The sequence below is a fragment of the Lactuca serriola genome, chromosome 4 (genome assembly GCF_051521515.1).
Source record: "Lactuca serriola cultivar US96UC23 chromosome 4, Lser_US96UC23_V15, whole genome shotgun sequence".
In the NCBI taxonomy this organism is placed as follows: Eukaryota; Viridiplantae; Streptophyta; class Magnoliopsida; order Asterales; family Asteraceae; genus Lactuca; species Lactuca serriola.
This window is the reverse complement of record NC_136411.1, coordinates 203,541,373-203,613,461: the sequence shown is the minus strand read 5'-3', so window position 1 is coordinate 203,613,461 and position 72,089 is coordinate 203,541,373. Positions and strand designations below refer to the sequence as shown.

At 38.3% G+C, this 72,089-nt stretch overlaps 3 protein-coding genes and 1 long non-coding RNA gene across 5 annotated transcripts; all 4 read right to left on the bottom strand.

Annotated features, from left to right (window-relative positions):
• Positions 1-43,383: 43,383 nt before the first annotated feature.
• On the bottom strand, positions 43,384-45,305 carry LOC145103191 (uncharacterized). Of its 2 annotated transcripts, none has more exons than XM_079040752.1 (3): positions 44,841-45,305; positions 43,823-44,562; positions 43,384-43,706 (listed from the first exon to the last, which is right to left on the bottom strand). In XM_079040752.1, exons 2-3 carry the CDS (start codon positions 44,542-44,544, stop codon positions 43,541-43,543), a joined length of 888 nt encoding a protein of 295 aa, XP_078896878.1. In that variant the 5' UTR covers positions 44,545-44,562; positions 44,841-45,305; the 3' UTR covers positions 43,384-43,540. The 2 variants fall into 2 exon arrangements, with proteins under 2 accessions (XP_078896878.1, XP_078896879.1); XM_079040753.1 differs by having other exon boundaries at positions 45,039-45,305.
• A 2,467-nt stretch (positions 45,306-47,772) lies between these two features.
• Positions 47,773-52,239, bottom strand: LOC145103190 (disease resistance protein RPV1-like). The gene is made up of 4 exons (XM_079040751.1): positions 51,622-52,239; positions 50,281-51,394; positions 49,857-50,180; positions 47,773-49,492 (listed from the first exon to the last, which is right to left on the bottom strand). Exons 1-4 carry the CDS (start codon positions 52,098-52,100, stop codon positions 48,014-48,016), a joined length of 3,396 nt encoding a protein of 1,131 aa, XP_078896877.1. The 5' UTR covers positions 52,101-52,239; the 3' UTR covers positions 47,773-48,013.
• Positions 52,240-53,880: 1,641 nt separating this feature from the next.
• Positions 53,881-55,284, bottom strand: PS2 (Presenilin-2). Its single transcript, XM_079040750.1, has one exon. It carries the CDS (start codon positions 55,092-55,094, stop codon positions 53,934-53,936), a length of 1,161 nt encoding a protein of 386 aa, XP_078896876.1. The 5' UTR covers positions 55,095-55,284; the 3' UTR covers positions 53,881-53,933.
• A 7,107-nt stretch (positions 55,285-62,391) lies between these two features.
• LOC145100511 (uncharacterized) lies at positions 62,392-64,391 on the bottom strand. Its single transcript, XR_013705096.1, has 3 exons — positions 64,263-64,391; positions 63,659-63,724; positions 62,392-62,657 (listed from the first exon to the last, which is right to left on the bottom strand). It is a non-coding gene; the product is annotated as an uncharacterized LOC145100511 (long non-coding RNA).
• Positions 64,392-72,089: the final 7,698 nt, after the last annotated feature.

Here is a 72,089-nt window from a genome sequence, read left to right as displayed (position 1 = left end):
GTGTGATTCCGCCTCATTCCATGTTCCTTGTTTGGTTGTGGGCTTAACGCGGAGTCACTCATTCGCATACCCTTGCAATTTTAATGTATACGACTAGTTTACACCAAGCGATTATAAAAGACCTGGTAGGACTTATAATGCAAGTTTCATCACATTTTTAAGGCATTCTTAATACTTGTACTCACAAATCACATTATAATATATTCATAGTGGTAATACCAAATATAAAGCAGAGAGCATAAAAGCACGCATAGAATACACTTGCATTCCAAAACAATAACGCCTTTAAATCGACTTAGCTCAAGTTACAATAAGAAATTCCAATGTCGTTATTTAACATCAGGCGGATTGGTCCCAGCCATACCAATTTCCTGTACACCGAAAAGTACCCACATCTCTTCCCGTACTCTTGAATCCCCAATCAAAATGAAAATTTCGGGACGAAATTCCCTCTAACGGGGGGATGATGTGACAACCGTCAATTTCCAGTCAATTCAAAATCAACTAAAGTCAACAAGTCAAATTGGTCAACTCAGCTAACCCTTGTATACTAGGGTTTTCATTATGTTTCTTATTGAACAACTTGCACTCTTAATACAAAGTATCACTTAGAGCTTTCACGTGTTCGGAAACTCTAAACCCTAATTAGGGCAAGTGATGAAACTACTCGATAAAACATTATCCCTTAACTCTTGGGGGCATATGACAATCATAACAAGACTTAACGAGGTTTACGAACCTTGAATTAAAGATCCAAACACTCAAAAAGGTCTCAAAAGAAGTCTCTCTCAATCTCTTTTACTCTATCTCTCCCAAATCTCTCTCTGTATGATAAATCTCTCCAAGAATGTGAAATCTCTCCCAAATCTCTCTCTGTATGAGAAATCTCTCCAAGAATGTGAAATCTCTCCCAAATCTCTCTATGTATGAGAAATCTCTCCAAGAATGTGAAATCCCTCCCAAATCTCTCTATGTATGAGAAATCTCTCCAAGAATGTGAAATTTCTCCCAAATCTCTCCAAGTATGTCAAATCTCTCCCAAATCTCTCTCAAAACCCCTTTTGATTTATTTTAATCATTTGGGGCATCCCGACACTTGACTTGGTGAAAAACAATTCGAAACGGGAAGATTCATTGGAAATTAGACTTTTAGGGCCGAAGTCCCTCTATAAGGACCAAACTCTTCTTGAGCCGAAGCCCCAAGAATCAAGACCGAAGCCTCCTTAAGGAACCGCAGCTATTGGACCAGACCGGATCTGCTGAGAACTGAGGCTGCTGAAGACCGCAGCGCTGATCCACACCCGCAGCTGAGCACCGCACCCGACCTTCGCTTCGGACCCTCCTGACGAGCAGCCTGCGGTACCTCCTCGGACCGCAGTCCCTTCCCCTTCGGATTCACTTCAGCTACCAAGTCTTCCCTCCGGTTCTAAGGCTGCTAAGATCCGAAACCAGGCCCTGACTTCGGATTTCCCCATTTTTCACCCGGTTTTCGACCACGACTCCGTTTTAAGCTCGTTTTTAATTATTTTAACGAGGGATTTTCACCCAAACTTATATTTTGACATATAAGACCCCATAAATTCATAAACTCATCATATTTTTAGGGAAATCATTATTTAAGAATAAAATCTATTAAGTAAGATCTTGAGGTGGAGTGTTGACTTCACTTTAGTTTATGACACAAGCAACCACCCACACCCACTCCATGACCAGCCCACACCCATCCCCACCACACCTGGTCATTCAAGAGTACTTTCCCCACCATTTGACCAGCCACACTCTTGGTCAAAGGCTGAAAACTCTTATCTCCTCACCTTTCTCTCATTTCCACCCAAAGAACAAACACCTTTTTCTCTCACTTCTCCCTCCCTCAAATTCGAGATTCAAGGGCTAATCATCAAGTTTTCTCTCATTTGTGGTAAGTGAAATCATCAAGTTTTCTGCATTTGTGATAAATTATAATAGGAATAGTTTAAGGATTTCATATCACTAATTTATTCAGAAAATGTGATTTTACTTCCTCCACGGAAGAGGTTTTAATATCAAACTATGTGTAAACTAGTTAACTTAGGTTGTAAGGCAATTCTCTCCCCGTACGTTCGAGTACGGGATCCCAATTCCTGTAAAACGAGAATCAGACATAGTTTATCTATTGACATTGCATGAAATCCGAACTCATAAAACGAGAATTGAAGATCCCAAATTATTCCCATAATAATTTAACTGGTTTGATTGTTTCCTTTACTGTAATTGAAATCCATGTAGTTATGTTCGATAAAACATCCCTTATGCTCCGCATAATACATAAGGGGAAAAGATATCTAAATATTTGCCAGATATTTATAGAATTACATCAGTTTTAAGTTTCGAAAACACTTATATTAATTACTTGTATTCCCCCTGAAAACATTGAAAAACACGGAAAAAGGCGTAGGGGTATGAACTCACCAGTCGAGAAACGTATCGGTTTGGATGCTAAACGTCAATTTGGGGCTTGATTACACGTGAGGTTCCTATGTAATATGAAGAGATACACATTTGTATCTAATTAGACTTTGATTTACTAAATGACATGAATTAACACTTCGAGGGGCGAAAACACTTCAATTCAAGTGTTAGGAGTGACCCGGGTAGCATCTAAGGGTATGTAAGGCTTGGATATGCAGTTTTCTCTTCAAGAGTAAACTCCTAGAGGATATTACGGTCCATAGACCATATCCCCATGATTTTACGGTCGTAAACTCATGGGTGATGGGTTCTTGGTTGTTAAATGGCCTTATAACACTTGTGGGGTGATGTTAGGATCAATTCTAGGGCATAGGAAGTGATTTAACTATCAAAGGGACTATTTAATGGAGTTTATGGCTGTAAACTAGGAGTTTACGACCTTAAATTCTCTCATACCCAATCCTTATGTGTTTTAGTGGTCCTAGATTAATCACATGTGATTCTAACTCATTTTACAAGTCATAGGATGAAGTTAAGGCACCAATTGATCAAGTTATAGGAGTTTACGGCCCATGAACCTTTCCTTGGGGGGTTTATGGCTGTGAACTCCTCAGGGAGTGGTTTTTATCAAGTTTAAGGTCCCTAACACATTTGTGGTTGCTTCTAGACTTTATTCCAAGGCTTAGGAGGTGTTTAAGGGGCATCTTAACACCTTGAAAGGTGTTTACGGTCTATGAAAAGTGGTTTATGGTCCAAGCATGATCTTGGGCCGTAAACTCATGTTTACCCCTTATATGATGAGTTTTTGGTGCTCCTAGTCCATTCAAATAAGCCCTTAAGTCATTTCCAAGCTCCAAAAGTGATTTGGGAGGGTTTTTGGGCTCCAAAACCCTTTTTATGTGTGTTTGCGGCCTAGGGGTGTTCCAGTGCTGTAAACACATGTTTATGGTCCTATTTCATAATATAAACACGAATTTGAAGGCTAAAGGTGTTAATCTATGAGCTAGGATGGTTATCTTACCGATTTTGAGCTTGAATTAGGTGCTTTTGAATCAAAGATTGAGTTTGTAGAGAGAGAGTAGCGAGAGAGGATGAAAAAGCTTCAAATGAAGTTCTTTGAACTTTATATATGGGTTGAGTTTGAGACACGGTGGAATTCTACCCAATACTGACGTTAAGCGAGGCTTTTGGTCACACCCGATTAAGTGTTTGTAACCCGACGAGGTCGTAACTAAAATTCATCTAATTAAATATTGAAAGTGTTTTCACGTGCTTCTAACGTGTTTGGACACCCATTAAGTCATAATAAACGACTCAAATTTAATGACTTAATTCAAAATATAAACGAAACAATTCGATAAAGACGAGTTTTATTGACGGAACGGGTTACAGCAATAGAATAAACTTCGGGTTGTCACATTATCCCCCCGTTAGAGGGAATTTCGTCCCAAAATTCAACATTAAGATACAAATCATGGATTTGGAAAAGAGATGCGGATACTTCTGCTTCATCGAGTCTTCACGCTCCCAAGTGAATTCGGGTCCCCGCTTGGCGTTCCATCGAACCTTCACTATCGGGATGCGGTTTTGCTTCGTACGTTTGATCTCTCGATCCATGATTTCGATTGGTTCCTCCACGAAGTTTAGGTTTTCGTGATTTCGATCTCTTCAAGATGGATTACTAGAGTTTCATCGGATAAGCACTTCTTAAGATTTGAGACGTGGAATACAGGGTGGATGTTACTAAGTTCTTGGAGTAATCGGAGTTTATAGGCTACAGGACCTATTCTAGCGAGGTTCTCAAAGGGTCCTATGTATCTCGGGTTAAGTTTTCCGTGCTTTCCAAAGCGTATCGTGCCTTTCCAGGGCGAGACCTTCAACAGGACACGGTCTCCAACCTGGAACTCCAGAGGTTTCCGTCGTGTATCGGCGTAACTCTTCTGTGGATCTCGTGAAGCTTTCAATCGTTCTCGGATCTGGATGATCTTCTCTGTGGTTTCACGGATAATTTCAGGACCAGTGAGAGCATTGTCGAGGACTTGACTCTTAGCTAGCTGCATGTCCCCTACCTCGGCCCAGCACAGAGGGGATCTGCACTTACGACCGTAGAGGGCTTCGAATGGGGCAGCCTTGATACTGGTGTGGTAACTGTTGTTATACGAGAACTCGATCAAAGGCAAATGTGTGTCCCACGACTTTCCGAAATCGATGACACATGCTCTCAGCATGTCTTCCAGGGTTTGAATAGTTCTCTCACTCTGTCCATCTGTCTGAGGATGATAAGTCGTGCACATGTCCAGCCTAGTTCCAAGAGCCTTCTGAAGGGACTGCCAAAACCTTGAGGTAAACCTGTTATCTCGGTCGGAGATAATGGACACAGGCACACCGTGCAGTCGGACTATCTCTTGGATGTAGACTCGCGTGAGTCTTTCCATCTTGAATGATTCTTTAATCAGAATGAAGTGAGCGGATTTTGTCAAACGATCGACAATTACCCAAATGGTATCGTACCCACTCGAAGATTTGGGTAACTTGGTGATGAAATCCATGGTAATCATCTCCTATTTCCATTCAGGTATCTCGAGCTACTGGAGTACACCCGAGGGTTTCTGGTACTCAACTTTTACCTTGGCGCAAGTCAGACACTTGGCCATGAAGGTAGCGATTTCGGCTTTCATGTTTGGCCACCAATATTGTTTCTTGAGATCCAGGTACATCTTATCCGAACCCGGGTGAACAGAGTATCTGGTCTTGTGTGCTTCCTCCATGACAACCTCCCTGAATCCTTCGAACTTTGGGGTCCAGATTCGGTTCATGAAACAGTAGACTACGTCACCTCTGATCTCAAGTTTCTTATCCATTCCCCTCAAGGCTTCGCTCGACACGTTTTCTGGTTTGAGAGCTTCCAACTGAGCTTCTTGGATTTGCATGGATCAGTTAGAATGGATAGTCATCGTCAGTGCCTTCACCTTACGTCTTGAACTTTCCTTTCGGCTAAGGGCATCTGCCACCACATTGGCCTTGCCGGGATGGTAGCGGATTTCGCACTCATAATCACTGAGCAGCTCTACCCATCGTCGTTGCCTCATGTTTAAGTCTTTCTGATTAAAGATGTGTTGCAGGCTCTTATGGTCAGTGAAGATCGTGCACTTAGTTTCGTACAGATAATGTCTCCAAATCTTCAATGCGAAAACCACTGCTCCTAACTCCAAGTCATGAGTCGTGTAGTTAACTTCGTGTGCCTTTAGCTGTCTTGAGGCATAAGCGGTAACTTTTCCTCTCTGCATAAGCACACAGCCTAAACCCTGATTGGACGCATCGTAGTAGATGACAAAATCCTCTGTTCCTTCGGGCAGGGACAGGATAGGTACGCTGCACAGGACTCGCTTTAATGTTTGGAACGCAGTTTCTTGTTTTTCACTCCAACAAAAGGGTACACCTTTCTGTGTTAGAGTGGTTAAGGGTTTGGCGATTCTGGAAAAATTCTGAATGAATCTCCGATAATAGCCGGCGAGACCCAAGAATTGACGGATTTCTGTGGGTGTCTTCGGTGCTGACCAATTCTCTATTGCTTTGATCTTGGAAGGTTCCATGTGTATACCCTCCTCGCTAACCACGTGACCAAGGAAAGTTACCTTCCGAATCCAGAATTCGCACTTGGCGAATTTCGTGTACAGCTTTTCGGATCTAAGGGTTTCCAAAACTGACCTCAAGTGTTGTTTGTGATCTTCTTCGCTTCTGGAGTAGACAAGTATGTCATCAATGAACACAATGACGAACTTGTCTAGAAAAGGACGACACACCCGGTTCATTAGGTCCATAAACATTGCTGGTGCATTGGTTAGACCGAAGGGAATCACTACGAACTCGTAGTGTCCATATCGAGTCCTTAAAGCTGTTTTGGAAACATCACTCTCATGAACTCGTAGCTGATGGTACCCTGACCTAAGGTCTATCATTGAGAAGTAGCTTACTCCCTAAAGTTGATCGAAGAGGTCATCGATTCGAGGAAGAGGATATCGGTTTTTGACGGTCAACTTATTCAGCTCACGGTAGTCGATACACATCCGGAAGGATCCATCTTTCTTCTTCACAAACAATACCGGAGCTCCCCAGGGTGAGGAACTCGGTCTGATGAACCCTTTGCTGAGAAGCTCATTGAGTTGCCTGGATAACTCCTGCATTTCTGTTGGAGCTAAGCAATATGGAGACTTGTCTACGGGGGTAGCTCCAGGGATTAGGTCGATACGAAACTCAACGTGACGTTCGGGAGGAATTCCCGGGAGCTCTTCAGGAAAAACATCAGGAAAATTACAGACTTCGGGGATACTCTCGAGGTCTTTAACTTCCTGTTTCTCGTTGATCACATGGGCTAGGAATGCATGGCACTCCTTTCGCAGAAGTTTTTGAGCTTTAATGTAGGAAATGATGCGAAGATTGGAGCTAAGCTTATCGCCATAAATCATGAGAGTCTGACCAGATGGAAAGTTGAGACGGATGGCTTTTTCGTAACAAAGGATATCAGCATGATTGGGACTTAACCAATCCATGCTAATGATAACATCAAAGCTCTTTATGGAGACTGGCATAAGATCGATGGGAAAAGAATGGTCGTTCAGGGTAAGGGTATAGCCTATGAATATATCGTAAGCGCTTTCTTTCTCACCGTTAGCCATCTCGACGGTAAATGTTTCGGTTAACGGTTGGGGATTATGTTTAAAAAGGCATTTGAATTAATGGCTAACAAAACTATGTTCAGCTCCAGAATCGAAAAGGATACTAGCATAAGAGTTATTGAGAAGGAACGTACCCGAGACAACAGTGGGATCGGCGACAGCCTCCTCTCGTCCCATGGCTAGGACTATCCCAGTGTTACCAGTTGTTTCCGCCTTGGGGAAATTTCTCTTGAAATGCCCTACTTCGCCACAACAGTAGCAGGCCTGACCGACACCTGCTTCGGAAGATTGATTGGTTGATTGGGCTGGTTTTCTGCAGTTTCGGGCAAAGTGGCCCTTCTTGCCACAGTTGTTGCAGAGTCTTTCGTGACATGGCCCGGGAGTACGGTGATGGTAGCTGCACTTGCTGCACCAAGGAAGGGTACCGGTATATCCACTGGTAGGAGTCTGAGTTGTGGATCCGACGGCAGAAACAGCAGCAGGGGCAGTAGCAGCGTGGACTGCCACAGTTTTTTGCTTCTTAGAGGATCCTTGTGAACCTTGCGCCTTCCGTTTGTTCCATAATTTCTTTTTACTTCCACCACTACCTTCAACCGGCTCAAGAGTGGTGGCCTCCTCATCGGGGTTGTCTCCGTGACCAATCAGGGTTTGCGCCAGACATTTAGCGCTGTCGAAAGTGTCTGGATTTACGGCCAAAACATTCCCTTTGGTTGGCTGGGTCAGCCCCCAGATAAATCTTTCAATCTTTTTACTCTCCGGGGTAACCATTCCCGGATAGAGAAGCGCCAGGTCTTCGAATCTAGAGGTGTAAGCGACAATGTCAGAACCCTTCATCTTTAGATTCCATGGTTCATGCTCTAATTTATGCATCTCGCCCCGCGGATAGTATTCAAGAAGTAGAAGATCCTTCATGGCCTCCCAACCCATAGCATTAGCTACAGGTAAAGTTAAAGATTCGACTCGGCCGTTCCACCAAGTCAAGGCTTTATCGGTGAAGGTACAGGCGGCGAACTTCACCTTATCAGATTCCGAACAGGCACAGATTTCAAAGATAGATTCGATTTTCTGGAACCATCGGGTTAAGGAAATGACACCTCCAGTGCCATCGAAAGATGTGGGTTTCGTGTTCATAAAGTCTTTGTAGGAACACTCCTTCCGGTGTCCCAGGCTACCTTCTTGGTTTTGGGATTGGGTACCACCTCCTGGACCACCGGGGCCACCGGGGTTCATTTGAGACATGGCGGCAGCCACTGCGGCAGTAACAGCTGCCTGGAACATCACAGGACCAAATTGAGGAGGAGGTGGTGGCATAGGGTTGTTGTTCTTTGAGTTGGGTCTCTTTCTTGGAGGCATCTTGATCTATAAAGATCAGGAAAGAGAGGATGGTAATTCCTCTGAATCGAATCAAGAGATATGACAGATATGGAATTCTATTAAGCGATAAAGCAGGAATGAGTTATCAAAGCAGATAAACTATCGCTAAAAGGATGATTAAGGATCAACACTGGAATGAGGATTTCTATAACGAAGTTGGCTCTAGAAAATACTCCCATAGTATTTTATGATTCATTGCAACGATGGCTCGTTGTTTGGGTATTGGGTAAGTTTTAGGCATGCTGAACACTACAGTCACTCCCAAGCACATGTTGGCCGTGTCTCGAATGAATATAGTTGATCAGGCTATATTGATCGTAGACACGACTACATAACTGCCCAGATTTAACCGCAACGTACAACACCCATTTACTTATGTTTTGTTCTACTCGAGGTTACGGATTCCGGCGGTTAGGTATACTTGTATACTTTTTGAAAATACTTATATTTTAAAGTATACTTTTAGTTCAGAGCACTTAGGCCCCTTAATGTTTATAGTCTTATACCATGTAAGGTTTGGTATACTTAGTTCACTATAAACAAGGTCTCTGATACCAATCTGTCACAACCCGAAACCCAGGGAGGAAACGTTCTGGGGCGGAGGTGACTTCATGTTAAGTATCATAACCAATGTACATAGTAAGCGAAGTAAACATAACCATTACATTACATAATAGTATTTACATTTCTTTGAAAGTAAAGTGTTACAAGTTTATACATATACATCATATAACAAAAGCTAAGACGAGTCTTCTATACACTTCGTCTTCTCCAAAAGATCGCGGGTACCTATCTAATGTCGACCTGAGAATACAAGCAGTTTGAAAGTCAGCATAAAGTTGGTGAGTTCATAAGCTGTTTGTTTATGTTAAAAGAACATTTTTCCTTTGGTTTTCTAAAAAGTTGTTATCCAATAAAATCCCATATTTTCTTATAAAGACAATTTAGTTAGAACATCTGAATTTCCGTTTGGTACAACAGTAGATAGCTTAATACGTAAAACTATAGATTGAAAACCCCTGGGAATACCATCCAGTACAACAGTAGGTAGTTTTAATACATAAAACTATATAATAAAGGAAGATATAAAATCCGTGAATAAACTTATATTTTAATACGTATTGTGAGTCGTATAATCATGCTAATGTGACCCGATACCTCCTTGATGTTCTTCAGGCGTCGGACGATATCCAGAATTTGTCACCCCAGGCGTGCCCACCTAACTGTAGCTAACAGTTAAGGTGTGGGATTGTCAGTCCCGGATAGATCTATTCACAAATTCCACGCTCTCCCTCCAGGAGACTCTGATTATACTTCCGGGGAGGATTTACTGATAACCCGAAGGGTATAATGAAGACTAATCTCACAAGCTAGTATTTAATTATTCATGGTGTACTCAATCGTTATCGAATATCATATTCGTTTCGAAACATAATAGAGTATAAATAATTGTATACAAAGAAACTATCTGGCATAATACTTTACATTAAACAGAGATAAACTGAATCAGACATAGTTTATCTATTGACATTGCATGAAATCCGAACTCATAAAACGAGAATTGAAGATCCCAAATTATTCCCATAATAATTTAACTGGTTTGATTGTTTCCTTTACTGTAATTGAAATCCATGTAGTTATGTTCGATAAAACATCCCTTATGCTCCGCATAATACATAAGGGGTAAAGATATCTAAATATTTGCCAGATATTTATAGAATTACATCAGTTTTAAGTTTCGAAAACACTTATATTAATTGCTTGTATTCCCCCTGAAAACATTGAAAAACACGGAAAAAGGCGTAGGGGTATGAACTCACCAGTCGAGAAACGTATCGGTTTGGATGTTAAACGTCAGTTCGGGGCTTGATTACACGTGAGGTTCCTATGTAATATGAAGAGATACACATTTGTATCTAATTAGACTTTGATTTACTAAATGACATGAATTAACACTTCGAGGGGCGAAAACACTTCAATTCAAGTGTTAGGAGTGACCCAGGTAGCATCTAAGGGTGTGTAAGGCTTGGATATGGAGTTTTCTCTTCAAGAGTAAACTCCTAGAGGAGATTACGGTCCATAGACCATATCCCCATGATTTTACGGCCGTAAACTCATGGGTGATGGGTTCTTGGTTGTTAAATGGCCTTATAACACTTGTGGGGTGATGTTAGGATCAATTCTAGGGAATAGGAAGTGATTTAACTATCAAAGGGACCATTTAATGGAGTTTATGGCAGTAAACTAGGATTTTACGGCCGTAAACTCTCTCATACCCAATCCTTATGTGTTTTAGTGGTCCTAGATTAATCACATGTGATTCTAACTCATTTTACAAGTCATAGGATGAAGTTAAGGCACCAATTGATCAAGTTATAGGAGTTTACGGCCCATGAACCTTTCCTTGGGGGGTTTACAGTCGTGAACTCCTAAGGGAGTGGTTTTTATCAAGTTTAAGGTCCCTAACACATTTGTGGTTGCTTCTAGACTTTATTCCAAGGCTTAGGAGGTGTTTAAGGGGCATCTTAACACCTTGAAAGGTGTTTACGGTCTACAAAAAGGGGTTTACGGTCCAAGCATGATCTTGGGCCGTAAACTAATGTTTACCCCTTATATGATGAGTTTTTGGCGTTCCTAGTCCATTCAAATAAGCCCTTAAGTCATTTCCAAGCTCCAAAAGTGATTTGGGAGGGGTTTTGGGCTCCAAAACCCTTTTTATGTGTGTTTGCGGCCTAGGGGTGTTCCAGGGCCATAAACACATGTTTATGGTCCTATTTCATAATATAAACATGAATTTGAAGGCTAAAGGTGTTAATCTATGAGCTAGGATGGTTATCTTACCGATTTGGAGCTTGAATTAGGTGCTTTTGAATCAAAGATTGAGTTTGTAGAGAGAGAGTAGTGAGAGAGGATGCAAAAGCTTCAAATGAAGTTCTTTGAACTGTATATATGGGTTGAGTTTGAGACACGATGGAATTCTACCCGATACTGACGTTAAGCGAGGCTTTTGGTCACACCCGATTAAGTGTTTGTAACCCGGCGAGGTCGTAACTAAAATTCATCTAATTAAATATCGAAAGTGTTTTGACGTGCTTCTAACGTGTTTGGACACCCATTAAGTCATAATAAACGACTCAAATTTAATGACTTAATTCAAAATATAAACGAAACAATTCGATAAAGGCGAGTTTTATTGACGGAACGGGTTACAGCAATAGAATAAACTTCGGGTTGTTACAGTCTAGTCGTGTAACCCGAACCCATATGTTCCCTACCGATCTAATCAAACGAGAAACACTAAATCAGACCCATGCAGCGCTCCGAGGAGAAACTTTCACTTATGACTTAGTACAAATTCGAGAAAGGCTGGAAGCATCTCGAGATCACAGCAAAACCCGAATAAGTCTTATCATCTAAATAAAAATGTAGGGTTTTTGCTAGTGAATCGAAGATGGCTAGTGTAAACATTATGGTCGTGTATCATTAAGTTTCTATGGACATTAGAATGTGTGATTCCGCCTCATTCCATGTTCCTTGTTTGGTTGTGGGCTTAACGCGGAGTCACTCATTCGCATACCCTTGCAATTTTAATGTATACGACTAGTTTACACCAAGCGATTATAAAAGACCTGGTAGGACTTATAATGCAAGTTTCATCACATTTTTAAGGCATTCTTAATACTTGTACTCACAAATCACATTATAATATATTCATAGTGGTAATACCAAATATAAAGCAGAGAGCATAAAAGCACGCGTAGAATACACTTGCATTCCAAAACAATAACGCCTTTAAATCGACTTAGCTCAAGTTACAATAAGAAATTCCAATGTCGTTATTTAACATCAGGCGGATTGGTCCCAGCCATACCAATTTCTTGTACACCGAAAAGTACCCACATCTCTTCCCGTACTCTTGAATCCCCAATCAAAATGAAAATTTTGGGACGAAATTCCCTCTAACGGAGGGATGATGTGACAACCGTCAATTTCCAGTCAATTCAAAATCAACTAAAGTCAACAAGTCAAATCGGTCAACTCAGCTAACCCTTGTATACTAGGGTTTTCATTATGTTTCTTATTGAACAACTCGCACTCTTAATACAAAGTATCACTTAGAGCTTTCACGTGTTCGGAAACTCTAAACCCTAATTAGGGCAAGTGATGAAACTACTCGATAAAACATTATCCCTTAACTCTTGGGGGCATATGACAATCATAACAAGACTTAACGAGGTTTACGAACCTTGAATTAAAGATCCAAACACTCAAAAAGGTCTCAAAAGAAGTCTCTCTCAATCTCTTTTACTCTATCTCTCCCAAATCTCTCTCTGTATGATAAATCTCTCCAAGAATGTGAAATCTCTCCTAAATCTCTCTCTGTATGAGAAATCTCTCCAAGAATGTGAAATCTCTCCCAAATCTCTCTCTGTATGAGAAATCTCTCCAAGAATGTGAAATCTCTCCCAAATCTCTCTATGTATGAGAAATCTCTCCAAGAATGTGAAATCCCTCCCAAATCTCTCTATGTATGAGAAATCTCTCCAAGAATGTGAAATTTCTCCCAAATCTCTCCAAATATGTCAAATCTCTCCCAAATCTCTCTCAAAACCCCTTTTGATTTATTTTAATCATTTGGGGCATCCCGACACTTGACTTGGTGAAAAACAATTCGAAACGGGAAGATTCATTGGAAATTAGACTTTTAGGGCCGAAGTCCCTCTATAAGGACCAAACTCTTCTTGAGCCGAAGCCCCAAGAATCAAGACCGAAGCCTCCTTAAGGAACCGCAGCTATTGGACCAGACCGGATCTGCTGAGAACTGAGGCTGCTGAAGACCGCAGCGCTGATCCACACCCGCAGCTGAGCACCGCACCCGACCTTCGCTTCGGACCCTCCTGACGAGCAGCCTGCGGTACCTCCTCGGACCGCAGTCCCTTCCCCTTCGGATTCACTTCAGCTACCAAGTCTTCCCTCCGGTTCTAAGGCTGCTAAGATCCGAAACCAGGCCCTGACTTCGGATTTCCCCATTTTTCACCCGGTTTTCGACCACGACTCCGTTTTAAGCTCGTTTTTAATTATTTTAACGAGGGATTTTCACCCAAACTTATATTTTGACATATAAGACCCCATAAATTCATAAACTCATCATATTTTTAGGGAAATCATTATTTAAGAATAAAATCTATTAAGTAAGATCTTGAGGTGGAGTGTTGACTTCACTTTAGTTTATGACACAAGCAACCACCCACACCCACTCCATGACCAGCCCACACCCATCCCCACCACACCTGGTCATTCAAGAGTACTTTCCCCACCATTTGACCAGCCACACTCTTGGTCAAAGGCTGAAAACTCTTATCTCCTCACCTTTCTCTCATTTCCACCCAAAGAACAAACACCTTTTTCTCTCACTTCTCCCTCCCTCAAATTCGAGATTCAAGGGCTAATCATCAAGTTTTCTCTCATTTGTGGTAAGTGAAATCATCAAGTTTTCTGCATTTGTGATAAATTATAATAGGAATAGTTTAAGGATTTCATATCACTAATTTATTCAGAAAATGTGATTTTACTTCCTCCACGGAAGAGGTTTTAATATCAAACTATGTGTAAACTAGTTAACTTAGGTTGTAAGGCAATTCTCTCCCCGTACGTTCGAGTACGGGATCCCAATTCCTGTAAGTTATAACCAGAGACTCTTGTAGGGAGAGCGTGATAATTGTGTATAGATATATATTGGGTTTGACACCCCACACCTTGCTGCTAGCTATAGTGGGACCGGCAGGTCTACGGGTGACAAGATTCATAGTATCTTAACGTCTGGAAAACGTTGTGCAGGTTAATTCTCGTCATAGTATGGTTATAGCGACTCACATAGGTAGTTAACAATCTTTCAAGTTTACATGGAAACTTTTACCTTAAAAATGGGTTTACTTCTAAATCAAACGAGTTTATGTCGATTTAAACTTACTTGAATTACTTTAAGTATGGTAAAATACTTGTACACTTTCGGTCTTAGGATTAAAGACAACTCATAACACATAAAGTTTACGGGATTTTTCTCAAATCAAAAAGGGTTTTATGCCGATTTAAAATCACTTTTATATCTTTAAGTATGGAAAATACTTGTTCATTTTAGGTCCTGGGATTTAGGACTACATAACTTTTATAAGGAAAATATTGGATTTTCTTTGGAACATATTTCCATTAACTCTATATCTCGTCTAGAATTGTTAGACTTCAACGGTTCATTTAACTCAAATTATATGTAATTTATATACGCTGAGTGATCATAGAAGGAACCTATGGGTTCTTCTAGAGTTGATTATCGCATAACATAGGAGCATTCATTCCACACTTAACTAAGAAAATATTTGATCTTCTGGAAACCATACTCTATCACTTTAACAAGGAAAACGGTTACTTCCTCAAACAAAACTCTTATGAACTCACCAACTTAATTGTTGACACTTTTTCAAAACTACATGTATTCTCAGGAAATCAGTGAAACAGGAAAACCAACAGTATTTTGAGGATGGGACGATAAGTCGTCAAACAGTATATTTTGTCATCATAATGTAATTAATTTGAGTCATGTAAACATATACTTTGGTGTAACTTTTTCAATTATATTTATGATGGTTATATTTACTTTGAGCACTATTATACTCGTTGTTGTGATACTATACATGAAGTCCTCCACCCCCGGACGTTTCCGCCATCCTTGGTTTGGGAGTGTGACAGTAGGCTCCAAGCTTCCATGCAGATTCATCGGGAATATTTTATGCTAACCATGTTGTGGCATCTTCTTTTATACACAATTTCTTATATTCATGAATTCTTCAATTCCTTAGTGTAACAGCCCGGATTCCCAGGTATTATTCATTTATTTATTTTGTTAATTTGTGAGGAGACTCGGCGAGTTGGAGCCTAGACTCGCCGAGTATGATCGCGGATTTGGACGCGGGTTCGCGCCTGGACTCGGCGAGTCCAAGGAATGGACTCGGCGAGTCTGCGCTGTTTAATGAAACCCTAATTTCCCGGCCTTGAGCCCTATTTAAAGGACCTTAAACCCCTCCATTGCGGCTACCTTCGACCTTGAGAGCACCAGAGCAGCTGAGAGTTCTTGTGAGTGAGATAAGAGGCCATTATTCACCATTTTTGTGTGTAATTGCAAGAAAGGAAGAGGGAGGCCAAACTAGAAGAGTTGGGGAGCTTGGATCTACTCCCATTTCGGCAGAAGAAGCTATTTGAGGTAACATTCAGAGCTTATTCTCGTGTTTTTCTTGATATGGTCAAATCTAGGGTTTCTTCATGCCTTGTTTGCCTTGTATTTGGAGTGTGAGAGGTCCCATGGGGATATGGTACCTAGATCTGGACCTTAGTAGGTCCAGAGAGTCCCAAATGCCATGCTTTATGCCTTTCCTTTTGAGTTGGAGACTTAGGTTGCCATTTTAGAGGTCATTTCTTCAAAAGAAGCCTTGTAGGCGTTGCATGGTAGCCAAGACTGTGACTTTACGTGATGAATGTGCTTGGGAGGGCCAGATCTATGAGTTGTTGGAGCGAATCTGACCTCAGAAGCGAGATTGAGTTGATGCATGGCATGGACTCGCCGAGTCCGAAGAACAGACTCGGCGAGTAGCATGAAGATTGTCCTTAACCACTCAGCGAGTGGTCTTGCCGAGTTAAGGGTTGACTCAGTGAGTCAGGAAGAGTTAGAGAGGGTTGACAGGTGGACTGAGTCGAGCTGGAACTCGCCGAGTTGTTCTTGAGACTCGGCGAGTTGAGTCGTGGTGGCCCCGCGATTCATGCCAGGTGGAACTTGTCGAGTCAGTGGAGTACTCGACGTGTCAAAAGAGGATCCTAGGGAGTCAGTGAACACGTATAGACTTGCCGAGTCGCTCTAGTGCACTCGCCGGGTCCGGTCAAAGTTGACCGTTGACCAGAGTTGACCAGTGTTGACTTGATGGGGGTAGTCAACCTTAGTTGAGAAAATGTTAATTAGAGGTATATTGTGTTATAGGAGGATTATAGCTCGGAGGATCGAGCGCGAGTGATTTCCGGGATTTGCGAGTTATCGAGATACGCGAGGTGAGTCTTCTCACTATACTTTACCTTGAGTAGGTAATCAGAGTTATGTGACAGAGTATTTGTATGCTATATGTATGTTATGTGTTGTACTGCATTATTTCTATGTGATTTATGTTGTGCATGTTTACAGAGTTGGAACCGGAAGGTTCCCAGAGTTAGAACCAGTGGGTTCACAGAGTAGGGTCTACGGACCCACAGAGTTATAGCCTCGAGTGGCTAATATGTGTTATGTGTGGTATTTTGGGGAACTCACTAAACTTTGTGTTTATAGTGTTAGTGTTGTTTGTTTCAGGTACTAGTGATGACCGTGGGAAGGCGCCGGCTTGATCTGTACACACGCATGGGATTTTTATGATATGTAATCTTGGGATTTTGTATGATATGGATTGGAGTTTTAAACTTGATGTTTTATGAAAATTAAATGAAAATGTTTTTATATTATGCGAAAAATTATTTTGAAATTCACGGTGTTACACTTAGCTTCCAGCTATCCATTTTTTCTCCTTTTGTTTTGAGAATATCTTTTTGGCTACAAAATAGATTTTACACGTAATAAGTATCAAATATTTTAATAAACAACCAAAATATAGATAAATGTGCTTAAATATTGCTTAGAATATATGGTTATATTTAGCCATATCAAAAACTTTCATCAAAAAATAGAAAAAAAATAAACGGTTCCTCACCAATGCTGAAGATTTAGTTCGACAAAATGAGAAAAGGTATGAGAGTCACATGGGCTTCTTTTTCAACAACGGCAATTAAATCTCAATATCATGAACCCCATGTGTTCTTCAAAAGTTTCTCCTCTTCAATCTCAATTTCGTCAAACCCTACAAGAACAATCCAGTAGTGGTTCAATCAAATTTTGAGAAAAGGTATTAGAGTCCGAGAGAAAAGGGAGAAATGTGAAAGGAGGCGGAGCACAGAGATGATAAACGTATTCTTTAACGTGAAGGGCTTCTTGGAAGAAATGGTGCTCGTCGTGCAGGCTTTTCTAGATCTATATAGATTTAGGGTTTATAAATTGAGCAACGACATTGAGTTAGTGCGCGTGGGGACGTGTTGAGAAAGGAAACCGGATAAGCCATGAGTCGGAGACTTTTAGCCGGCTAAAGATTTTACTGTTCACAAGCCATGATGGTTTTTAATATATTATATAATTAAAAATTGTGTATAATCTCAAAGAATTCATTATGTTTTAATTTATATATTACAGAAATAATCCTTGGGCGTATTGTTTTATATTTGGTTCTGGGTGATGGTCATTTAAAAATAACAAAATAAACAAGATTTGCGGTTTGAGGACCAATCATGCTTGATTTGGAGCCACGAGACCAACGACATAGCGTTGCACAACGCTATCCTTAAGTTGTATACCAAAAAGACCATTTTTGAAATATATATATATATATATATATATATATATATATATATATATATATATATATATATATATATATATATATATATATATATATATATATATATATATATATATATAATCAAACTTTTATTTCTTATTCCAACATCCCACTTGTAATTTTTTTATTAAGATGTCGTACAATGAATCAGACAAAAAGCTTTATCTCATAAAATATAAATGTTAGGAAAAAAATCACTATTTCATGTAACATAACTTAAACATAAAGTAGAAATGTTTAAAAAAAATCACTATTCCATGTAACATAAGGTAAACATGTTTAAAAAAATGATTTTATGTGTTACATAAGTTAAATCATGTTTACAAAATATCACTTGTACATGCATAGGTTGCATTCTTAGTTTGTAATGACCAACCTACATAAGTGGAACACCTTGTAAAATTACTTGATGTTATTCATCTAATTATATTGATAGTTACTCGAGTTGAATTGTTTTGTTGCAATTCATATCTTCGTTGTCCTTCTCAATGATGTTATCCGCATGTTAGGAATAGAAACCATTCAATGCATTCAATCCACCACCACATGAGTGTCATATCTGTTTTTTTTTTCTTTCGATTTTTCCAATCCATAACACATCAAAATAACTTTTTTCTCAACCCTCTCAACTCACTCGTCAAGTATTTTTAATTTAATTTAAAATGCAAAACAAAATAAAACATAACAATTTTATAATTTTTTTAAATTTTTAAAATAAACTTATACTAATTTAAAACCAAAAAAAAATATTAAAAATAACATTAATTAAAAAACCACACTACAATAATATAAATTAAAAGTACACTACAACAACATAAATTAAGTCCTAAAACGAAATAACTTAAAAAGCCATACTATAAACAAAGACAAAAAAAAATTCTAAAAAAAAAGGTTGACTTTTTAATATATTCCCCGTTGCCTCATGACAAAATCTTTCATGTTATGGTATCCATAATACTCATTTTTGGCGTTTAAAACTTCTTCGTCTGAAACTCTAGGCTTGAGGGTATTCTTAATGTGGGTGAAAATAATATTAAATTCTTTCACTTTTACATGCATACCTTTCCATTTTGAAAAAAAATGACGTGTTGAATGATCCAAACCCCCAATTTATTGCTTAAAATGATCCAGGATCGCCAAAAATATAACGATGTAATTTACGTGCTTATTATGGAAAGTGTCAATGTATATTCGAGCCAACGCCACTTCTTCGTTTTCAAACCATTTTACAGATACAATTGCCCTATGAATGACATCTATTTTCAAATTTTGAATCGGAATGGAGAGAGAATAGAGTAAACTGAAATTGAATTGGAAAAATGGTAGAGAAAGTATTGGAGAATGGAATGGAATAGAATGAAAGAAATATATGGTTTTAAAATTGTAGATAAACGTACTAATAATAAAAAAATAAAAAATAAAAAATAAAATAAAATAAAAAACTTTAATTTAAAAATAAATTATTTGGACCCATTGGAGGAATCACAGGTTCCTCAACTTGTTTTGAATGTCAAAGTCCCAACTCGTCATGATACGGTGTAAGCCCAAGCGGTATCGCCAACCCAAAACCTCTCTTCTTGACCCACTCTGACCACCCTCACATAGGTTATTCAAAAATATTCTCACATGTCCTTTTTGGAGATGAATTGTTGTTTTACTCACGCTTAATACTCAAAGGTACTCCATACTTTCAAATGATAGTATAGATTGTATTTGTTCTAAACTAAATGCATTATATTATAACATTTTATATGTTGATGTTCATAAGGTCATCACGGACTACAAGTTTCAAATAAGAGTAAATTACACTAATTGTTCATCGTGCAGGTGTTAAAACACATGTTTAGTTCCTATTTTCAAAAATTAATTCGGACCGTCCCTCGTTTGTTTTAAACTTACACGATTCATTCCTATTGACATGAAATTACTATTTTTTTTCCCTTAATAGTTTCTTTTTTCATTTTATTTCTTTATCATTTTTTCATTAAAAAATAATACTAAAACAAATACCCCCACCCCCACCCATCCCCTTCCATTTCCTCATTTCTCTTACAACAAGCCATATATTACCTATCACTGTCAGCACCTCTGGCACCAGCACATATCACTGCCAGTTTCTCCGGCACCACCTAATATCACCTCCTCTACCCAAGCCATAATTTAATAACCTTGCACCTGCATTCTTCCTCGTATATGAATCTATCTCTATAATGTTCATCGTCTTCTCCACCTTACACTCGTCATTACCTTCCTTTGGACCTTGATTTCGACTGTGGAGCTCGATCTGAAACCTTAGGAATAATGGTGGTTTTCACATCTCAGTGGTGGTGTCGATAGTTGATGGTCTCCATATCAGCCACTCATCTCAGCCACGATGGAGGAAGAGAACGATATGATTCTGTCAAAATGCTAGTCGACGTCGATGGCGACGCAAATGTGACGAAACCCTAGTCGACGGAGGCTTGGAAGCAACGGTGGCGAATTGGAGGTGAGGAGGCAACAGTGGTGGATTGGAGGTGACAACGATAATTACTTACAGATATGAGGCGACGTTTTAGAGATGGTGCAGATCTTAGGCGACGTTCAGTGATGATAGAGGTGAAGGAGGTCGGAGGTGGTGTAACGTCCGCGTTTCCAGTCTAGGCATTATCATTGATGTAATAGTCTAGGTTAACCCTTGTAACTCTTTTTGGAGTATTAATGATGAAATATTTGAGTATTATGTAAATTATGTGAATTATGTGTTTATTTTCTTAATTATTATAATTTAATGAATTAAGAATAAAATAAGCGTCAAAATTAAAGTATGAGATAAGCCCAATATCTTTGCATAAAGATGTAGTGGTCGAAACAAGGATTCCGAAGATATAAAGAATGCCGAAATCCGAGTTATAACGAAGAAGTTATGACCTGTCGAAGTTTCGCGACAGAACCGACAACGTTGAATGACGTAAAAAGTAAAATTTACGTTAGAGCAATATCTAGCCTTAGTGATCTAATCGAAAGTCGTAGAGTTCGTTAAACCGAGAGCGTGCATAAAAAGAACGCCCAAATCTGACTTCGTATGAGGAAGTTATGATTTTTCGAAGTTTTGACTAAGCAATATGCAGCCCGAATACTCGATTTGAGATCGAGCGGTATTTAGCCGAAACAATCTAAACGAGAATTGAATATCACGTTAATTGTAGTGAAACGATGAAAAGATAGGCGAAAACGGACGTCGGATGAAGAAGTTATGATTTTATAACGGAGTTTTCCTGTCCCGGCCTACTAAAAATAAATTCAAAATTAGCCGACGGAGTCTAAACGAAAGTTGTAGAGCGTAGTCTCACCTACGTGTGGATATAAATAACGTCAAAAACGGAGTTCGTATGAGGAATATATGAATTTTTTAAGTTTACTAAATATTTTCGATATTTAATTTAAATATAAATTATCCGATATTATCTAAGGGAGGGGGGAGTCAGCGAGCTGATCCTCATTACGCCCAGCGTAATTTCAGATTATGCCCAGCGTAAATCGAAGTTCCAGCCGCCTATAAAAGGATGTCGAGGGCAGCCGAGTTCTTTGCTCATTTCTTCCCTTTCTCTCGCGTTTTTGCATCGTTTTTCGTGCAAGAATTATCCCGAAACCCCGGTATCATTCCCGAGCCCCGAAGCAAGTCCCGAGGCCCCGAAGATCCCGAGAAGTGCAATTCCCGAGCCGAAGCTCTGCCCGCGAGGAGTCCGGTTTTTGTGAAGATCTTCCAGATCTGCCAAAGAATACTACTTCTATAAGCCGTAGTGCTGTCCGATCATCTTCTGATCAAGTGAGTGTGTGGTTACTTTCTTCTAACGCATAATTTTGAAGTATTTTATACGAAATATGTGTTATGTGTATATTTTGTTGTTATATGTGTGAATGTATATTCACTTTCTTCTATCTCATAGATATGATTTATTCTCTATGAAATACGTGTTATGTGTATGTGTCTCATCTGTTGTTTGGAATATGTATTGAATGAGAATGCTATACAGGTTTTAAACTATGTATAAAAATATATATTTTTATCTACTAATATGTCGGGTAGAACCTGGGTAGATAGTTGTGTGATAAACAGATGAGAGGCCTCGATGTTGTTTTTGATTCAGTCATCTAGCGGAGTTTAGATGACGACCACAGACTTTTCTAGACAGTCCTGTGGAATGCTAGCAGGTTCGCCACATGTAGGTGTTAATGAACTTGGGTGTTCATTCGTTGTATTCCATCCCCCTCATGGTTGCCTTATTTGACTTATATTGCTGAGGAACCCCCGAAGCATATGTTGTCGCCCCGATGAAATATTTTTAGACTAGGTCCCTTGTGTTAGTTGTTTTAGGGACATAAAGTGAGAATAACGGGAATGGGTAATTGGGTTATTGTTGGTTAATGAAAATAAAGTTAATTACTTATTGTGGGTTGAAAACCCTATATGCTCACCAGGCTCCCAAGCCTGACCCACTCAGTTTTATTTGTATTACAGGAAGTGGCGCAAGGTCATAAGACGGATGAATCATCAAGTTGTTTTGTTTACAAGTCTGTATATGTATATATTTGTTGAATGACTTCTAATGTTATCGTTTATGCTTTATGGTCTGTATCGGAACATGACATCCCGAGTTTTGATTATATAATGAAAATACATTTCTTGATGAAATGCTTTGGTAAATATTATTTTATCATACTTTGTTTTTGGGAACAAATTCCGCAAGTCTTTCAAATCAAAAGGATTTACTCAAAAATTATTTTAAAAGCATAAATGAAAAATCGGTCTTTTCTGGCCGAGATTTTGGGGATGTCACAGTTGGTATCAGAGCATTACTTTAAGCGAATTAGGAATTTGTAGGATTTCTAGACTTAAACTTAGAATGCTAAGTGAAATTTTGAGATGTGTGTCTGTTATATTTTAAACAAGAACACTAGTTTATTTTAGGAAAATTGCCTAAAACGCTTTTATGTGCTAAAATGTTAAATGTTTGCCATATATGATATTATTTGTTCGGATCTATGGTCTGTTACCGACCGGATCTGGAAACCTTATGTGCGTAGGATTCTAAGCGTACGTCTACGATATTAGAACTAGCATGTAAACGTTTTCGAGTGATAAGGATGATTTGAATATCTATCGTGAATGGGGATCTAATATCACCTTATTCGGTGTATAGATCAAAAATGGTGAGAACAAGAAGTGGAGTTGGAAATGCTGATGAAAACAGGAATCAACCACCAGTGATTGAGCAAATACCTGTCGTAGCAATAGCACCTGAGCCGATAACAATGGCTGGTGTACAAATTATGATTCAAATAATGTTGGATCGTCAAATGGAGGAGACTAGGCGGTTGCTTCAACAGAATCGTGAAGAACTGTCAATTCATGTGGAAGAGCCCGAATTAAATGAAGGGCACTCTGAAGGTGGAAACTTCAGTGGGTCTATTGGTCAAGCCAACTCACCGATAGTTAGGCAAGACAACCATGATGGAAGGAATGATGGAATGGGATGCAAGTACAAGGACTTTCTGACTTGCAAACCATCGACTTTCACTGGAAAGGAGGATCCGATTGGAGTTATGGATTGGATCTCGGAGATGGAATTGGCCTTTATGACTTGTGGCTGCAGAGGCAAGTTACAGACCACGTACGCAGTGCGTCAGTTCCGAGGTGGAGCCGTTCGATGGTGGAACACTCTAGGGAAGACTTTAAGCCCTAATGAGCCACTGCACTTGTCATGGGCGGAGTTCTTGGCACAGTTCAAGCGCAAGTTCTGCTCGGCTCAAAATCTGTTGGAGTTGGAGAATAAGTTTCTGACATTGACGAAAGGCAACATGTCAGTCGATGAATACACTAATAACTTTACAGACAAGATGGAGTTTGCTTTGCGCATCGTTCCAGATGAGCTGACAAAGGTTGACTGGTACGCGAAGGGACTCTCATGGGAGTACGCAGTGCCAGTTCGTCAGGCACCTACTCTGGAGACAGCTATTTGGGCTGCCAAGTCTGTTGAGGACATGATCAAGGGAAGGACCGCCAGCAAGGTTGAAGTTGGCGAGAAGAAAAAGTTTGAAGGAACTTCAGGTTCCAATAAGAAAAGCAAATTTTCGATGTCTGATTCGAAAAAGTTTGGAGGAAAAGGAGGCGAAGCAAAATGATGTGATAAGTGTAAGAAAAAACACTTTGGGAAATGTAGTGAGGATGTAACCTGCTATAGGTGTGGAAAGATTGGGCATTTTTCCAATGAGTGTCCGAACAACAAAAGGATGTGTTTTGGTTGTAATGAAGAGGGACACATTTTGAAAGACTGTCCGAAGAAGAAGGAGGCAGCTAAGCCCAACATTCCACCAAAGCCAACGGCGAGAGCCTTCCAGATGACACTTGAGGCTGCGAAAGATGAAGTTGATGTCGCTTCAGGTACCTTTCTTGTAAACGAATTACCTGCTCAAATTTTGTTTGATTCTGGAGCCAACTACTCCTTTATTTCGCATGAGTTTGGTAGAAAACTAGCTTTTCCTGTTGATAGACTAGATAATGTTTTATTAGTCGAAGTAGCTAGTGGCAAGTTTGTACCTGTTAGCCATCGTATGAAAAACATCTTAATCGACCTTAGTGGGAATAAGTTTCACGAGGATTTATTACCTATTGAACTTAATGGTTTCGACATCCTGTTGGGAATGGATTGGCTTAGCGCCAATGATGCCGAAATATTTTGCAAGAAGAAGATAGTAAAAGTAAACCCGCCAGGGAAAGAGTCATTTATGGTGTATGGGGATAAACGCAGAGTGAATTTTGGAATCATTTCCCTAATGAAATCCAAAAAGTGTTTGACCAAGGGATGTACGTCATATTTAGCATTCGTGATCGATGCTAAGAAGGAAAAGAAGGTGATGCAGAGTATTCCAGTGGTGTGTGATTATTCGGAAGTATTTCCCGAAGATCTTCCTGGATTACCACTTGATAGACAAGTGGAGTTCAGAATAGACATGTTACCAGGGACCACGCCAATAGCAAAAGCGCCTTATCGATTAGCATCGACAGAGATGAAGGAGCCAATGATGCAACTTCAAGAGTTATTGGACAAAGGTTTCATTAGACCTAGTTCATCGCCCTGGGGAGCTCCGGTGTTATTCGTAAAGAAGAAAGATGGGAGCATGAGAATGTGCATTGATTACAGAGAGTTGAACAACGCAACAATAAAGAATAGATATCCGTTGCCGAGGATTGATGACCTATTTGATCAATTGCAAGGTTCGAGCTATTTCTCGAAGATCGATCTAAGGGCAGGATATCATCAGCTAAAAGTGAGAGAGCAGGATATCGAGAAGACTGCGTTTAGAATACGATATGGACACTATGAGTTCTTGGTTATGTCGTTTGGACTAACCAATGCTCCAGCAGCATTCATGGATTTAATGAATAGGGTTTGTAATCCGTTCCTTGATAAATCTGTGATAGTGTTCATAGATGATATTATAATTTACTCGAAAAGCCAAGAGGTGCATGGCAGACACTTGCGAGAAGTGTTAGAAGTCTTGAAGAAGGAGAAACTGTATGCAAAATTCTCCAAATATGATTTTTGGATTCGTGAAGTCCAATTCTTGGGTCACGTGGTCAACCAAGAAGGGATAATGGTTGATTCAGCAAAGATTGAAGCTGTGATGAACTGGGAACAACCAAAAAGTCCCACGGAGATCCGAAGCTTTTTAGGATTAGCCGAATATTACCAAAGGTTTATCCAAGGCTCTTCTTCGATTGCTACTACATTAACAGCTTTGACCCACAAAGGAGCTACTTATGCTTGGAGTGATAAGCATAAAGAAGCATTCGAGAAGCTAAAGAAGAAGCTATGCGAGGCACCGATTTTATCTCTACCCGATGGAGTTGAAGACTTCGTTGTCTATAGCGATGCATCTGGTGTTGGATTGGGTTGTGTCTTGACCCAAAGAGAAAAGGTGATCACATATACGTCTCGACAGTTGAAGGAGCATGAAAAGAACAACCCTACTCACGATTTGGAGTTGGCAGCCGTAGTTTTCGCTCTGAAAATATGGAGGCATTACCTCTATGGTACGAAGTGTAAACTTTTCACTGATCATAAGAGTCTCCAATATCTCTTTAATCAGAAAGAGTTAAATATGAGGCAACGATGTTGGCTAGAGTTACTCAAGGACTACGACTGTGAGATACTTTACCACCCCGGTAAAGCTAATGTTGTTGCCGATGCTCTCAGTCGGAAAGTCAATGTTGAGAGAAAAAGGCCAAGAGCGTTGAGAATAGAAGTTGTCTCGACAATTGTCGAGAGTATAAAGAAAGCTCAAGAAGAAGCTTCTGAAAAGAATGACCGAAAGGAGGAACGTTTGGGTAAAACGTTAGTGTTCGGTATAAACAGTCACGGACTGAAGGTGTTCCAAGATCAGATTTGGGTACCTAAGTCCGGAGGAATTAGAGATCTTCTGATGGAAGAAGCTCACAAAACCATGTACTCAATTCATCCTGGCAGTACTAAAATGTATAGGGACCTGAAACCCTACTACTGGTGGCCAACGATGAAGCTTGATGTAGCAAAGTATGTGGCCGAGTGTGTGACTTGTGCGAGAGTCAAGACACAACATCAGAAAACATATGGGAGTTTAGAACCTTTACATGTGCCTATGGGTAAATGGGAAGACATTGTGATGTATTTTGTCACTAAACTACCCAGAACAAAAAGTGGTCACGACATGATTTGGGTGGTCGTTGATCGATTCACTAAGAGTGCGCATTTCATAGCAGCCAATGAGAAATGGTCTATGGAAAAGCTCGCGAATTCTTACGTAAAGGAAATTGTGATGCTTCACGGTGTTCCGTTAACAATTGTATCGGATCGTGATAGCCGTTTCACCTCAAGGTTTTGGTAAAGTCTACAAGAAGAAATGGGTAACAAGTTGTGTTTTAAGTACAGCTTACCATCCGCAGATGGTCAAATTAGTGCTTGTCCGTTGGAAACATTCGAATGGGCCAAATCTCACTTGGGAAACGGAGAGTGACATGTTGAGTCGCTATCCGCATTTGTTTGTTGATGTGTGATTCCGGGGACGGAATCATCCTAAGGGGGAGAGAATTGTAACGCCCGCGTTTCCAGGCTAGGCATTATCATTGATGTAATAGTCTAGGTTAACCCTTGTAACTCTTTTTGGAGTATTAATGATGAAATATTTGAGTATTATGTGAATTATGTGAATTATGTGTTTATTTTCTTAATTATTATAATTTAATGAATTAAGAATAAAATAAGCGTCAAAGTTAAAGTATGAGATAAGCCCGGTATATTTGCATAAATATGTAGTGGTCGAAACAAGGATTCCGAAGATATAAAGAATGCCGAAATCCGAGTTATAACGAAAAAGTTATGATCTGTCGAAGTTTCGCGACAGAACCGACAACGTTGAATGACGTAAAAGTGAAATTTACGTTAGAGCAATATTTAGCCTTAGTGATCTAAAAGAAAGTCGTAGAGTTCGTTAAACTAAGAGTGTGCATAAAAAGAACGCCCAAATCTGACTTCGTATAAGGAAGTTATGATTTTTCGAAGTTTTGACTTAGCAATATGCAACCCGAATACTCGATTTGAGATCGAGCGGTATTTAGCCGAAACAATCTAAACAAGAATTGAAGATCTCGTTAATTGTAGTGAAACGATGAAAAGATAGGCGAAAACGGACGTCGGATGAAGAAGTTATGATTTTATAACGGAGTTTTCTTGTCCCGGCCTACTAAAAATAAATAATAAATATAAAGTCATAATTAGCCAACGGAGTCTAAACGAAAGTTGTAGAGTGTAGTCTCACCTACACGTGGATATAGATAACATCGAAAACGGAGTTCGTATGAGGAAGATATGAATTTTTGAAGTTTACTAAATATTTTCGATATTTAATTTAAATATAAATTATCCGATATTATCCAAGGAGGAGTCAGTGAGCTGATCCTCATTACGCCCAGCGTAATTTCAGATTACGCCCAGCGTAAATCGAAGTTCCAGCCCCCTATAAAAGGATGTCGAGGGCAACCGAGTTCTTTGCTCATTTCTTCTCTTTCTCTCGCGTTTTTGCATCGTTTTTTTGTGCAAGAATTATCCCGAAGCCCCGGTATCATTCCCGAGCCCCGAAGCAAGTCCCGAGGCCCCGAAGATCCCGATAAGTGCAATTCCCGAGCCGAAGCTCTGCCCGCGAGGAGTCCGGTTTTTGTGAAGATCTTCCAAATCTGCCAAAGAATACTACTTCTATAAGTCGTAGTGCTGTCCGATCATCTGCTGATCAAGTGAGTGTGTGGTTACTTTCTTCTAACGCATAATTTTGAAGTATTTTATACGAAATACGTGTTATGTGTATATTTTGTTGTTATATGTGTGAATGTATATTCACTTTCTTCTATCTCATAGATATGATTTATTCTCTATGAAATACGTGTTATGTGTATGTGTCTCATCTGTTGTTTGGAATATGTATTGAATGAGAATGCTATACAGGTTTTAAACTATGTATAAAAATATATATTTTTATCTACTAATATGTCGGGTAGAACCTGGGTAGATAGTTGTGTGATAAACAGATGAGAGGCCTCGATGTTGTTTTTGATTCAGTCATCTAGCGGAGTTTAGATGACGACCACAGACTTTTCTAGACAGTCCTGTGGAATGCTAGCAGGTTCGCCACCTGTAGGTGTTAATGAACTTGGGTGTTCATTCGTTGTATTCCATCCCCCTCATGGTTGCCTTATTTGACTTATATTGCTGAGGAACCCCCGAAGCATATGTTGTCACCCCGATGAAATATTTTTAGACTAGGTCCCTTGTGTTAGTTGTTTTAGGGACATAAAGTGAGAATAACGGGAATGGGTAATTGGGTTATTGTTTGTTAATGAAAATAAAGTTAATTACTTATTGTGGGTTGAAAACCCTATATGCTCACCAGGCTCCCAAGCCTGACCCACTCAGTTTTATTTGTATTACAGGAAGTGGCGCAAGGGCATAAGACGGATGAATCATCAAGTTGTTTTGTTTACAAGTCTGTATATGTATATATTTGTTGAATGACTTCTAATGTTATCGTTTATGCTTTATGGTCTGTATCGGAACATGACATCCCGAGTTTTGATTATATAATGAAAATACATTTCTTGATGAAATGCTTTGGTAAATATTATTTTATCATACTTTGTTTTTGGGAACAAATTCCGCAACTCTTTCAAATTAAAAGGATTTACTCTGAAATTATTTTAAAAGCATAAATGAAAAATTGGTCTTTTCTGGCCGAGATTTTGGGGATGTCACAGGTGGTTTCGTAAACGTTTATTGGTAATAGAGGTGAAGGAGGTCAGAGAGGAAGGCTTGTGGTGACACTAGTTAACTAGGGTTTTGCGTTGTTGTCAGGAGTGGGTGAAAATGTAACGTCCCAATTTTCAAGACTAAAAATTTCTTTTATAAAACAATACTTAAAACATATTTGTCAATCCATAACAAAATCAGAGTAATAAATTCCAAAACATATGTTCATTATCAGAGTAAAACATCCCAGACTGACTAATCTATGGTGTGTGCCATGCGATCACCCCGAGCTCTTCCCTCCGATACCGGAAGTACCTGAAACCAAAACTGAAAACGTAAGCACAAAGCTTAGTGAGTTCCCCAACCTACCACATACCCTGCACAAACACATACAGCATATATTGGGCCACGCCCGCTACTATGGGCCTCGCCCACTATCTCGGGCCTCGCCCGCTACAACGGCCTCGCCGCTCCAGGCCCCGCCTGGCTTCGAGCCCCGCTCGGATACAGATCTGTTTCACTTAGGCCTCGCCTGTCACTGGGCCTCGCCCGCTAACATATACTAACACATAAGCATATCACTTAGGCCTCGCCTATCTTGGGCCTCGCCCTTGTCCTGCAACTGATGAGTCATGGAACCCCCGTCCACGCTCCTACTAATAATGAGATACGGGCCCAGCCTACACTCACTATTTCCCTATCTTGGGCCTCACCCCTGTTCTCCTGCTAACAGGATGTGGAACACCGTCCACACTCTGCTATTGGTGAGATACGGGATCTCGCCTACACTCACCTCCCTACCAGGCACATACAAGTATCACACAGACAACAAGTATACTCTATCATGAAAACCATTCCTTAGGCACCCGCCCGCTATCGATGGACCTTGGTCCTAATTATGATACTGGCATACCGTGCCTAGGGCTAACCCCTGGGTCTTCCTACTCATATCTACATGGGCTGGCATTGTGGCCGTAGACCCATTCACACAAAGGGAAACTCACCTCATACTGCTGAACTTGCTGGTAACCCCTCTGGATGCTGACCGACAATTCCTGAATCGCTGCTCCACTAGCTCCCCAATCTACCAATATCAAAACATATATCACTTAGCTTAACTGTTCTCTAAAAGTCAACTAAGTCAACTCTGGTCAAAGTCAGCCTTCCAGGTCAATCCTACTCGCCGAGTCTGCCTACTGACTCGCCGAGTTCATTAGCTCAAAATCCTTTCATTCGCGACTCGACTCGCCGAGTCAGCCCCTGACTCGCCGAGTCTACCGATTTCCGAGTCCTGATCTGTCCAACTCACTGAGTCCCCACTCAACTCACTGATCCGAGTCTTAACTTGAAGGGTTTGGGGTTTTTCGACTTGACTCGCGGAGTCCAAGACAATCTTCAACAGACTCGCCGAGTTGTTCATCCAACTCGTCGAGTTCCTCCTAATCTTCATACTACTCGCCGAGTCCACTCGAAGGACTCGCCGAGTCTATTCGGTCCTTTGCACATTCATAGGATTTTTGAGTCATGCAGGGACTCCAAACTATAGATCCACTCCTCCAAAGCCTATCCCTCGCGTAAAGGTGCAAACTTTACGTGTAGCTAAGGAGATCTAGGCCCAAAACACTCCAAACTCAGGTTTAAGACAACCATGCTTCACCTACACCCCCAAGACTGATACTTTAAAACTCTCTAGGCTAGAATACACTTAGATCTGAAGTAGCAACTTCAGATTTGAGCTCTAACACGAAATGGTTCAAGGACATGGCATAAAAGCCCCAAATCTCATAACAAAGGGAAAACTATATGCAAAAGAGTGAAGGTAACGACTTCTTACCTCCAAATGCTCTGAAAAGTCACACCAACTCTGGATCCAAGGCTTCCTCTTGCACCACTATGAACTTCCTTCTCTTCCAAGCTTCAAATCATAACACCAAGGCTAGATCTTTGCTCAAAAACGGATATGGTGGCTAGGGTTCGGTATTCTGGATGAGAGAAGCTGTAAGGAACCCTAAGGGAGAGAATGAGATGCTTAAATAGTGCACAAAGTCCTGGATTTAGGGTTTCCCTCTTCAAACCAGACTCGCCGAGTCAGCTACTTAATCGATCCCCCGGATCCCGCTCCGACTCGCCGAGTTCCTCCCTGGACTCAGCAAGTTGACCCTTTAACTTAGGGTTTTCCTTTCCTTTCTTGGTCTTTCTGATTATGGGTGTTACAGAAAAAGAGGGGGACAACGTCGGAAAGTATCTTCTATGGGTGTGGAGCACTAGTGATGTAGTGGTGGTGGAGCACTAATGGCGATCTCGCCAGACCTGGTGTAGAGGAATATGAGAGTAAGAATATGCAGGTGGGGTGGTGGTCCTGAAAGAAAAGAGGTGGGTGGTGGTCCTGAAAGAAAGGAGGAAGAAAAGGGATATATGAGGGTGGGACCCAATTATTTAATGATTTTTTTAAAAGTATAAATAACAACAACAAGAACAACATTTTAAAAACAAATCAAAAATAAAGGAATAAGGACAAAACAGACGTTTTATGTCTGGTGAATTATTTATGGGACGAAGCGTTTAATTTTTAATGATATAAGAGACGATCCAAATTAATTTTTGAAAATATAAACTAAATGTGCAATTTGACACTTGAACGAAGGACAAATCGTGTAATTTTCTCTTTTAAAAATGATATAAATAGTTTCTATTTTAAGAAGGGAAAATTGCAAGAACGTCACTATATTATCACAAAATTTTGATTTCAACGCCTAGTTATTTTTTTTTCTCTGTCAATATATTTACAATTTTGTTGCAATATCAACCAAATGACCAGTTCTTCATGTTCTCTCGGTAACCACTTTTTCCGAATTATAATATAGTCCCTAAGTTTACCAAAATTTCGATTTTAACACAAAGTTTCAAATTGCAAGAGAGTTACTATATTACCACAAAATTTCAATTTTGACACTGATTTTTTTCTTAATTATGTCGTTACATTTATAATTTTGTTTCATTGTCAACCAATTGAATGATTCGGGAGATGTTATTGTGGTTTAGAAGCTCGATTTATACAACAAATAAATGAAGGTCGATACAATGGTTCAAACTCACTTACAAATCATCGAAAAAGGCATAGTCGCTCTTTTAGAAGATGTTATTGTGGTTTAGAAGTTCGATTTGTACAACAAGTACATGAAGACCCCTACAAGGTCAATCTACGACCCCTACAAGGTTGATTTGTACAACAAATAAATGGATACCCGTACAAGGTCAATTTATTTCTACAACAAATAAATAAAGACCCCTATACATGAAGATCCATGAAAACTCGCTTCTAAACCAACGGACCAGTTATCATCAATCTAACAGGTAACAAAATAAATGACATGACAATATTGTGATGTGGAAGCCACATAAGATCTTACAAGGTATGACTGAGTTATAAATATAAGGTTTGCATCGAACCTAATTTCACATATCTTTTTAAGTCGATGCAAACCCTATATGTGAAACTCAATCCTACCACATAAGATCTTACGTGACTTTCCACATCACGATATTATCATGTCATTTATTTGGCAACCTATTAGATTGATGGTAACTAGTCAATTGATTTAGAAGCAAGTTTGTAGAGATCTTCATATATAAGGTCTTTATTTATTTGTTGTACAAATAAATCGACCTTATAGGGGTATTCATTTATTTGTTATACAAATCGACCTTGTAAGGGTTTAAGATCGACCTTGTTGGGTCTTCATTTACTTATTATACAAATTGAGCTTCTAAACCACAATAGCATCTTTAGAAAGGGTGACTATGTCATTCGATGACTTGTAATTGATTTTGAACCATTATATTAACTTTTATTTATTCATTGTATAAATCGAACTTCTAAACTACAATAGCATCTCCTAAATCAATTAATTGTTGATATTCCAACAAAATTATAAATGTAATTACATAATTGAGAAAAAAAAAACTTGGTGTCAAAATCAAAATTTTGTAGTAATATAGTGACTCTCTTGTAATTTGAAACTTGGTATCAAAATTGAAATTTTGTAAGCTTAGTGACTATATTGTAATCCGGAAAAAGTGGTTACCGGGAGAACATGAAAAACCGATCATTTGTTTGATATTGGAACAAAATTGTAAAGATAATGATATAATTGAGAAAAAAATCGGTGTCAAAATCCACACTGTTATGTAATATAGTGACCTTTTTTTTCGATTTGCCCTTTTAAAAACAATTTTATAAATGGTCCTTTTTATGTTCATAAAAACAACATCATCTAATATAAAAAATTATAGAAACGGTCTCTTTCTAGATTTTTTTTAAAAATTGACAATATATATTTTTTTTCTTTAAATTGAGAGAAATAGTGTAAGAAAATATATCATAAATGAAATTAACAGAAATGGTCCCTATTTTGATAAAATATTTCATAAATGGTCAATATGTAAAAAAAATTATAGAAATGATCCCCATCTAAGAAAATTTTACACAAACTAAACATAAATTATCTCTATTTTACAGTAAAATTATAAAAATGGTCCATTGTTTTACAAAAAAACATCTATATATATATGAAAAAGTTACAATAATGATATATGTATAAGAGAAACTAGGTTATAACCCGTGAGAATTACAGTTATAAAAATAGTTATAGAAATAATTAAATCTTTATAGTAAAACTCATAATTATTAATTAATTATTTTCAATAAATTATTAATTAAGCATACTTTTGTATGATTTCCAATATAGAAATATAATTAATCATTGACATTCATAACCGAAACTTAATCAAGATGAAATAAAATTCTCTTAAAAATCTATAATCAAATAAATAATTGTCAAGTGTCATTTTCTAGATTTAAAGAAATAATCTTCCTATTATAGCAATTTTTAGTTATTTTGGTTTATACAAACCATTTATATCAATAATAGGTCGCGATGCGCTATCATAAAAATTAAATAAAATAAGTATATAATATTAATCGTGGTATTATTATATTATACATATCTGATTGTATTATTAAGGGAAAGTGCAATTAAAAATAATGTACTTTTTATTGTTTTTTTTCTTGTTATAGAAGCTTTTTTTGTTTCTTTATTATTACAACATCACATTTTTTATTTTATTTTTTGACAAACAATTATTTTTCGAAAAATAAATATTACATAAGACATTACTCATGAGACCCTATAAAGTTTTTCTTGTAAAGTATTATTAAGTAAATTTGCTACCTTTAAATTCAAAACTTAAATTGGTAACAAACATCTTAGAAATTCACTACCACAACATCATGTCTTCACTTACTAGTAATAAATTGAAACTTTTACAAACAACTTTAAAGAAAAAAAAAAGATAAAACGTAGTACATTACTATTTTCTAAACATTGATCTTTTAGCATTTTTAGCAGCAAATTCATCTATTATACTTTCATAATGAATATTCTCAATAAATTCATTCTCGATCAAAATTAAAGCAAAAGCGTTTAATTTCTCTTGAGACATGGGAAAGCACAAATAAGATTTTAAAAGTTTATTTCCCTTGATGCAACTGTAATAGGAACAATCTACAATATTGTGTATGCTAGACAAGAAATTGGATAGGTGTTTATCATATTTAAGAAATTTAGTATTTTGTTAGGTATATTATTATGTTCAACTGATAATTGTATTTGTAGCGATAATTGTATTTGTAGCAATTCCAGTTCGTTGAATAAATCATTAGCATCCTCCATATACAAATTTTATGTTTCATTATATTGCTGAAAATGATGACTTATTTGTAAAGCAGTTCTAAAACTTGACTTTTTGTATCATTGTTTAATTAGATAATCAAACTTTCATTTCTTATCACATGACCTTACATTTATTTTTATTTTCTTATTAAAACATCATATAATGAATCAGAAGCTTCATTTGATGAAGTAAACATGTTCACAAAAACACTATTTCTTTATACACGAATTAAACATGTTTATAAAAAAATTGCATTTTATGTTTATATATGTTAAACATGTCTACAAAAGATCATAGAAGGGTTTCTAGCCCAACAGTATTAGATAGTATCCTCTCTCTTTAAGGTTGAAAGTTCAAGTTTCATCATGGACATAGATGAAATTAAATGTTAGTTTACAAGTAGATTATATATATTTATATTTGTCGGTTTAAAAAAAAAAATCATAGATTTTGCACATGTTTACAAATATAACCGAATGATTTATTTATTTACTCTTTTATTTTGATTTAAACAAAAAAGGAAAAACTCTATTTTTGTTGAAGTTGAATATATTATTATATATAATAAAAAGCAACTTGGTTATAAATAGTATATTTTTGGATTTTAGACTTTTGACACAGTAATTTTGGGTTTTAGACGTGTCACAATAATTTTGTGTTTTAAACTCTGGTCATAATATTTTTTTTTGATATGTTGGCAGATTTGGTCTCTATGTAGAACATATATTACAAAAGTTGTCCTTATAACTTACAAAAAATATTCATGTGTAGTTTTTTTTAACCGAAATGGTTCATATGTTTAAATAGTATATTCTTTGGGTTTCAAACTTTAGCCATAAGATTTTTGTATGTTTGGAGATTTTGTCCATTTGTAGAAAATAAACTAACAAAAATTGTTCATGTAATTTATGAAAAGGTCCCTGTGTATACTTTTTACGGAAAATTGAACATGTGTTTAAAAAATTTTGAAAAATGATCCTTACCTAATAAAAAGTTTACGGATTACACCCCTTGTAAAGCGGACATTGGAGCTTATAGGTTTGACAATGACGATTAAAATTACCGGTGCGTCCCTGGCGAAGCGAGAAGAGGGAAATTTCTAGTTTGAAATATAGTATAAATGTGTTATAAAACTCTAATAAACATAACATCCATGACTTAAAGTAAAGTATTATACAAATATGGTCGTATTATTAGGACTAACTGCAATATACTTACTGTTTTTTCTTATGTTAATTTACTTTTATTTATTCTTATTATAATGTCGTATTTTTATTTTATTTTTTATTAGAGCATTATAATTTATAAAATTATTCTTACCAAAAGTGATCTCCTGATTTAGAATAATAGTTAACATGTTTTCGTGTTATGTAAGATATAGAATATCCATGAGTCATATATATTGTCGACATGACATTTTTATTATAAAGATGTTCTACAACTTCATCCTTTTATATTTTTAAAGGTAAATTATATGGATGGTCTATATGGTTTGTGATAAATTATATGTTTGGCTCCTAATAATAACTTTTTTTAACTCGTATCGTCCTTACATTTTGGTTTTATTACGCTTTTGATTCCTATCATACATAAAATTACTATATCATCCTTATCATTTTTCTTTTTAATTAATTTATTATTTATAATTAAAAAGAAAATGGGTACACAACCTCATACCCCATCTAAGGGGATTCTAAATACACCTATTTAAAACCACTAATCCTCAAGTCAAAACCACTAATAGAAATGTCAAATAAAAAAATATAATATATTAATAATATTTATGAACAAGATTAAAAGGATTATAACCTTATAGGTCCTGTGTATTGTCTCGTTAGCCAATACGTAAATTTCTTTTATAACTATTTTCATTTGTTTGAATAATTAATTTTTATATTAATATTTATATTTTTATAATTTCAGTCTTAAATCATTATTTTACACATTTTAATTGTAATTAATTTATAAAAATGGTATCTAAATTAATTTTTCTTATTTGTTATAAACTGTCATAATAGTTGTCTTTTTTTTTTATTAGTTTCGTATTAATATTTTGTTTTATTATCCGTATTGATTAAGTTCATATTGATTTCCAATGATTCCTTAAGCAATATGTTGTCATCTCTGTCATGCCCTAATTTATTAATCTCTACATAGAAAATTAGTTTTATGATATTCATCATATCGGCAGTGCGTAATCTTTTTTATTTTACTATTATTAACGTCAAGCAAAAACATATTAAAAAAAACACAATTATAACTTTTTTGTCCAAACACAATTACAATAATTCAATAAATAAAAATTATAATTTCATTTATCACCATTTTTTCAAAGATTGTCTTATTTTAATTTTATTAGAAATATGTTAATATTAACAATAAAATATGTAATGTTAATAGTGTACAAATTATTTTTATTAATTATAAGCGACATTAACTACATTAATATAAAAATTATAATATGGTGCATTCGATGGAATATATGCATTAAGTCGAGCATTATACTATATTTATCATCTAGCAGAACGTTCTAAATTGTTGTGACACTAAAATGGAAAAACTTTAGACTGTGATTCTTGTAAATCAACTTTCACATAATGGTCATTATGAACGTATGTGCTATTATCATTGAAGCTACAACCTATGTAGCTAAACCTGTTGTAATTGTTGGAACTTGTAGTGGCGGTGGTAGTGGTTGTGAGGGATTAGATGGCATTGAACGGAGAATAAAATGATTGAAACCTAACGAAGGAGATGGAGTGTATTGGTGGCTAGGGGATTTATTAACTGTAAAATGAAAACTAAAATGAAAAAACTAAATTAGGTCAAAATTGATTCAAAATTTTGTTTTTTTGCTATAGGGCGTGCGACTAGGAAGGCAACCCATTTTTTGGAGCAATCCAATGTATAAATATTCAACTATATTATAAACTAGCTTACTAAACTTTTATTATCATACATGTGAAATATTATAAACTATATTTATTCTCAAACAATTGACATAATAGTTAAAATGTATACAAGTTATTTTTGTACGTTTTTTGAACACATACTTTATGTTTATAATTTGAAGCTTTTAATTGATTTTAGTTTTGAAAACTATAATATGAGTTAACCGCAAAAATAGTTAACTCGTAACGAACAATAAAACAATAACTTATTTTCATATACTTCTTAATTATACATATTTAAAGATACATTTATATTTATTATAAAAATACGTGTTTTTATTTTTAATCAAAGCAACAATACTTTCTACGAATATATTTTAATAATAATTGTTATTTAACGATATGTGGTTTTTTTGAACGTCAAATCTAACCCACTTCTACCAAACTACTCCTATTACTACATATGTCCTGGACGTTGAACGCTCAACCTCAATGAAGGAGGGCAACATCTGGTACCGCTGAGATAAGATGTAATGGTTTCAGATCGGAACCCAGGGGTGGATTTACATGGTATCCCGGGGTGCACGGGCAACCCCTTAAATTTTACGGTTAAGTGCAAAATTTAATGTAAATTCGTAGAAATCTGTCACAAATTCATCATAAATCTGTCACAAGTCTGTTGAAAATTCATCAAATTAATTCGTAATAAATGTAAATTTATTGTAAATATGTCGATGTAACCCTTTTAGTGACGAATTTTATGACGAAAACAAGTTTTATTTAGCAGTGCACCCTTAAAAAATTTGTGCAACCCCTCGTATTTTTTTTCTACGTCTGCCACCGGAACTGACCAAAAACTAATTATGGAATTAATGGGGAACCGAGAACCATAATCGTCGAAAAGAAACTACTTGCCGAAAATAAACAATTCACTGCCCGGGCATGATGTCACATTGCAAATTAACAACATACTTTTATTTTTATCCTGAAACAACAACATGGCTAAAGAAAACTAATCGCCGAATAAACAATTCACCAGAAGGCTGAAACGAACTATCGAACACAAATAATATAACTAACTGGTGCATAAAAACTATCTGACGCTGCTGCCAGATAAAGAGTAATAGACGAAAATTACTATTTGATGTCCGTCTAAAGACAACTGATCGCTGAAAGAAACAAATCGTCGATATGAAACAAATCGAAAGGAAATAATTTGACGACTGCCGAAATGACGCTAACTTTCGTTCGGAAATTAATCGTCGGAATGAAACAAATCGTCGTCGCCGCAACGCGCGGGTACGCTACTATATATATATATATATATATATATATATATATATATATATATATATATATATATATATATATATATATATAACTGAAGTGACGTTAAGAGAAGTAAATATATAATAATAATCGGTTAATTATATAAACTTATAAACATGTTTGATGTCATATCAAAATTGGTTATTAACCCAAGTCAAAGTCAAAGTGGTTTTCATAAAGTGGTTTTTACTACTAAATTGGGTGTGAATAACAACCTCCCCCCCCCCCCCCCCATCTAATCCCACTCCAACCCCTATCATTGTCTTCTCTCATCACACAATGAACAATTTTACATCTCTAAAGTCGGACACCAATGACCGCCTTCCAACGCTGTTGGACGGCCGGCTACTACCGTTTTACATCGTACGTGAAAGAATGGTGCTCTGGGAATGATTTTTTGCCTTCAAGAAAACCTTTAGATCTCCTTCTGAAAAGAGATGAACTAGATCCCTCTGAATAACGATATCTCCTTCCGTATGAGGGTGATTCTCTGACAATCTGTTTGTTTTTCAAATGATCTCTGTTTTTTCTCGCCAAAAGCTACAAGCATATCGTTCCTATTTTATTGACTCGATGTCAGTGAGGAAGACGAATGGGTTGGTGGTGGTTCGTCGGAGGAGTACGATTTCGCTAGGTTTGGTTTCATTTAAGGATTCGATGAAGTTGTTTCTACATCTCAATTTGACTAGATTTTAATTTCATTTGAACTATAGGTAAGGTTTGATTTTGATGGATTGGAAAGGATGAAGCTTGAGAATAGAGTCCGAAGAATGGAGTTTTTTCTTCATCTCGATGTTGACACACCTAATCGATGGTGGGTTTTCATAAATTGATTCAGTTTCTAGTGGTGATCCAGTTTCCAACGGAGAAATGGTGGAGGGTTGCGATAGTAAGGGAATGTTGGGACGATGCTGAAGGTAAATGGGAGTAAGAAGTTGTCAATAGTGGGTCGGAGGTTTCCGACGAGTAAGAAGCTGTCAGTGGCGGCAGGTAGAAGTTTTCTGACAGAGTATAAAGGTGGTGACGCATGGTCGGCAGGTGATGGCAGATTTGGAGAAGATGTTGGTGGTGGCTTTGGGGAAATTTCCGATGGTGGTGGGTTTGGTGTTCTAGTTAAGGTTTTTGAGTGTAGAGGAGAATGAATAATCTATCTAATAAAAAGGGAGACGGTGGGACCCATATATATTTTTTGTTCAAAATCGAGAGAGGGTGGGACCCATATATATTTTTTGTTCAAAATCTTTCTTTAATCGGATAATAACAAGTGTAAATTACACGAATTGTCCCTATGGTTTAGGGTAATTTGTGCGTTTGGTCCTTAACTTATTTTTTTTAACTCGGAAGGTCGCTACTGTTTGTTTTTGTTACACGCTTGGTCCCTGTCTTACCTAAAAAAAACTATTTTCCCTTGATTTTTTAAAATATTTAAATAAACACACCCCAACCCCCCTCACCTTACCTTACCTATCTCATAATTTTTTCTTATTTAAATAATAGTCTTTTTAAGTAAGACAGGGACCAATCACGTAACAAAAACAAACAGTAGAGACCAAGCGCGTAACAAAAACAAATAGTAGAGACTTTCCGGGTTAAAAAAAATAAGTTAGGGACCAAGCATGCAAATTACCTCAAACCATAGGGACCATTCACGTAATTTATTCTAATAACAATAAAAAAAAGGGTATCAATGGCATATTGGTAGGGACTTAGTCCGAAACAAATACAAATAATAGGGACTTTCCGAATTAAAAAACTTTGTTTGGGACTAACCATGCACTGACCCAAAACTATAGGGACCATTCATGTAATTTACCCTATTTTTAATTACATCATCAAATTTAATTTATTATTATATCTCACTTAAACTATTCTTATTAAACATCATCATACAATGAAACTTCAAGAAGTGAACATGTCAATCATAGATCACTATGTCAGGTTACATAAGTTAAATATATTGTTCATGCTATTGAAGTATCACGGTTCACATGTACATCATAGATCATTACGTCACGTTACATAAGTTAAACATATTGCTCATGCTATTAAAGTATCCAGGTTCAAGTGAGATTATATAAATAAGACAAATTTACATAAATGGCTATTATGGTATATTGAATGTCACAACTTCAGTCGCCTTATTTTTTTTACGAATATAGACCCGATAATTTTTAAAACTTACACGAATGGTCCTTGAGACGCATAAAATGACTTTATTTACCCTTATAAAATTATTTTATCATTTTTTTTCTTTCATTTAATTCGTTCGCTCAAAACACGACTTGCTTGTAATTTATCCTTCAATCCCAAAAAAGCAAGAATGAATGACCAAACCCGACCCAATTTCTTTATTTGCTTATTCCCGCCAGGCGCTGTTAAGCCTTTCACCTCCTTCTAATGATTATTCCACTTCTTCGCCGCGGGAACATCCCGAGGGCTAGGTCCCCACCTGTTGTTCCTATGAGATAAGCTACCTTACCTAATTCTGACTTTCAACTTGAAAGGAAAGCATAAGGAGCCTCAACATCTTTTCCCTAAGTGACAGAAAGAGAGAATTTCGTAGTTAAGGCACTTCCTGATCTAGTAGCTAGTTTTGTTGCTCCATTCACGGAAGCATTCTATACAACCTCTCATGAGACAAGAAAGCAGAAGCTTCTAGAGCCATATCCTAACCTGATTCAGAAACAGAACGTGACGGAAGCCTAGTTATTGATGAGTGAGCCCCATCCGATGAATGTGTGGACTTGGACGTTGGGTTCAGAGGCGAGAGCGATAAAAAAGGCATTTCGTGTCCCTTTTCTTGTTCAAGTTCCGATTACTTTATAGAAAAAGAAATATTAACAAAAAGAAGAAAATTAATATAACCCTCCCACCCCACCCACTTTTGTACTTACCCACAATACTATGGATGAGTTTATTTCCCTAAAATCTATCTCATGCTCATCTAGATTAGACATGAGGGTGTGTGTGGGAATGAACCTTCACTTTTTGTCTGTCCCGTCAGCATTTTCCTTATTTTTCTTTCTCTCATCAAAACTCAGGTTGTGTATGAGAAAAATCTTTTACTTTTTATTTTATTTTTTAAAAAATATATATATATATATTTCATACAAATATTATATTCATTTTGTAGGGAATTAAAAATAAGAATTTTGATATATATATATATATATATATATATATATATATATATATATATATATATATATATATATAAGGTATGAAATTTAATAAATATTAAAAAAAACTAAAAAAAAATATTGAACAATCACACGAGGAGAGAGAGTGAGGGATAGACTCCCCTCAATTTTTCCCTCACCCATGATATGGTGTTCCAGGGTAGGGGAAGCTTTCTGTCACTCTTTTCTCTCAGCACACCGGGCCTTAGCTGTAGACTCACTGTGTGCAAACTCGCAAACTTATTTCTCCCCAAATCAACCAAATCTTGCCTCACTTCCCTCTAATCAAAGATCTAGCAATGTTGGTTCAATAGTAAAAAAGCTGAACCAGTCTCGATTTTGGATCGCATGGTTGATATGTCGACTCTACTGAGGTATTGGATAATGAATACTTGGTTAGACCTCTCTTTGGTACTTTCCCGTTGTATTATATTTTTAAAATAATTATAAAATAACAAGCAACAAGAAAAACGCAAATATGAAAACCCTTGTAGCTATTGGAGCTAACTACATTTTGGGCTTTCAGCCTAGGCCTCAATTGCCTCTACCCAACAACCTTAGCAACTTCATGGGGCCAAAGTTGTTAATAACTTGCAATTTGGATAAAACCGAATTGTCTAATCGGATGATTTGAATTGGATTATTTGATTCGGATATTCGTATTTTTAAATTGGTTTTACTAAAAATAAAAATTCAAATAGATTAGAAATTTTCACCTAATAAAAAACGTTAATGTCTCTCTTCTAAAAAAATTATCTGTAAAAACTATCCCTTGTGACTTAGGAAAGAAAAACTATCCCAACTTGTATATTTCATAGCATCTAAGGGAAATAACCACATTATAGAAATTGTCCTAAGGCCACACTAATGTAGGTATAACGTAGGTACATTATAGAAATATGTACTAATGCGCATTATGCATGTAATGCAAAGGCTATGATCTTACATTCTTCTTAAAGTGAGATGCATATAATACATATACATGAAAGGTCCCTAATTCTTTACACTAGTAAACTAAATCATGAAAAATATCTGAAAAATCTAGCAACTATATCATCAAGTTCACATACCAACTGATCATCAAGAACAGCATGCACAATATCTAAAGCATGGAAACCAAACTACAAATAATGGAGTTGCTTTTTTGGTTTTTGTCTTTTCCTCTGATCCTTCAGCCTCTGCTGGTGGTGGTGGTGGTGGTGGTCCTTGCTTTGGTTCTTCTGGAACTCCAGTCGATGAAGCCACACTTAATGTTTTAGGGAAAAAGATCAGATTTTTAATAGTGAGATCAAATCGTAAATATTGATGTATATATCTGAATGCTCATATTCACAAATGTTTATTAAATTTGAAACAGCTTACACTGGAAACACAAAAGATCTTGAACTGCTGTCTGTAGAAAAACAAGAAGTATGCTCATCAGCATCAGACTGGCAATCTTCTTTGTGTTCTGAATTTTTGGGTTCATGTTCATCTAGCATGTTTGATCCTTGATTGTTTACTTCATTAACTTGGGGTTTTTTTGTTGTGTCTGTTGTTTTATCATCCACAAATTGGGTGTCATACTCATAACCTAGGTCTAGATCTTCAAAAAGGAAACTGTCCTGGTTGTATAATCTTATGCTGCCCATGGGAATGCTGAATAAAGACTCGTTTGAAGCCATGCTCCAATCACCTGGAGTAGTGGATTTCTTTCTTGTAAAGACATGAGATGGGATTCTATATTTGGGGGTTTCTTGACGTTCCATTAATTGGATAGGAGGGATTTCAGAAATATGATCATTAGGTGGTGGGGTTGATGGGGAGTGATTTGATTCCACATTGGGTTTTTCTAATTGATCATCAGCTTTTAGCTTAAAAGATGATTTATCATGTTGAGTTTCTAAATCTTGAACGGGTGAAGAATCAGATAAGATGGAGGAAGAGTAGGATGCGAAGGAAAGAACCTTTTTGTCTGAATCAAATTGAATAGATTCATCATTGACAATGGCAGGATTTGCAATCGATTCATTACCATTGCTTGTGGTTGCATGCTCTGATTCCAAGTCCTCAGATGTCTGTTTTGACTTATCTAAAGATCCCATATCATGCTACTCATATATCTGCATGGGATTAGATATGAACATTTCTGTTAGGATTTAGAAATCCTAACTTATGATTCATTTGAATCATTTAAATTGATGATCTAAGCAATATATAGAAATTCTAGAACAAATTCAAACGAGAAGAATGTAGAATAGAAGAATCACACGTTCATGACTAGTGATACACAAACTAAAATAGATCAACGTAACAACAGTTAGCTTTCACTCTTCCCTTTTTAATTCCTTCTATATCAAATCTTTGCAAGCTCATAAGGTATAAGTGAAAAAAGGCAAACCTGAAAGCAGAGAAGCCAGCTCTAGACACAGAATCCCAAAGTTAGGTTTCTTTTGCATTTTCTATCTCTTTTATTGATTTACTCTACGAAAGGGGGAATTCAATCATACAGATAAACACATAAATCTGAATAATTCATGACCAAATAATACAGATGAGTCAAATTCGAGAACACAGTGAAGTCTTTGACATTGTTTACCCTACGAAGCAGATAGAGATTAAAGGAACCCGTGGACATCCGGCCTCCGCTACCTGAAACCTAGGTCATGAAATCAGCAAAGCCTTCCATCTCGGGTCGATTTATGGAATCGTATCGATTAAAAATCAGAATTGCTGCGTGGTGGTGAGGGAGAACAGAGCGAGAACGATGATGGGGAAATGGAATAACGAGATCCCCGGCGTCTCCCTTACCCCGGTGATCTTAATTCTAAAGTGACGAAATTTTCTTTATGAATTCGTGCGCGCCATTATTGCCTTCAGACGATAAATTAACATTCACTATATTTTCCTTTCTTCCCCTCATCTTTTCGCCCGTTACAAATACGAACTCTCCACTTAGAAATTAAATATCCTCCTATCTTTTCTTCCTATCAATCATCCTACCAATTTAAATGATAACATGTGTCATATTAACATCCTAAAACATCATTAAATATTATATATGGTATCATTTAAATTGGCAGGAGGATATTCGGATATATGTTAGCTAATTTTGGGAAGTAAACTAAATTGTGTATGAGGGTTGTTTGCAGCAGACGAGAAACCATGTAAAGGGACAATACATCAAAATGAACGAGGGTTTAGTCAACCTGAAAGTAGGCTTCGTGTAAAGGATAATATCTATTTTACCATTCAATTATTTTGGTTTTACTTTGTCTTTGTTTTGAATATTGAAGTAAAGGTATGCAATTTTGGTGATTAATAAGGGGGTAAGTTAAATGTTTGTTGTCAAAACTATGTCGCACAAACTTGAAACATCTTTGTTTGGAAATCTTCTTCTTAGTAAATACTCTACTTGGAACGGAGGAGCTCTTCTGAAACATTCATCACATATGCTTTTTTAAATAACCATTTAAAATACAAATTACAGTTTTTGAAGGTTTTATGAAACATCTGTTGTATGGGCTAGTAGAAATATGTTTATCTCTGTAAAACCATTTACTCATTTGAAAACATTTATACAAAATTTGGTCAGCAAAACATAAATATAAGTTTAAATCCAAGCTTAAGTACGAGAGTGTTCATTATAATATCATTACAAAAGTCAAAGATAAACCATATAACATGGCCTTCTAAAATTCCAAGTATATGCTAACTAATGACTTCATCTTCAACTGTGAATACATGTTAAAATTAGACTTTGGAATGGAATTGGGTGATAGCAATAACCCAATTTCTTGGTCTAAATTCCCAAAATATTTTCAACAAATAATGGAGTTAAAAGTTGAGATAATGTTTACTCAAAATTATAACTATGAAAATGTACATACATCTAAACACAATCCAAGTTTATACTCTCAGTAAGACCTCATTCTAAAGGACAAATAATTGCTAACTTCCCACATATTACCACTAACTGCAACTCAATCCGTTGCCATTAAATCAACAAGTAAGTCATGTGTTGGACTGTTGGTGATTTTATATCACTAATGTTATTTAAGTGTAATGGGATTAATTTGTTGATCAATGTGACTTTGAAAATTATTGAACAAATTGGTATGGTGTGGAGTGCACATTTGTTTAATTTTGTCTTTGTTGAAAGTATATTGCTATTTAGGGTCGGAGCCCCTAAACCGACCGGGGTCCGGGGGCAGCGCCCCTAGGAGTGGGGTCCAAGGGGCAGCAGCCCTTGGCGGGGTCCAAGGGGCAGAGCCCCTGGCTGGATTTTTGATAAATGTACCCAGTTTTGTGATCCATATTCTAGACCCGGATTTAAGGTTGTTTATGACCATTTGTGGACAGTTTTAGGACATAAAACTGTCATGTGGCAATTTTAAGACAGAAAGTTTTTTCTGTTATATGATCATATCCGAATCTGTGGTTGGTACACTTCTTCTTCATAACATCAAAACATTCTCTCTTCTCTTTTCTCTCAATTCTGAGTCTTATCCGATTAAAGATTGGGAGTACCACCCAAATACTTTAATCTGAAAGTGAAAGCCACAATTCTCAGAATTTCCAAGTTTTCTATACCCCAATTCTAACATCATGACCAAATAGATCACATGTAATTTATTTTTATAAAATGCCCTCTTATGAATTGAATTCGTATTAAATTCTATATAGTGTCACAAATCCATTTGATATCCCACTAATTAATATTTTATTAAGTTAAATTAAGATCTACTTCTTAAAAAAAAGATTATTGTCGCCTATTATTATTTTAAAATGGTGATCTTATAATTTAAACACAAACATTTTGATGGAATTTTGTATCTCAAAATCAAGTTTTCAACTCTTAACACTTAACTCTAATTCTTAGCCCACAAATTTTAAGCCCAATTAGAACTATACTTAAGAGTTAAGTCTATGAAATAAAATACGTAACAAAAAGATAATTCTTAATAGATAATGCTAAGGTCAAAATGGTCCAAGTGGTACCTTATAACCTTATCTTAAGTGTTTGAAAGAAACAAAGAATGAAATCTTTCACCATTGAATCTCAGCAGTACTGTGTCAGATTTTGAGCTAACTAAACATGTCCGACCATCCCTATTTCTGATTTGGATTTTTGTGCAAATGAAAACATATTTACCATCTTAAATCACTTATGGACAATATAACAATCACAAAACATTTCATTACAAATTACTTGGCCTAACAATAACATCGTATGTGCATCATTTCATAGCTTAAGATCCTTTTTATACAACATTTAACAATAAACATATTACTTGCTGACCCACATCCAGAAAATTGAAAATTCGATAAACTATGAGAAGTAAGAATTTATTATTATCATCTTAATTTCAAAATACAATCACATTAATTGGCTTTTTCAGCCTACATAGAAACTCCATTACCATTAGGATTAGCGTCTATAACATTTAATTGGCCAATATCCACAGGTAACTTCTCACGTAGTGAAGAAGGATTAAGTTCCAAAGACTCCAAATGTTTCAACATACAAATGCTATCTGGAAAATATTTAATCTTTGTATCTATCAAAGTTAGCTACTGTAAACATTCTAATTGGCCAAGATCCTCGGGTAACTTATCAAGATGCTCACAACATATAATCTTGAGAGATTTCAGCTGTTTCAACACACAAATGCTGTCTGGAAGACGTTTTATCCTTGTAGATGACAACCTTAGCTTCTCTAAACATTTTAACTCGCCAAGATCCTTGGGTAACCTCTGAAGACGCCCACAAGATATAATTTTGAGAGATTTCAATTGCTTCAACATACAAATGCTATCAGGGAGACATTTTACCTTTGTAGATGACAACCTTAGCTTTTGTAAACATTCTAATTGGCCAAGATCCTTGGGTAACTTCTCAAGACGCCCACAAGATATAAGTTCAAGAGATTTAAGATGTTTCAACATACAAATGCTATCGGGAAGATGTCTACCTTTTGTTGATGACAAAACTAGCTCCTCTAGACATTCTAAGTGGTCAAGATCCTTGGGCACCTCTGGATAGCTTTTGAGTATAAGCTTTCTTAAACGTTGTAACCCACAAATGCTTTCTGAAAACATCTCAAGGTTTGTGCAAGCACAAAGGCCTATAGAAATAAGTTTCTCAAGATTTCTAGTCAATAAGGGTCGATCTTCTTTATATAGGCATGTAAACTGAAACTTTGGTGAATTATTGTCGGGATGAAATGGGCATCTTTCTAGGGACTTTGAAATTAGATGTAACTCAGCTAAAGGATCAACCTCAAGTGATTCATCCATACTACAAGAAGTATCATCCTCTATGCGAAACAAAAAAGATTTAAACCTCAAGCAACCACTTAAGTCTAGGTAGACAAGCTTTTGTAGACATCCAATGGGAGCGTGAAGTTCTACCAAATTACGACATTCTTTAAGATCTAACTTCTCGAGATTTGGAGTGAGTCGAAGGTCAAGGCTTCTTAGCTTTGAATGGCTAATGTTGAGGGATGTTAGCTTTTGACATTCATTAGCCATGTGAAGTTCTTCAAAATCATAGCAATTTTCAAGATTTAAATACTCGAGATTTGGAGTAACCCCGATGTCAAGGGTCCTTAATTTTGACATAGTGAGTTTGATGGATTTGAGATGTAAACATCTACTTGGCATGTGAAGTTCCACCAAATCGGCGCATTCATCAAGATTTAACCTCTCGAGATTCAGAGCCATCCTGAGGTCAAGGGTCCTCAACTTTGACTTTGTGAAGTTGAGGTATTTAAGCTTTAGACCTCCATGGGGCATATGAAGTTCTACCAAATGATAACATCTTCCAATATCTAACCACTCAAGATTTGGAGTCAGCCGAAGGTCAAGGGTCGTCAACTTTGAACGATAAAGGTCAAGGTATTTGAGCTTTTGACATTCGATCGGCATGTTAAGTTTTACCAAATCACCACATCCTCCAAGAATTAACGCCTCGAGATTTGGAATCAACCCAAGGTTAAGGGTCCTTAACTTTGAGTAATTGAGGTCAAGGAATCGTAGCTTTTTTAGAACCTAACATAAGAAAAAAAACAATATGAAAATTGGTGTAATAATGAAGTGGCGAGTGTATGGCATTAGAGAATCCATGATGCATAGTTTAATTAATCAGAGAGTTGAAATTCAATAGATCAAACTTTATCATTGTGGGATGACATGTTGTCGTTCAATGGTCATTGAACTTTTCAACGGAAAAAACAACTTTTTAAATTCTAAAAAACATGTTTCGTTAAACTTTGTACAGTTCAATGCATTGTAGAAAATTTTTGATAGATTCGTAACGAGAGTAAAACGATGATATGCCAATCTATTAATTCAATGCATTACAGATGCCCTTATAAAGAACCATGAAAAAACAATCAATTAACCATAATGCTACCTTTCTTTCTCCCCCTTCCAAAAGTTGTGATATTCCACTTTCAGACATTGAAAGTGCAACAAGATTGTCTGCTTCAAATGTTTTGGGTAAAGACGTAAACGGGTAATGGTTCCAACGCAGATATCGTAAAGATTCTGGGAGATATGGGCTGAACGTATTAAATATCCAATTCCATTGAAAACAGCTAATCCGAGTTCCTTCGTCAAGAAATCCCGTAGACACATCAAGAAATCTAAGTTCCTTCATCTTTCTGAGGCCTTTCATAACAATTTCAGGTTCGGGTCCCCATGTGTAGAGTTGTATACATCTTGTTGCCTCGGTTCCCTGCAATCCAAAAAGCAGCCACCATACATGAAAATTGGCACATAACAAGTAAATAAATATGTTACTTTTTCTATATCTTACAAATAAACTTAATCCTTACCATGTTATTAACCAATATGTTTTCAATTTCAGCGTCAATCCACAATCGGCTATGTTTATTAGGCATATCTGGGTGCGAACGACGAACAATATTCTTGCCCATTTCTTCAAGATGGTCATGCATCCCCACACACTCACCATCATCAGAATGATGATAAAAAGTTATGAGAGATTTTTGCTCCAAAACTCTTAAACCATTTTTAGCATGAAAGCCACAACTTTCAAGCGCTTCGATAACCAAGTCTTTTCGCTGGCCTTTAAGTATGCATGCCACATCTAGGAATATTTCCTTGTAATCCTGCTCTAGACCGATATAACTTAATTCCAATTGTTTTAGAGTTTCTGTTAACGGAATTGTTTTCAATCTGTCTAGAGCGTCTATCCATTCACTATCATCTTTACCACAGAGAAACGATCCCAAAACTCTAATAGTTAAGGGAAGACCATCAGCATAACTTACTACTTTCCCTGATAACTCTTCATACCCTGGAATTGGAATCTCTTTCCCAAATGCATACCTACTAAAAAGGCAAGTTGCTTCCTCAACCGATAACATATCGACATTACGAATCAACTTCACTCCATATGCTACCAACACTTGTTCATCTCTTGTGGTAATGATAATTACACTTCCTGGCTTAAACCAATTAGGCTCACCTGCTAACGCCTCAAGTTGATCTATATTGTCCACGTCATCTAGAACAACAAGAATCTTTCTACTTGACATCATCCTCTTCATCATGGCTTTCCCATCAAAAACATTATTTTCGCTGATGTCTTTATCATTCAAGACATCCGAAACGATTTGGTTTTGCAAAAAGTTCAAACCGGAGGAAGAAGCGTTTGAAACTTCCCTAACATTCTCAACGAAACTTTTGCCTTCAAACTGAAAGGATATTTGATCAAAAACAGCTCTCGCCAAAGTTGTCTTCCCACCACCTCCAATCCCCTTGATCCCAATGATGCGGACATCATTACAACCGGTTCCTAAAGATGATACAACATCCTGGATACGGGTCTTCATGCCTACTAATTTCTCATCTATGATATAATTTATGGAACGTAACTCTAGTGAAATCTCTTCAACAATCTTTTGGATGAATTTAGCTTCATGCCTGCATTTTAAAGAAGACTCGGTTAGCCGATAGCTCAATCGCGTGACCAATTACATCAGATCCATGACACACAACATGAAGTAAATACCATCTTCGTATAATCATACTGTTTCATTTTAATTTGTTGTAAAGATCGACTAGGTTATAGCTAAAACGTACATGAGATGCCATGAGTGACCTTTGTAAATATGGATTAGAAAGAAACATAAGGAAGGAATAGGAATTACCCATCAACAGTGTTCTTCAACTCCCACCCAGCCTCATTAGCTGCTTCTTTCATAGCTTCTCTCCATTTCCCAGCAGCCTTTTCCTTTTTAAGACTGGCAAAAGCTTTTTTAACTTTCCCCTTTTGTTTACGGACCTCTCTGGGTTCCACATCATAGAAGACGGGGAAAGCAGTATGCTCTTTAGTCTTGTGACACTCCATTATCTTCACAAGCTCATCCAAGCACCAAGATGAAGAAGCATAGTTCTTGGAGAAGACAATGATGTAGAATTTTGAGTCTTCAATGGATCCATTGAGCTCATCAGTGATGTTTTTTCCTTTCTTGATTCTCTCAGTGTCCTTATAAGTGTAAATGCTTTTGTGCTTGAGAGCATGATAAAGATGATCGATGAAATTAGAACGAACGTCTTCGCCACTAAAACTCAAAAATACATCATATTTAAAGCTCTTGGGAATGACTGGAGTTGAAGAAAACGCCATTGAAGGTATGTTTGAAAAATTAATAGAATTGAATCTTTGTTGAGGAAAGTTTATGCGAAAGCGATTTGCAAAGAAATTTGGATGAGATGTGAAGAGTATTACTAAGAATGAAGTCAACGGTTCTAGCCCAGTTAAAGAGAAGATTCACATGGTGTATGGAAAAACTTTGGCATTAGGTGTAGAAAGAAAAGCTTCTTTATTGATAAATTATTATAATATTAGCAAAAAAAAAAACCCAATAAAACAGGTAATCATACATGTTACTTGAATCATTTCGTGTTTGCAATATGAGACTTGGATATAATAATAATAATAATAATAATAATAATAATAAACTAAATATAAATGTGAAAATAAAAAAAAAACGTTGAATTTATAAGAAAATAAAAAAAATAATGAATTATTATAAAGAAAATGTTTTTTTTTCTTTTAAATTTAAACAAATAATTTAAATAAATAATAATAATAAAAAACTAATGAGCTTTAATTTTGTAAATTTTGAAATTAAAAAATAAATTTATTAATGAAACTGATATCCATTTATTACTATGTTTATTGTAATTATTATATTAAAATATTATGTGAAATTTTATAAGCTATAAAAACTTATAAAATGACATGTGGAAAAAAAATTCAAAATAACCAAAAAATGACATTCGAGAGTGTGACAAGAGGCAAAAACACCTTCATTTATTAGAAAGGATTTATTTATCCGTGCAAATAAATACGTATTTTTCCAAAAGATCAAACTAAAATCGTTATTATTCCATTTTACATTTTACATAAAAATATATTTATTTTTTTTTATTTAAACCTTTAAGTGTCGGATATCATTTTACTTTTATTCATATTTGATTGATTACAGCTTAAAATGATAAACTTCTTTTTTTTCTTCATATTTGTAGATTTCTTAGATATTGATTCATATATAATATATTCTTTTAGATCTGATTATATTATATATATATATATATATATATATATATATATATATATATATATATATATATATATATATATATATTGTATTATATTATAGTATTTCTCAGATCTATTTCACATATAATAATGAATTGTATTATTGTTCGGATCCATACGTAGTATATTATAATTTTTTTAAATTAAATATTCATAATTTTTCTTTCTTTTTTGTTTTATGTCAAAATTACTTAAAGTCAAAGGTTCATTTTCTTGATGGTTTTATTTTAATCTTCAACACCACTGTGGTTCCATACAAATGGATAATGGGGTAAGAAAGAGACAAGAGACTGCTTTCATAGAAGACCTCCAATAATAATAACAATAATAATAATAATAATAATAATAATAATAATAATAAATAGATAAATTATGCATAACCCACCTCTACATACATACATCATTCCAGAAATCAACCGTAGCATGAATAATACCTTTCAAAAGATATAGAATGCAAGAAGTAGCAATGTACTCACATTCATTTGTGTATTACAACATCCCACTTTATTTCTCTCTAATACAATCATTATAAGGCAGAAATCATGAACCTTACACCTTTAGTTTATGATTTGCCATAGCTAATTGATTTTGGAGCACATATATTTGCTCCCTTTGAACGTAAAACAGTGCAAATGAAAAGGGAATGCTAACATATTTTAACAGAAAGATGTGAGAATAAAGACTCAACTTCGATTTCATGCTCAAACTAACACTTTCTGTATCAGTTCTTCCAGTCCTTTCTTTGAATAATATAATTCAACACAACACGATAACACACAATATACATTAAGATGCTAAACTCTTTAAATAATCAAGTCATATTCATATAATAGCCCAACAATACAGAATTCAATATCAAAACATCAAGAGATTTGACGAACACTGTACTATGAATTCTTCAAGAAACACCCGAGTCAAGACATAAAACAAGACTCCAAGCAAAACAGATACAGGAAGAGCAGGCAGAGCTTTTTGATACAAAGCAAGAAGAATAAGAGTGATACCAAGACCTGCAATAATGGCAAGATAACACGCATAAACTGTCATGAAATCATACATTGCAGCCCTCCCTACCAACACACTGTAGAAGATGAAGTCCCCTAAACCAAGCTTTATAGCACCCGATGCACCCAATCCAATCCCTTCAAGAACCATGTTCTCACCCAATGGCTCCATCAATGGAGCCCTGAGCTCATCACCCTGACCTTGTTCAACATTGGCTATACTTACCTCATTTTGAGAGCTTTCAATGTGTGATTCGGGGTTAACAGGCTCTCTCCATACTCTTCTTTGAACAATGGTAGTGTTTCCATGATCGATTATTGGTCTAGCTTCATAAACGAGAGCAGGGATGTCTTCGTCTCTTGATATAGCGAGCTCGACTAATAACCTCAATGGACCAACGGGTAACAAAACAGCAGCAAGATCGTATAAAGCCATGGCAACCAAAAGGACCCAAGTGGTCCATTCAGGGAGCATTGTAAACCAATAAGCAGTCAAAACCCCAATAATCACCATGTAGGATTGAGTCAGAAAGATGGGGATTTTCGACATGAAAACCGCGAGAACGCCAACGATTGTGAAGTTGAATAATAACAAGACGTAAGTGAAACAATCAATGGCGAAATTGAAAACTTGGATTAAGAAAAGGGCAATTTCACCACCCATGAACCCTAACACCAGGAAAGCGGAGAAACCCATGTAATATTTTAAGAAGCCTGTGCACCTGAAGTAGAAAAGGAGTACCAGTAGGAAAGTGACGAGAGTAACGACAGTGACGAATACGAGGGAGTTTAAGAGGGCGCCTTTGAATTTGTCCCATTCTGTATCAGATGTGGTTTCGTCGTAAGCTATGGTGGCTATGGTGGTGAATGAAGGAGAGCTTGATGAGTCGGCATCCAATATAGAGACTAAGATGACCACTAAGAACATGCAGATTGAAACTGGGGTTATGATTCTGATGATTTCTTCGCCTAGAGAATGAAGAATGCCTTTGGGCCTTTGAGATTGGTCCATAATCTGATTTGGGTCTCAGTAGAAACAGAGCTTTTGAGGGTTCCAAATAGGAAATCTGATGAAAACTGAATCAGAATGGGGATAAAGTTACATGGGTGTTTGTGAGATTGGGGGAGACTCTAGAGTCGAGACTCCAGAGAGACCTGAAATGCTCGATTTTTCCTTTACCTGATTGAAACTGAATCCCTCATTTCTTTGGTGGTCGTAATATTAAGTGGGTGGTTTACGGGTTCAAATACGGGTCTGATCGATTTTTATTTGGTTGTAATGTAAAGTGATAAAAACACTTACGACAATTAGACAACCTCAATTTAGAGCCACTTAAACTAAGGATGAGTATATGGACCAGGGAACCGGCCGAAATTGGTACCAGAACCGAAAAATGATGGAACCGGGCCGGGACGGATACTCTATTATTGTCGATTTTTGAAACCGGAAACCGGTCATTGGAACCGGCCCAAAACCAAGAACCGAACCAGACCAAAAATAACCCATGTCTGTTGGACTTCTAATGGTTCTTGGAGGCCTCAAAAAAACGATAAATATAAAGAGGAGGATGTGTGAGAATGTGAGGTAAAAATGCATGGAAACGAGACCTCGTTTTTACATGTTACGTGTCTCTTTCTTCGCTCAAAAAAGGGTACAAGTTTTGGATATTTATCATTTAAATGTAATTGATGCGCCACTTTTCTAACATTTAATGTCATATTCATACCCCCCCCCCCCCCCCCCGCTTTTCTACCATTTAAAATCCATTTAAAGGTGTTCTAGAGTGCTATTTACAAGTCATTTTAGTCAGACTCAAATTTAGATACATCAAAAACTTCACCCAATCTCCAAAACTTTACAGTTTACTTTAATTACATTAACATAAAACACTTGTATCTATATCCAAATAGGATAATATCACTAATTACATGTTATACACAACTTGACAATAATTACATGTTATACACAACTTGACAGTAATAACGTTTTTCTCAAAACACATTGCTATTTCTCGAGCACCGGTTTCAACATCGAAGACCCGACAAAAATCGAAACCGGAATCGGTGGTCCGATTCGGTTCGGTTCTAAATTTCAACCAACTTCGGTTTCCTTACGTTGGGCGTACGTGGCCTTGACCAAAACCATAATATTTAGGGTTTGCATCCTATTTAAGCCTCATTATAGCCTCAAAACCCTTTCATTCATCAACCCCAATCCTCCAACTCGACCCTAGCTAACCCTGATCTCTTGAGTGAAGCAATCTTGACCCTGAGTGTACATTTTGGTGTTCTTAAATGAGGAAGAAGGAAGAGGAAACCATCTTAGAAGAGTGAAGCACTTTGGATCTAGAATCGAATCATCATTTGATGTCATTTGAAGGTAAAAAGCTTTAAACTTGATGAAGTTATGCTTAGATCTAGTTTATCCATGGGTTGTTGTTCATTTTGGTTCCATAAGTTTGGTATTATGAGTATGCGTTACTCTAATTTATATAAGCTATATTTTCAGATGTTTTGGAGTGTTTATGTAACAACTCAAATTTTTCAAACAAATTTTTCATTTTTAAAACATAAATGTTTCCATTAAAAAAACAAGGCATAAATAGTTTAATTATTCAGTCAATACAATTATTCAAACTCCCAAGATCATAAAACAATCTTCAGTGTGTATCGATCATGCCGGCGCCTTTCCACGGTCCTCGCTAGTACCTGAAATACATACACAACAACTGTAAGCATAAATGCTTAGTGAGTTCCCCAATATACACTTACACACATACGCCTTTCCAGGCCCTGACCTTCCGGTCCTCAATACAACGCCTTCCGGCCCATAACATAATCGCCTTCCGGCCCACATATCATACATAGCACATATAACAATTTACTTACCACATATAGCATACATATCACATATCATATCCGACCTTCCGGTCACACAGTCAAACCCTTCCGGGTACAGTGTAGTGAGAAGACTCACCTCGTATATGCTGAAAGCTAGCAACTCCTGAAATGACTCGTGCACAACCGACGAGCTACAACCTCCCTATAACATTACGTAACTCATTAATACTTATCTCTTCTAAGTGTGACTATCCCTAAGAAGTCAGACTTAGGTCAACTCTTAGTCAACGGTCAACGGTCAACGGTCAGCTCAACCGGACTCGGCGAGTACCATGGCGACTCGGCGAGTCTAGACGTCTTCCAACTTTCTGAGATTCCTTATCTACTCGTCGAGTACCCTCCTCGACCCGACGAGTTACTCCTGGAAGAATCGCGGGGCCACCCCGACTCCACTCGCCGAGTCTGAAGAACAACTCGGCGAGTCCCAGTAGATCTTCAAGCTACTCGCCGAGTCTGAAGAACAACTCGGCGAGTCCATGCCATGCAGACGAGTAACTGCTTCCTGAATTACGTATGGTCCCAAGGTATACAACCATGGGGCCCTCTGGACGTCTAAACATCTCATTACTGGGGTAAAAGCGTTTGGGTAATAACATAATAACCCATCTAATCACTAAATGGGTTTCATAAACCCTAAACTCACATACACATCAAAATAACAGATTTGGTCCGAGTATTACCTGAAAACGCACTCTCTGTGTCCCCCAAATCTCAGGACTCAATCCTCCTTGATATTCCGTTAGCCAAATCCCTCTTCTTCTTGCCTAACCAATTCTTCCAAATTCCAAAAGCTTTCTCTCCTGCTCTAGACGTTCACAGCGATTAAGGTTCTTCTCAATCGACCAAAAGACTGAAAATGACGGCCTAAGAGGCGTTAAATACGATCCCAAACTGAACGGTTAGGGTTTCTGCTGAACAGCGTCGACTCGCCGAGTCCATATCTGGACTCGTCGAGTCCAGTCGCGGACCCGCGACCAAATCTGCGACCCTACTCGGCGAGTCTAGGCTCCAACTCGCCGAGTCCCCCCTTAAATCACCCAAAAACATAATTTAATAATACCTGAGATTTCGGGCTGTTACAACTCTCCCCTACTTGGATTAGACTTCGCCCTCGAAGTCTCACTCTGCAAATAGTTCCGGATGCTGCTCCCGCATTTCGCGCTCCGGTTCCCAAGTCATTTCTGATCCCTTACAGTGTTGCCATTGAACCAACACCAGAGGTACTTCCTTGTTCCTCAGAACCTTGATCTTCCGATCCCTGATCGCCACTGGTCTCTCCGCGTAATTCAGGCTCGCATCCACCTGAATATCCTCCAATGGAACCACTGCCGACTCATCGGCTATGCACTTCCTCAACTGCGATACATGAAAAGTGTCATGGATCTGACCCAACTCCGCTGGCAACTCCAACCGATAGGCTACCCGGCCTACCCTTGCAACCACACGAAATGGCCCAATATACCGGGGCCCCAACTTGCCTCTCTTCCTGAACCGAATCACTCCTTTCCAAGGAGAGACCTTCAGTAGAACGAAGTCGCCGACCTGAAATTCAAGTTCGGATCGGCGCCTGTCTGCATAACTCTTCTGTCGGCTCTGGGCAGTCAATAATCTTTGTCTCACTTGTTGAATCTGCTCTGTCGTCTGGAGTATGATCTCCGTGCTGCCCATCACTCTCTGTCCCACCTCTCCCCAGCAAATGGGAGTCCGACACCTCCTACCATACAACAGCTCGAAAGGCGGCATACCAATGCTCGAATGATGGCTGTTGTTGTAGGAAAACTCCGCCAATGGTAAATACGCATCCCAACTACCCCCGAAGTCTAACACACACGCTCGGAGCATGTCCTCCAGTGTCTGAATTGTCCGCTCGCTCTGACCGTCTGTCTGAGGATGGTATGCGGTACTAAAATGCAACTTAGTACCCAGCTCCTCATGGAATTTCTTCCAGAACCTGGAAGTGAAGCGCACATCACGGTCTGACACAATCGAGATCGGCACCCCGTGCCGAGATACCACCTCTCTCACGTATATCTCCGCCAATTTCTCCGCCGAAGAACTCTCACTGATGGCAAGGAAGTGTGCACTCTTTGTCAACCTATCCACTATCACCCAAATTGCGTCAACTCCTCTAGCAGTCCTCGGCAATTTGGTGATAAAATCCATAGTAATCTGTTCCCACTTCCACTCGGGGATCTCCAATGGCTGTAACTTGCCATGCGGTCTCTGGTGCTCAGCCTTAACCCTACGGCAGGTCAAGCATCTCTCAACGAACCATGCCACGTCCCTCTTCATACAGGGCCACCAATATTCCTTCCTTAAATCCAAATACATCTTTGTAGCACCGGGATGGATCGAGAATTTCGACCTATGAGCCTCTTCCATTAACGTAATACGCGTACCGCCCACGAACGGTACCCAAATCCGACCCTGAAACGTCATAAGGCCTCGACTATCCTTGACAAACTCTGAGATTAACCCCACAACCCGCTCTTTCTTCTGCATTTCTGGTCGCACAGCCTCAGCCTGTGCCCTACGAATATCATCCAATACAGGAGTCATCACGGTCAGTCTCAAGCACACATCTCGCAATGGAGTGCTCTCCGCCCTGCGGCTCAATGCATCGGCTACCACATTAGCCTTGCCTGGGTGGTACAGGATCTCACAATCATAATCCTTGACCACATCCAACCACCTCCTCTGACGCATATTTAGGTTGGGTTGATCCATCAAATACTTCAAACTCTTATGGTCCGTGTATATCGTACATCGAACCCCATACAAGTAGTGACGCCAAATCTTGAGAGCGAACACTACTGCCCCCAACTCTAAATCATGCGTGGGATATCTCGCCTCATGAGGCTTCAGCTGCCTCGACGCATAAGCTATCACATGACCCCTCTGCATCAACACTGCACCCAATCCCGAATTCGATGCGTCGCAATATACCACGAAATCTTCCATCCCTTCTGGAAGAGCTAATATCGGGGCTTCGCACAATCTTTGGCGAAGTGTCTCAAAGGAGGTCTGCTGCTCGGGCCCCCATGAGAACGTAACACCCTTCCGGGTCAATCTGGTGAGTGGCACAGCGATCTTGGAGAAATCCTTGATAAATCTCCGATAATACCCTGCCAACCCAAGGAAACTTCTGATCTCAGAGGGTGACTTCGGCACCTCCCAACTCATCACCGCCTCAACCTTGGCCGGATCGACCAATATCCCTTTCTGATTAACCACATGTCCTAGAAACTGGACCTCCCGCAACCAGAATTCACATTTGGAGAACTTTGCATAAAGTTTCTCCGACCTCAATACCTCAAGGACCTCCCTCAAATGCTCCTCATGCTGCTCTCTCGATCTCGAATACACCAGAATGTCGTCGATAAATACGATCACCGACCGATCCAACATCGGCCTGCATACCCTGTTCATGAGATCCATGAACACAGTCGGGGCATTGGTGAGTCCAAAAGGCATCACCACAAACTCATAATGCCCATATCGCGTCCTAAACGCTGTCTTCTGGACGTCTTCATCCCGTACTCTCACCTGATGGTAACCTGACCTCAGATCGATCTTGGAAAACCAAGATGCTCCCTGCAACTGATCGAATAAATCATCGATCCTCGGCAACGGGTAACGGTTCTTGACCGTTAGCTTGTTCAACTCCCGGTAATCAATGCACATCCGGTGTGAACCATCCTTCTTTTTGACGAACAGAATAGGTGCTCCCCATGGCGAGCTGCTTGGCCGAATGAATCCCTTCCCCAACAACTCCTGGAGTTGCGAGGACAACTCTTGCATCTCTGGAGGTGCAAGACGATAGGGCACTTTAGCAATAGGTGCTGCCCCCGGAACCAGATCAATACTAAACTCTACTTGCCTCACAGGCGGTACTCCCGGCAACTCCTCGGGAAAGACATCTGAAAATTTGCGCACCACCGGAACTTCCTCAACTGACTTCGGTTTCTCGGAAACCTCCCGCATATCCATCACATACGCCACAAAACCTTTACAGCCCTGCCGTAGACACTGCCTCGCCCTAGCGGCCGAACAAAAAGCTGATCCCGAACGGGTACCCTCGCCGTACACCGAAAGAACTCCCCCTCTAGGGTCTCGTATAGTCACCAACTGACGCTCACAGTCGATGACAGCGCCGAACCGGCTCAGCCAGTCCATGCCTACGATGACACAGACATCCCCCATCGCGATAGGAATCAGATCAATCGGGAATCCAACCCCGAAAATCTCTAGTACACATCCCCGAAGAACCTCCGTAGCACAAATCACCTTCTCGTCAGCTATAGAGACTCTCAAAGGTCGACTCAACGACTCACGACTAACGCCAATATGCTGACTAAAGGCTAAGGACACAAAGGACCTACTCGCACCCGAGTCAAATAACACTAAGGCAGGCACAGAGTTCACAAGGAAAGTACCTACGCATATAATAACATAAGCATAACATCTTGACATTAAAAATAAATACATGAATTACAACATACCTGCCACAACATCGGGCGCAGCGCGGACCTCCTCCGCAGTCAGCTGAAAGGCTCTCCCACGAGCCCTCGGGGCCTCGACCTTCACCGGTCGAGTCTCAGTAGTCCTGGCAACAGGTGCAGATCCCTGACGAAGCTGAGGGCACTCGGCCTTCCGATGGCCGGTCTGGTTGCAATGAAAGCAAACCATAAATCCCTTGGGACACTCCCTAGCAATGTGTCCCTCCTTGCCACACTTGTAGCAAGCACCGGCTCGACACGCCCCATCGTGACCCTTACCGCACTTTACGCAAGTGCGGTTCTTCGAACCTCCCGTCCTCGAATCGGCGGACTTGATCCGCTTGGCTGCCGGCTGAGACTGAGCCGGTCGTCGGTCTGCCTGCTGAGACTCGGCCTCCTCCCTGGCCTGAGTCTCTAACTCGATCTCACGCTTCCTGGCATTCGCCTGAAGCTCAGTAAAAGTATGGTAAGTGGAGTTTGACACAAACTCCCGGATCTCCCTCCTCAGAACGCCTAAGTACCGGCTCATCCGAGCCTGCTCTGTGGCCACTAGCTCGGGGCAAAACATCGCCCTCTCATGGAACTTCCGCGTGATCGCCGCCACCGAATCAGTACCCTGCTTGAGGGTTAAGAACTCCTGAACCAATCGTTCCCGCTCCACTGGGGGAACGTACTCATCCCTGAACATGGTAGTGAACCCCTCCCATGTCACTGCCGCAGTCTCTGCTAAAGTGAAGTTCGCCGTCACGAACTTCCACCAGTCCTTGGCTCCCAGACGGAGCTGGTTCAAAGCGAACTGTACCCTCAGGTGCTCCGGGCATGAACAAGTGTAGAAGCACCCCTCTATATCTGCGATCCACCTCATCGCAGCAATCGGATCCTGCGTCCCATCGAACTATGGTGGCTTCGTGTTGCTGAACTCTCGGAACAGCAATGAATCACCCCCCTGTGGCCTAGCAGCGGCCACAGCTGCGGTAGCTGCAGCGGTTGCAGCCTCAGTCAATGCGGCGTACCGCTCGTCGAACGTCTCCATCAGGGTGGTCTTGATAGACCCAAACATCTCCGGGATCTCAGCCCGGATCGCCGCCGCCACCTCCTCGTGGATCATCTGACGGATATCCTCGTCACTCACACCGCTCGTACTTGCCCCGTGCCGCGGTCTAACCATGATATCTCTGAAATACAACATAAAACTATCAGAGATTCTATCAAGTGTAATTGCACTCGATAACGCGACCCTACCCCGTCCCCGATATCCAGGGATTCTTACTTGGGTCTCCCACTGACCCGGTGCCCTCGGTAGTACGGGCCCAATACTACCGACCACACCGCATCAGTGTTCATCCCAGGTCCTCCTCCCCAAACTTCGGATAGTGAGTACTCTACTTCTGATATGCACTATCTACCCGCATACTAGCAAAGCATCTCATATAAGCAACTTCCCTAGACTAAGGCATCACAAATCAGGCCACTCTAGTCCTATCATGAATACCTAGTCTTCTAGCATGCATAACAATTCATATCATATAATATTGTAAGGTATTTTGGGGATCTTTACCGTTCGGGCGCTGACTGATCGTACACACTGCTTCTTTCTTGCTTACCACAAAACCATTTACAAAAGTTTATGCCTTTATTTGAAAAGTTTCCTCAAATCCTCGGTTTGAGTTCAGTTATCCCCAAAAGGTGCACCCGAATCCCTCAAACCAAGGCTCTGATACCAATTGTAACAACTCAAATTTTTCAAACAAATTTTTCATTTTTAAAACATAAATGTTTCCATTAAAAAAACAAGGCATAAATAGTTTAATTATTCAGTCAATACAATTATTCAAACTCCCAAGATCATAAAACAATCTTCAGTGTGTATCGATCATGCCGGCGCCTTTCCACGGTCCTCGCTAGTACCTGAAATACATACACAACAACTGTAAGCATAAATGCTTAGTGAGTTCCCCAATATACACTTACACACATACGCCTTTCCAGGCCCTGACCTTCCGGTCCTCAATACAACGCCTTCCGGCCCATAACATAATCGCCTTCCGGCCCACATATCATACATAGCACATATAACAATTTACTTACCACATATAGCATACATATCACATATCATATCCGACCTTCCGGTCACACAGTCAAACCCTTCCGGGTACAGTGTAGTGAGAAGACTCACCTCGTATATGCTGAAAGCTAGCAACTCCTGAAATGACTCGTGCACAACCGACGAGCTACAACCTCCCTATAACATTACGTAACTCATTAATACTTATCTCTTCTAAGTGTGACTATCCCTAAGAAGTCAGACTTAGGTCAACTCTTAGTCAACGGTCAACGGTCAACGGTCAGCTCAACCGGACTCGGCGAGTACCATGGCGACTCGGCGAGTCTAGACGTCTTCCAACTTTCTGAGATTCCTTATCTACTCGTCGAGTACCCTCCTCGACCCGACGAGTTACTCCTGGAAGAATCGCGGGGCCACCCCGACTCCACTCGCCGAGTCTGAAGAACAACTCGGCGAGTCCCAGTAGATCTTCAAGCTACTCGCCGAGTCTGAAGAACAACTCGGCGAGTCCATGCCATGCAGACGAGTAACTGCTTCCTGAATTACGTATGGTCCCAAGGTATACAACCATGGGGCCCTCTGGACGTCTAAACATCTCATTACTGGGGTAAAAGCGTTTGGGTAATAACATAATAACCCATCTAATCACTAAATGGGTTTCATAAACCCTAAACTCACATACACATCAAAATAACAGATTTGGTCCGAGTATTACCTGAAAACGCACTCTCTGTGTCCCCCAAATCTCAGGACTCAATCCTCCTTGATATTCCGTTAGCCAAATCCCTCTTCTTCTTGCCTAACCAATTCTTCCAAATTCCAAAAGCTTTCTCTCCTGCTCTAGACGTTCACAGCGATTAAGGTTCTTCTCAATCGACCAAAAGACTGAAAATGACGGCCTAAGAGGCGTTAAATACGATCCCAAACTGAACGGTTAGGGTTTCTGCTGAACAGCGTCGACTCGCTGAGTCCATATCTGGACTCGTCGAGTCCAGTCGCGGACCCGCGACCAAGTCTGCGACCCTACTCGGCGAGTCTAGGCTCCAACTCGCCGAGTCCCCCCTTAAATCACCCAAAAACATAATTTAATAATACCTGAGATTTCGGGCTGTTACAGTTTAGAAGCATAAAAAGGTAATCTTGGACCTTAGTTTCCTTCCATGCATGAGCTAGGATGTCTTAATGAGTTAAGAAGTTAGGGTTTTTGGTATTGAGCACTTAATAGCCATGCAAGACCATAAAGTTGGAAACTTTATGGTTTAGGACATCATTTGAGGACTAGATCTAGAATTTGGACAAAAGAGATTAAGGGATTAAGCACTTAATAGGAGGAAATGATGGTTGAAACCTATGTTGGGTGTACGTTATGGTACGCGGGGAGTACAAGGTCAACAACCCATTTCTGGTCAAGGCCTGAGTACGTTGGCCGTACTCAGCTGAGTTGAATCAGTTGAATTTTTTACTTTGACCAAGTTTGACCTAAGGGTATTTTGGGTTGTAGTAGAGATTTGTCACTATCTAATGTATAGGTGACTGGTAGAGCAGATCTTCGAAGCAGTGACCTATTCGACTATTTGTTTAGATTGAGAGGCGAGTTTTTCCTCCCTGTACTTGTGGGTCGAAGGCACCAATGTCGACCCACCAGGTTATGTATCATGGTATATAGGATGTTGTTATGTTGTAGTGAACTATTAGATCTATGTCCTGGTATATAGGATGTTGTTATGTTGTAGTGATTTGTAGGTCTGCATGTTTGTATGATGACAGGTTATGTGATTATTTGTTGATGTAGAAGGGGCATGTGATCGTGTACGCCTCGAGGCAGTTGAAGCCACAATAGGCGAATTACCCCACTCATGACCTGGAAATGGGGGCGATGGTGTTTGCCCTCAAAATCTATAGGCATTACTTGTACGGAGTTCGGTGCACCATCTTTACCGATCACAAAAGTCTGAAGTATTTGATGGATCATCAAAACCTTAACATCGACAGAAGATATGGTTGGACATCCTGAAGGACTACGATTGAGAGATTTTGTACCATCCAGGGAAGGCCAACGTGGTGGCCGATGCTTTGAGCCGCAAGGCGGCGGGTTCTCCGATCGTGGACGTTTGTTTGAGGATGACGGTGGTCTCTCCATTGTTAGATATGATCAAGAAGGCTTAAGTAGAGGGTTTGAAGAAATAAAACTGGAAGATAGAGCAGATTCGAGGTCAGTTTCCCTTGTTTATATGGGATGGTTGGGGACTCTTGACACAGTGTGGTCGGGTGTGGTTATCGGTATCTGGGGGAGTGAGACATAAGATATTGGAAGAGGCACACAAATCCAAGTTCTCTATATATCCGGGGGCTACGAAGATGTATAGAGATCTGAGGTTGAGTTACTGGTGGCCCTGCATGAAGCGGTAGATCGCCTGCTTTGTGGAGCGGTGCTTGACATGCAGGAAGGTCAAGGCCAAACATCAGCAGCCGCATGGCAAAGTTCAACCGCTACCTATTTCCATGTGGAAATGGGAAGAGGGCACCATGGACTTCATCATGAAGTTACCAAGGACAACGAGGGGTGTGGATTCCATTTGGGTCATTGTGAAAAGGTTGACGAAGAGTTCTTACTTTATTCCGATCGTCGAGAGTATCTCTGCTGAAAAATTAGCAGATATTTATGTGCGAGAGGTGGTGGTTAGGCATGGGGTGCCAGTGTCGGTGGTCTCTGACCAGGATGTCTGATTTACATTCAGATTTTGGAGGAAGTTCCATGAGGAACTTGGCACACAATTACACTTCAGCACTGCATACCACCCCCAGACAGATGGCCAGAATGAGCGGACGATCCAAACACTCGAGGATATGCTGCAAACATGCGTTTTGGATTTCGGAGGGAGTTGGGATACATACCTCCCACTAGCAGAGTTTTCATATAACAATAGTTATCATGCCAATATCGACCGACCCCCGTTTAAGATGATGTATGGTCGGAGGTGTAGGACCCCATTTTATTGGGGTAAAGTTGGGCACCGAGTCATGGGAAGCATCGAGGTGGTGTTTAAGACTACCGAGTTGATCCAGCAAGTGCGCGATAGGTTGCGGGTAGCGCAGAGCCGTCAGAAGAGCTATGTTGACCGGCATCGCTCGGATCTTGAGTTCTAGGTGGGAGACTTCGTCTTACTGAAAGTGTTACCATGGAAGGGTATCATTTGGTTTCGGAAGGGGGTAAGTTAGGGCCCCGATATATTGGACCATTTAAGATTACTACTCGGGTGGGCAGGGTGGCTTACCGTTTGGATCTGTAGGACGAACTTAGCCAGATTCATAACACCTTCCATGTGTCATAGCTTCGAAAGTGTGTCACAGACGAGGCTGCGGTTATTTCTTTTGATGAAATTCAGGTGGGCGAGAGCATGAACTACATTGAGAGGCTTGTTGCGGTCTTGAATAGGAAAACCAAGGTTCTTCGTAACAAAGAAGTGAAGCTAGGGAAGGTGCAATAGCATCACCGGAAGGGCTCAGAATGGACATGGGAGCCAGAAGATGAGATGCAGGAGCGTTACTCGGATTTCTTCGCATCCACAGACTTCGAGGACAAAGGCTAGTTCAAGTGGGGGAGATTTGTAACGCTTGTTTCAGGTATCATTTATTTCTCAACTTTTTTAAGGTTTTAGACTAGAACTCGAGGAGCTTGGGAACTCCAACTCGTCGTGTAAGGATCATTTTGGACACAGGATTAAGGGTTTACTCGACGAGATGGAAGGCCCCAACTCGACGAGTAGACGCTAGAAAGGAAAACCCTAATTTTCAGGGCGTGTACCCTATTTAAAGGCCTTAAGCCTCATTAGTAGCCTCCCTTATCGCCCTCAACGTCCAGATAAACCCTAGTTCACCCATTTCCTCTCATTGTGTGTGTGTGAGTGAGCTTGGAGAGTGACTTTTAGTGCTCTTTTGAAAGGAACTAGAAGCTTGAAAAGGTTAGATTGAGTACAAGGCAGTAGATCCGGCATTTCCTCCAGTGTTGCAGCTACATCGAGGTATAAAGTCGAAACCTTGGCCTTTTATTACTTAGATCTTCTTCTATGAAAGTTTTGTTGGATTTAGTGTCTAAGTCCAGAACTATAACTGGGATGTACTTGACCCGATTGTAGCATGGTCCTTTTGGGTTGCCTTCACCAGTGCAATTTGATTGGATGGACTTTTGAGAATAAGGTTATTTATGATTTATTAATATATTACAAGTATAATATATTAATATGAAATCATATTATTTAATTAGTATTGATCAAAAATTAATTTGGAATTAATTTTGTGATCAAAAGAGACTAATTAAATATATGGGGATTGATTATGTAAATCAATGATTCTTATAGTGTGGGCCAATGATCTATGGTTGTTTAGATGGGCTAAACCAATGAGATAATCCATGGATAGTCCATGGAGGTTAAACCCATGGAGCATAAGAATGTGAAAGGTCATGGAGCATTAGGGTTTGCATGAATGTAACCCTAGCTTAGCAACACTATAAGCATACCCCTAGTCCCAAAATCGGCATCCCATTCTTTCTAAGAGAGTGAAGCTGATTTTATGCTAAGTAACCTATTCTCTCAAGCCTCATCTTGCATATTGGTGTTTGTGAACCATTGAGGCATCACACTTGGGGTGCTCAAGTTTTTAAATGTCAAGAACTACAAGTCCTTCTAAGAGGTAAGTTATCTAACTAGTTGTATTGTTCAATTATATGCTAGTTAGGGAGAATTTATTGGAAAAATTGAAAACGCATGTATAATTAGAGAAAACATAGATCCAAAGCATTTAGGGTTGCATGTGCACCATAAGAGTGTTATGGTGCTCAAAACCCAACAGTGGTATCAGAGCCTAAGATTATTTTCTATTATATTTGATGCTTGCTAATTATTCAAAAGCTAAAAAGTCGATTTTCTGGTCTCTGACTAGTGAACTCGCCGAGTCCAAGTGGGAGACTATTGGATTAGGTGTCTAAGCCTATAACTATATTTAGTATGTACTTGACCCAGTTGTAGCATTGTCCTTTTTGGTTGCCTTCACCAAAGCAACTTGACTGGATGAATTATAAAGAAAGAGGATAAATGTAGTTTATTAATGTATTATATGAATAATATATTAAAAGAGAAATCATATTGTTTAATTAATATTGGTCAAAATTTAATTAAGATTTAATTTTATGATCAAAAGATATTAATTAAACATAAGGGACTGATATTGTAATTATTGGATAGTTGCAAAGTAGGCTGAGGAAACCCTAAAGATAGGGGGACGAATTCTTATGGATAAGGCCTTAAGAATTCGTCCAAGGAAGGGATTCCAAAAGGATCTTATGGGCTGCTTAGAGCCTAAGCAACCGGATAAGTGTTTGACTGAAACCCTAACTCCTCACCTATATAAAGGGACCCTAGGCATCATATTTTCGGCTGCCCTAAGCCTAGAAGGATTGCTAGAGCCGAAAATCACCTCCCTCCTCTCTATCTTACATTCTTCCAATTGCCTTGGTGTTTGTGATCGATTAAAGGTATTACATTTGTGATACTAAACTCTCAAGTCAAGGATCTTCAAGCTTCAATTGAAAGGTAATCATCTAAACTTGTTTTAGTTCTTAATTTCGATTTTGTATGCTAGATCTAGGGTTTACAAGCTTTGGATGATTTGCATGTACAATTAGAGAAACCTAGATCCAAAGCTTTAGGGTTTGCATGTGCACCATAGGATTGTTGTAATGCTCAAAACTCATCAGTGGTATCAGAGCCTAGGCTATTTTCTATTGTATTTAATGCATTGTTTGATCATTCATTGCTTGTAAAATCGAAAATTTTGCCCTCTCACAGCTTAACTCGTCGAGTCCCCAGATGAACTCGACGAGTCAGATGAACTCGGTGAATCCAGTTAGTGACTCAGCGAGTCAAAGTGTCAGGGAGCAAAACTTTCGGGATTTTGGCCTAATTTTGATTGGGATAATTACCAAAAACGTTTTTTATTAATAAAATCTGATTTTTATTGTATAGATATGATTCTCCTTATCAAAATAGAAGATAATTGCAAATTAATTAGATAATTATTGTCTTATATTATAATCTTTAATTATTTGAATTATTTGGTTGCATTATTTTGCCATGTAATTGGATTAGGTCAAATTTAGATAATCACTAATTAATTGTTTAATTAGATTATTTGTAATTTGATCTAGTTAGTTTTGAAAAGTTTCAAAACTTGCCCTTAAGTTTCGGAATTTAAATTTTTTGATTAAAAAGTTTAATTTTGAAATATTTAAATTCTAAACCCTAGAATTTTACAAGTTTAAAATTCAACCATTATACTATTAAAATATTATAAGATTAATAATATATATATATATATATATATATATATATATATATATATATATATATATATATATATATATATATATATATAAGATTAAGCTAGTCTTACCGTTAGTAGGCCCTATTCACGAAGTCGATCTATAAGGGGGGTATAAGGTTTCTGCCTATAAAATGACAGTTTAATGGGTGTCCACTCTCACCCACTGTTTCCTTGATTGGTGGAGGGTCGTTAGCCGAATGGGTAGGATAAGGAAACTAATTCCTCATTAAAAGTATAATGAATATATAAAGTAACTAAATGTTTTTTATAAAATTCCTAATCTTATTTAATTTAGGAAAAATATGAAATGATGCTATTCCATGAAATTACACTTTGTACCCTTGCCAAGTCGTTAGTGGAGCATGTGTGGATAACCGGCACACTAATATGGACTAGCAATGGTGGCAAAGGGTGACTCGATGTTTATCATAGATCAATTGAGCGTGTGTGGTTAAGCGGCATATTGATTAGGTGGTAAATGACATTGAGAGTACCAAGTAATTTGCATGGTTATTCACACCTTGTTTATGATCATCGGTATCCCAGTCACAAACTTGAAGGGCATATCAAGATTTTAAACATGTCATTGAAAAGTTCAATGAATCTCAAAAGATCTAGGAGTTTCAATACATTTAAAACTTAATTTCTTTTTCGTTTTTTCTTGATGGAAATTGGTGAATTGTCATTCACTTACCTTCAATTATTTGCAGTTTGGATTACGACATCCCTCTTCTAAATTGTAAATAATGTTGTTGGATCCTAACGCTAGTTTCTCATTTTGGGTGTTTAATTGGAGATTCTTATCTAATCAAACTTTGTCTCTTTTCTATTTCAGATGTCTACTTCGAACAACAACGCTTCAGGCTCGACCCTTTCCGACTCATTCTCACTCATGAACTTGTGTGGGAGGGTGATTTTCGATGGGACCGATTTCAATGATTGGATACGCAACATCTGCATGGTCATCCGCTACGAGGACAAGGAATATGTTCTCAATAAAGAGCTGAAAGAGGTAAATGACAACACTGCTACTCCCGAAGAAATCGCTTTTTTCGAGGCTCATGAGTGAGATGCTGCGAAAGTCCATTGCATCATGCTTGCGACCATGACCACCGAACTCTAAAAGTCCTACGAGGACTACTACCCCTACGAGATGCATCAAGATTTGATGGATATGTACCATCAAATCGCGATGCAGGAAAGGTACGAGATCATCGTTGTGATGATCACTACCAAAATAAAGGATAGAGAGACCGTCACGGCCCATTTACAGAAAATGCAGAGATATGTGGACCGCTTTGTGACATCCGGGAATTTAGGGCTAAATTTGTAAACGGTCAGTTCACCGTGAACCTTTTGTACCTCGACAGATTGAATATTAATGCATATTTTAGTAGAAATATAATGTCATTTTAAAGACAATAAGATATGAAATTGTATCTTATCTCCAATTATGGAAAATGTCGAACAAATTTCAAAGCGCAAATTGTAACATTAGTTAATGACTGAAAAACTGAAATTTTGGTATTAAGCGTCTTTAAACAAAGAAAATATTCTAGACTCGTAGTACTTGTTTCTGTGATCGCGGATATATAAAGAACGTCGAAAACGGGGTTCGTATGCAAAATATATGACCGTTTAAAAAAAAATCAAACCAATATAACACTAACTTTATCAGATTTCATAAACTATATTGATCAGTTGAGGCACTTGCGCACATCAGATGAAAATTCCGTGTTTGGACTCATACTAAAGTCTAATATATACAATGCTATAGTTAAAATATTTTTAACAAAATATTTACAAACTCGAAAAAATAAATAAATAAATTTGTTCGGGTTTCGGATCCGTTGAACTTCAAACTATTATTCGCCAAGTACCCCTTAATTTGTATAAAAGAATAAAAAAAATAATACTTAAATAAACATAACAAACATGAATAAATAAAATAAAAGTAATAATACGCATGTTTATTTAAATAAATTTATTTCACGAAAACATATTAGTCTAGGGGCAGATTTGTAATTTCCTGAAACTAATTTGATGACAATATATGAGATTAGATGGGATTGGTTAGAGTGACAAATTAAAAGGACCATTTATGCCGAAACTGGGAAGATTGGGTCTTCTTCCTCACTGCATACGACTGCATTATGCAGTA

Excerpts from the sequence above, each read along its gene's own strand:
- LOC145103191 (XM_079040752.1), bottom strand. The coding sequence starts at position 44,544 with ATGGGATCTTTAGATAAGTCAAAACAGACATCTGAGGACTTGGAATCA. Across the intron at positions 43,707-43,822 it reads AGATCTTTTGTGTTTCCAGT|TGTGGCTTCATCGACTGGAG; the intron begins GTAAGCTGTTTC and ends TAAAACATTAAG.
- LOC145103190 (XM_079040751.1), bottom strand. The coding sequence starts at position 52,100 with ATGGCGTTTTCTTCAACTCCAGTCATTCCCAAGAGCTTTAAATATGAT. Across the intron at positions 50,181-50,280 it reads ACATATTGGTTAATAACATG|GGAACCGAGGCAACAAGATG; the intron begins GTAAGGATTAAG and ends TTTGGATTGCAG. Across the intron at positions 49,493-49,856 it reads TGGAAGGGGGAGAAAGAAAG|GTTCTAAAAAAGCTACGATT; the intron begins GTAGCATTATGG and ends TTCTTATGTTAG.
- PS2 (XM_079040750.1), bottom strand. The coding sequence starts at position 55,094 with ATGGACCAATCTCAAAGGCCCAAAGGCATTCTTCATTCTCTAGGCGAA.